General features: G+C 35.2%; 4 protein-coding genes, 1 long non-coding RNA gene and 1 other non-coding gene across 9 annotated transcripts in view; 4 read left to right on the top strand and 2 right to left on the bottom strand.

The window, feature by feature from the left end:
* Positions 1–6,795: 6,795 nt before the first annotated feature.
* On the bottom strand, positions 6,796–6,903 carry LOC148574972 (small nucleolar RNA R71). Its single transcript, XR_015905554.1, has one exon. It is a non-coding gene; the product is annotated as a small nucleolar RNA R71 (small nucleolar RNA).
* Positions 6,904–24,452: 17,549 nt separating this feature from the next.
* LOC107625547 (RAF-like serine/threonine-protein kinase 20) lies at positions 24,453–32,357 on the top strand. Of its 4 annotated transcripts, XM_088503592.1 has the most exons (11): positions 24,475–24,893; positions 25,052–25,188; positions 25,290–25,362; positions 25,456–28,213; positions 28,289–28,375; positions 29,338–29,490; positions 29,736–29,899; positions 29,980–30,127; positions 30,552–30,674; positions 31,331–31,418; positions 31,873–32,357. In XM_088503592.1, exons 4-11 carry the CDS (start codon positions 25,508–25,510, stop codon positions 32,058–32,060), a joined length of 3,657 nt encoding a protein of 1,218 aa, XP_088359718.1. In that variant the 5' UTR covers positions 24,475–24,893; positions 25,052–25,188; positions 25,290–25,362; positions 25,456–25,507; the 3' UTR covers positions 32,061–32,357. The 4 variants fall into 4 exon arrangements, 3 of the variants coding, with proteins under 3 accessions (XP_016183695.1, XP_088359718.1, XP_088359719.1); XM_016328209.3 differs by having other exon boundaries at positions 24,453–24,893; positions 25,290–28,213; XM_088503593.1 differs by lacking the exon at positions 24,475–24,893 and having other exon boundaries at positions 25,050–25,188; positions 25,290–25,309.
* Positions 32,358–37,503: 5,146 nt separating this feature from the next.
* On the bottom strand, positions 37,504–46,244 carry LOC148574971 (uncharacterized). Its single transcript, XR_015905304.1, has 7 exons — positions 45,594–46,244; positions 45,219–45,351; positions 41,149–41,753; positions 40,324–41,013; positions 38,436–38,646; positions 38,171–38,358; positions 37,504–38,059 (listed from the first exon to the last, which is right to left on the bottom strand). It is a non-coding gene; the product is annotated as an uncharacterized LOC148574971 (long non-coding RNA).
* A 3,533-nt stretch (positions 46,245–49,777) lies between these two features.
* Positions 49,778–53,022, top strand: SLD5 (DNA replication protein-like protein). The gene is made up of 6 exons (XM_088505303.1): positions 49,778–50,120; positions 50,473–50,595; positions 51,078–51,161; positions 51,249–51,357; positions 52,441–52,531; positions 52,621–53,022. Exons 1-6 carry the CDS (start codon positions 49,944–49,946, stop codon positions 52,715–52,717), a joined length of 681 nt encoding a protein of 226 aa, XP_088361429.1. The 5' UTR covers positions 49,778–49,943; the 3' UTR covers positions 52,718–53,022.
* Positions 53,023–56,666: 3,644 nt separating this feature from the next.
* Positions 56,667–59,612, top strand: LOC107616324 (uncharacterized). The gene has a single exon (XM_088506001.1). The coding sequence runs from the start codon at positions 56,667–56,669 to the stop codon at positions 59,610–59,612; it is 2,946 nt and encodes a 981-aa protein (XP_088362127.1).
* Positions 59,613–70,440: 10,828 nt separating this feature from the next.
* LOC107625546 (3-ketoacyl CoA thiolase 1, peroxisomal) overlaps positions 70,441–72,089 on the top strand; it is a 4,585-nt gene continuing 2,936 nt past the window's right edge. Inside the window, exons 1-5 of the mRNA XM_016328208.3 lie at positions 70,441–70,797; positions 71,045–71,121; positions 71,228–71,312; positions 71,660–71,786; positions 71,985–72,083. Coding sequence (XP_016183694.1) covers positions 70,693–70,797; positions 71,045–71,121; positions 71,228–71,312; positions 71,660–71,786; positions 71,985–72,083 — 493 coding nt within the window. The 5' untranslated portion in view covers positions 70,441–70,692. The remainder of the gene's footprint in view (positions 70,798–71,044; positions 71,122–71,227; positions 71,313–71,659; positions 71,787–71,984; positions 72,084–72,089) is intronic.

The following is a 72,089-nucleotide window of genomic DNA, read 5'->3' as shown; positions in this document are numbered from 1 at the left end:
TTTGGTGAAGCTTGATCTGTATTGCTAGCGCTAAATGCCAGATTTGGCATTCAGTGCCCTAGAGGGCAGAAAGTCTCCTTTCAATTCTGGCTTGCTGGTGCTAAACGCTAGACTTGGCGTTTAGCACCCTAGTGGGTAGAGAGCTTCTTTGCCATTCTGAGTTGCTGGCATTAAATGCCCAGGTCTGCGTTTAGCGCCACCTTGGCAGGTTCCAAAGTCTTCTCTTTTCTTGCACACGAACTCCACCAAAGCGATCCAAACTTTACCTGAAATAATTAAAACACTAAAGCAACTCAAAGTAGCATCCAAAGAGGCTTCAAACATTAAAATCTAATTAAAACTCAGTAAATTTGTATCTAAAATAAATAGAAAATAAAGAAGGATGCTCACACATCAGGCCGCACTAAATGGAAATCCTCAAGAATTGAATTCCACCAAATTAACACCCATGGCGCTAGATGCCCAGAGTTGGCGCTAGACGCTAGGGGTCCAGAGACAATTCCCTTTTCTTGCGTGCCCTCTAGTGCTAGACGCTAGGGTGGCAGTGGCTACTCCTCGTGTTGCGTGCTTCTCGGCGCCAAACGTCAGATCTTGGTGTTTAGCACCAAAGCACTAGAATCCAGTTCCTCCTTCACAGTACTTTCCAATCCATTCCAAGCACATCTGTCTCTGTTTCACTTAGAATGCATGATTCAAATATAATTAAAAACAAGGAAAACTATGAACTATGAAATTAAAACAAATAAAATGTAAAGATAAAATGTAATTAAAGGATACTAAAGGTGTTGGGTTACCTCCCAATAAGCGCTTCTTTAACGTCACTAGCTTAACAGTTCATCTCTGTTAGGTAAGCAGGTGAGTGGTCTTCTTGCGGTTAATGTCACCACCAAGATAGTGTTTCAACTTCTGGCCATTTACAGTGAACCTCTTATCAGACTTTTCGTCCATGATTTCAATATGACCATAAGGAGAAACCTTGGTGACTAGAAACGATCCTGATCACCGAAATTTCAGCTTTCTGAAAATATCTTAAGCATTGAATTGAATAGAAGGACTCGCTGACCCAGCTCAATCACTCTGGTGGCTATCTTTTTATCATGCCACGCCTTTTTCTTTTCCTTGTAGAGCTTGGCATTTACATAAGCTGTATTTCAAAACTTATCAAGCTCATTGAGTTGGAGGAGCCTCTTCTTTCTAATAGCATTGGCATCAAAGTTCAGGAACTTTGTAGCCCAGTAAGCTTTATGCTCCAACTCCACAAGCACTGACAGGTTTTGCCATAGACCAACTGGTACAGAGACATGCTTATAGGAGTCTTGAAAGCTGTCTGGTAAGCCCAGAGAGCATCATCAATCTTTCTAACCTAGTCCTTTCTTGAAGCACTGACAGTCTTCTCTAGAATTCGCTTGATCTCTCTGTTAAAGACCTCCACATGGCCACTTGTCTAAGGATGATAGGGGGTAGCCACTTTATGTTGGACTCCATACTCCTGAAGAAGAGAGTCCAACTATTTATTGCAGAAGTGACTTCTCCCATCACTGATCAAGGTCCTTGGGACACCAAACCGGTTAAAAATATACCTCTATAAGAAGCTCATCACAACTCTGGCGTCATTGGTGGGTAAAGCAATAGCCTCCACCTACTTGGACACATAATCTACAACCACTAGAATGTAGTTGTTTGAATATGAGGGGGAAAAAGGTCCCATGAAATCACTCCCCCACACGTTAAACAACTCAATCTCCAGGATAGCTTACTGTGGCATGTCATTATGCTTAGGCGAATTCCCAACTCTCTGACACTCGTCATAGTTCCTTACAAATTCTCTAGCATCACTGAAGAGAGTAGGCTAATAGAAATCACATTGGAGGACTTTTGCGGCAATCCTCTCTCCACCAAAATAGCCACCATACTCAGAACCATGACAGTGCCAAAGCACGACCTTTACTTGTTCATCCGAAATACATCAACGGATGGTACCATCGAAGCAAACAAATAAGACTACTCCCACAAAAAACTTTTGGCATCATGGAGTAACTTTTTAACTTGTTGCTTGGTGAAATCAGTGAGAATGATTTGACTGGCCTTATAGTTTGCAATGTCCGCAAGCCACGGGGCTCCAATATAGCAAAGAGCAGCTCATCAAGAAAGGCTTTATTCACTGGAGTGGGGTTAGCTGTGGCTTTCTCAAGCTCAATTCTAGAAAGGTGGTCGGCTACTTAATTCTCTGTATCTTTCCTGTCTCCAATCTCAACATTAAACTCCTGAAGAAAGAGTACCCACCTAATCAACCTAGGCTTAGCATCCTATTTGGTCAAAAGATACTTCAAAGCAGCATGATCAGTGTAAAAAATAACTTTTGAACCAATAAGATAGGACCTAAACTTGTCAAAAGTATATACCACAGCTAATAATTCTTTTTTTGTGGTTGTGTAATTATTTTGTGCGTCATTTAAGATGCGATTTGCATAATATATAACGTGAACAAGCTTGTCTTGCCTCTGTCCCAGAACAGCTCCAATGTCATAATCATTGGCATCACACATCAACTTAAATGGCAAATTTCAATTAGAAGGAGCTATGATGGGTACAGAGACAAGCTATGCTTTCAGAGTTTCAAAAGCATGCAAACAGTCATCATCAAAGCAAAAAGGTATATCTATAACTAAAAGGTCACTCAGAGGTCTAGCTATTTTAGAAAAATATTTTATGAACCTCCTATAAAAACCTGCATGGTCTAAGAAACTCTGTATTGCCTTCACATTAGCTGGTGGTGATAATTTCTCAATTACCTCTACCTTGGATCTATCTACCTCTATTCCTTTGCTTGAAATCTGGTCCCAAGAACAATACATTCAGTCACCATAAAATGGTATTTTTTCCAGTTTAAAACAAGGTTTATCTCTTGGTACCATTTCAAGACTAAGGATAGATGGTGTAAGCAAGAATAAAAAAAATTACCAAACACAGAAAATTCATCTATAAATATGATGAGCGGATAATTTATACGCTTTTTGGCATTATTTTTACATAGTTTTCAGTATGATTTAGTTAATTTTTAGTATATTTTTATCAGTTTTTAATTAAAAATCACATTTCTGGAATTTACTATGAGTTTGTATGTTTTTCTGTGATTTCAGGTATTTTCTGGCTGAAATTGAGGGACTTGAGCAAAAATCTGATTCAGAGGTTGAAGAAGGACTGCAGATGCTGTTGGATTCTGACCTCCCAGCACTCAAAGTGGATTTTCTGGAGCTACAGAACTCCAAATGGTGCGCTCTCAATTGCGTTATAAAGTAGACATCCAGGGCTTTCCAGCAATATATAATAGTTCATACTTTGATTAAGGATAGATGATGTAAAATGGCATTGAACGCCAGTCCCATGCTGCATTCTGGAGTCAAACGCCAAAAACAGGTTGCAAAGTGGAGTTAAACGCCAGAAATAGGTTACAAACTGGCGTTCAACTCCAAGAAAGACCTCTACACGTGTAAAGCTCAATGCTCAGCCCAAGCACACACCAAGTAGGCCCCGGAAGTGGATTTCTGCATCATTTACTCATTTCTGTAAACCCTAGTAACTAGTTTAGTATAAATAGGACTTTTTACTATCTTCGGATCAGATCTTTGATTAGTTTTATGCTATCTTAGACTTTTGTGAGGGCTGGCCATTCGGCCATGCCTGAACATTTATCACTTGTGTATTTTCAACGGTAGAGTTTCTACACACCATAGATTAAGGTGTGGAGCTCTGCTGTTCCTCAAAGATTAATGCAAAGTACTACTGTTTTTCTATTCAATTCAACTTATTCCGCTTCTAAGATATTCATTCGCACTTCAATATGATGGATGTGATGATCGTGACAGTCATCATCATTCTCAACTTATGAACGCGTGCCTGACAACCACTTCCGTTCTACCTTAGATTGAATGGATATCTCTTGGATATCTAATACAGGGGACCGAGTCCGAGTTATTAGTGTCTTCGTGGTATAAGTTAGAACCCATGGATGGCTATTCTTGAGAATCCGGAAAGTCTAAACCTTGTCTGTGGTATTCCGAGTAGGATTCAGGGATTGAATGACTATGACGAGCTTCAAACTCGCGAGTGCTGGGCGTAGTGACAGACGCAAAAGGATCAATGGATCCTATTCCAGTATGATCGAGAACCGACAGATGATTAGCCATGCAGTGACAGCGCATTGGACCATTTTCACTGAGAGGACAGGTGGCCATTGACAACGGTGATGCCTAACATACAGCTTGCCATGGAAAGGAGTAGGAAGGATTGGATGAAGACAGCAGGAAAGCAGAGGTTCAGAGGGATGAAAGCATCTCTATACGCTTATCTGAAATTCTCACCAATGAATTACATAAGTACCACTATCCTATTTTATATTTTATTTATCTTTTACTTATCAATTCATAAAATCAGTTGAATCCGCCAAACTGAGATTTACAAGGTGACCATAGCTTGCTTCAAGCCGACAATCTCCGTGGGATCGACCCTTACTCACGTAAGGTTTATTACTTGGACGACCTAGTGCACTTGCTGGTTAGTTGTACGAAGTTGTGAAACAGAATTAAGAACATGAATGTGCGTATTGAGTTTTTAGCGTCGTTACCAAGGAAGGAATGATCACGATTTCGCACACCAAGTTTTTGGCGCCATTGCCGGGGATTGTTCGAGTTTGGACAACTGACGGTTCATCTTGTTGCTCAGATTAGGTAATTTTATTTTAATTTTAAGCTTTTTATTTCTTATTTTCGAACAATAAAATAAAAAAAATATTTCTTCTTTGTCATTTTTCCCAATTAATTTTTGAAAAATACAAAAAAATTTTAAAAATCATAAAATCAAAAATATTTTTTTGTGTTTCTTGTTTGAGTCTAGAGTCAATTTTTTAAGTTTGGTGTCTTGCATGTGTTTGTTTTTCTCAAGAATTTTCGAAAATTCATCATATGTTCTTCATGATCTTCAAGTTGTTCCTGGACAGTCTTCTTGTTTGATTCTCTTATTTTCTTGTTTTGTGTCTTTACTTGTTTTTCATATGCATTTTCAATTTGTTAGTGTCTAAAGTTTGCAAATTTCTAAGTTTGGTGTCTTGCATGTTTTTCTTTTCTTGAAAATTTTCAAAAAAATAAGTCTTGATGTTCATCTTGATCTTCAAAGTGTTCTTGGTGTTCATCTTAACATTCATAGTGTTCTTGCATGCATTAGTTGTTTTGATTCATAATTTTTATGTTTTGTGTCAATTTTATGTTTTTCTCTCTCTCATCATTAAAAATTCAAAAATCAAAAATATCTTTCCCTTTTTCTCTCTAAAAATTTCGAAAATTTGGATTGACTCTTTCAAAAATTTTTAAAATTCAATTGTTTCTTATGAGTCAACTCAAATTTTCAATTTAAAAATTCTATCTTTTTCAAATCTTTTTCAAAAATCAAATCTTTTTCATTTTTCTTTCATATTTTTGAAAATTTCAAATTAATTTTCAAAATCTTTTTCTTATTTTTATTCCATATTTTCGAATTCAATGCTAACAATTAATGTGATTGATTCAAAAATATTAAGTTGTTACTTGCCTATTAAGAAAGGTTCAATCTTTAAATTTTAAAATCATATCTTTTTATTTCTTGTTAGTCAAGTAATCAACTTTAGTTTTCAAAATTAAATCTTTTCAATTCCTTATCATATCTTTTTCAATTTCAATCATATCTTTTTCAAAATCAATTTCAAAATTCTTTCTAACTTCTCCCCTAACCTCTTATCTTTTTCAATCAATCTTATCTTTTTGTTTCAATCATATCTTTTTCAATTTCAATCATATCTTTTTCAAAAACAAATTTCAAATCTCTTTTAATCAATCATATCTTTTTCAATTTCAATCATATCTTTTTCAAAACTGCCCAACTAACTTTCTACCTTTAATTTTCGAAAATCTCTTCCCTCTTTTTCAAAATTTCATTTTAATTAACTAATTATTTTAATTTTAATTTAATTTAATTTCAATTTTAATTTTCGAATTTTAAATTTAAATTTAAAATATTTTTATTTTATTTTGTTAAATTTTCGAATTCTTCTCTCATCTCTAATCTCCTTCTATTTATTTATTCATCCATTAACACTTCTATCCTCACCCCTGTGTTTGGATTCTCATCTTTTCCCTCTTCTATTCTTACTTTCTTCTACTCACATAAAGGAATCTCTATACTGTGACATAGAGGATTCTATATTTTTTTTTCTGCTTTCTTCTTCTTTTTCATATGAGCAGGAACAAGGATAAGAACATTCTTGTTAAAGCTGATCCTGAACCTGAAAGGACTCTGAAGAGGAAGCTAAGGGAAGCTAAAGCACAACTCTCTGGAGAAAATCTGACAGAAATTTTTGAAAAAGAAGAAGAGATGGCCGAAAATAATAACAATGCAAGGAGGATGCTTGGTGACTTTACTGCACCTAATTCCAATTTACATGGAAGAAGCATCTCAATCCCTGCCATTGGAGCAAATAATTTTGAGCTTAAACCTCAATTAGTTTCTCTGATGCAACAGAACTGCAAGTTTCATGGACTTCCATCAGAAGATCCTTTTCAGTTCCTAACTGAATTCTTGCAGATCTGTGATACTGTTAAGACCAATGGGGTTGATCCCGAGGTCTACAAGCTTATGCTTTTCCCGTTTGCTGTAAGAGATAGAGCTAGAATATGGTTGGACTCTCAACCTAAGGATAGCCTGAACTCTTGGGATAAGCTAGTCACGGCTTTCTTAGCCAAGTTCTTTCCTCCTCAAAAGCTTAGTAAGCTTAGAGTGGATGTTCAAACCTTCAGACAGAAAGAAGGTGAATTCATCTATGAAGCTTGGGAGAGATATAAGCAACTGACCAAAAAGTGTCCTTCTAACATGCTTTCAGAATGGACCATTCTGGATATATTCTATAATGGTCTATCTGAACTATCAAAGATGTCATTGGACCATTCTGCAGGTGGATTCATTCACCTAAAGAAAATACCTGCAGAAGCTCAAGAACTCATTGACATGGTTGCTAATAACCAGTTCATGTACACTTCTGAAAGGAATCCTGTAAGTAATGAGACGCCTCAGAAGAAGGGAGTTCTTGAAATTGATACTCTGAATGCCATATTGGCTCAAAACAAAATATTGACTCAGCAAGTCAATATGATTTCTCAGAGTCTGAATGGAATGCAAGCTGCATCCAACAGTACTCAAGAGGCATCTTCTAAGGAAGAATCTTATGATCCTGAGAACCCTGCAATAGCAGAGGTAAATTACATGGGTGAACCCTATGGAAACACCTATAATCCCTCATGGAGAAATCACCCAAATCTCTCATGGAAGGATCAACAAAAGCCTCAACAAGGCTTTAATAATGGTGGAAGAAACAGGTTTAGCAATAGCAAGCCTTTTCCATCATCCACTCAGCAAAAGACAGAGAGTTCTGAGAAGATCCCATCTAGTTTGGCAAACATAGTCTCTGATCTATCTAAGGCCACTCTAAGTTTCATGAATAAAACAAGGTCCTCCATTAGAAATTTGGAAGCACAAGTGGGCCAGCTGAGTAAAAGGATCACTAAAACCCCTCCTAGTACTCTCCCAAGCAATACAAAAGAAAACCCAAAAGGAGAGTGCAAGGCCATTGAATTGACCATCATGGCCGAACCTACAAGGGAGGGAGAGGACGTGAACCCCAGTGAGGAAGACCTCATGGGACGTCCAGAGATCAATAAAGAGTTTCCTTCTGAGGAACCAAAGAACTCTGAGGCTCATCTAGAGACCATAGAGATTCCATTAAACCTCCTTATGCCATTCACGAGCTCTGATGAATATTCTTCTTCTAAAGAGAATGAAGATGTTACTGAAGAGCAAGTTGCCAAGTACCTTGGTGCAATCATGAAGCTGAATGCCAAATTATTTGGTAATGAGACTTGGAAAGATGAACCTCCCTTGCTCACCAATGAACTGAGTGATCTGGATCAACTGAGATTGCCTCAGAAGAAACAGGATCCTGGAAAGTTCTTAATACCTTGTACCATAGGCACCATGACCTTTGAAAAGGCTCTATGTGACCTTGGGTCAGGGATAAACCTCATGCCCCTCTCTGTAATGGAGAAACTGGGAATCTTTGAGGTGCAAGCTGCTAGAATCTCATTAGAGATGGCAGACAACTCAAGAAAACAGGCTTATGGACTAGTAGAGGACATGTTAGTAAAGGTTGAAGGCCTTTACATCCCTGCTGATTTCATAATCCTAGACACTGGGAAGGATGAGGATGAATCCATCATCATTGGAAGACCCTTCGTAGCCACAGCAAGAGCTGTGATTGATGTGGACATAGGAGAGTTGGTACTTCAACTGAATAAGGACTACCTTGTGTTTAAAACTCAAGGATCTCCTTCTGTAACCATGGAGAGGAAGCATGAAAAGCTTCTCTCACTGCAGAGTCAACCAAAGCCCCCACAGTCAAACTCTAAGTTTGGTGTTGGGAGGCCACAACCAAACTCTAAGTTTGGTGTTGAACCCCCACAACCAAACTCTAAGTTTGGTGTTGGGAGGTCCCAACCTTGCTCTGATTATCTGTGAGGCTCCATGAGAGCTCACTGTCAAGCTATTGACATTAAAGAAGCGCTTGTTGGGAGGCAACCCAATGTTATTTAATCATTTTTATTTTATTTTCTCTTTGTTATTTCATGTTTTATTAGGTTAATGATCATGTGGAGTCACAAAAACTACTGAAAAATCGAAAACAGAATGAAAAACAGCATTGAAAATAGCACACCCTGGAGGAAGGGCTTATTGGCGTTTAAACGCCAGTAAGGAGCATCTGGCTGGCGTTTAACGCCAGAACAGAGCATGAAACTGGCGTTAAACGCCAAAAATAAGCAGTAGTCTGGCGTTTAAATGCCAGGATTGCACCCAGAGGAAAGCTGGCGTTAAACGCCAGAAACAAGCATCAGACTGGCGTTTAACGCCAGAAACATGCACTATACTGGCGTTCAATGCCAGAAACATGCTATAGACTGGCGTTGAACGCCCAAAACAAGCAAGGAAGTGGTGTTTAACACCAGAAACATGCTGCAGTCTAGCGTTAAACACCAGGATTGCATATATAGGGCGTTTTACACGTCTAAAAGGTGCAGGGATAAGAAATCCTCAAACACCTCAGGATCTGTGGACCCCACAGGATTTTTTCAGGATCTGTGGACCCCACAGGATCCCCACCTACTTCTTCTCCCCTCTTCACACCTTTCCATAACTCTCTTCCCCAAATACCCCTCACCAATCAACTCAATCACTCTTCCCTATCACCTCTTCACCAATCACATCCATCCTCTCTTCCCCAAAAACCCTACCTACCTTTAAATTCAAATTAATTTCCCTCCCAAACCCAACCCTAAATGGCCGAACCCTAAACCCCTCCCCACTCCTATATAAACCCCTCATTCCCTCTTCATTTTTACACAACAAAACCCTCTCTTCTTCCCCTTGGCCGAAACCATCTCTCTCTCCCTCTCTCCATTTTTATTCTTCTTCTACTTCTTTCTTTCTTCTTTTGCTCGGGGACGAGCAACCATTTTAAGTTTGGTGTGGTAAAAGCATAGCTTTTTGTTTTTCCATAACCATTCATGGCACCTAAGGCCAGAGAAACCTCTGGAAAGAGGAAAGGGAAGGCAATTGCTTCCACCTCTGAGTCATGGAAGATGGAGAGATTCATCTCTAAGGTCCATCAAGACCACTTCTATGAATTTGTGGCCAAGAAAAAAGTGATCTCTGAGGTTCCTTTCAAGCTCAAAAGGAATGAGTATCTGGAGATCCGACTTGAGATTCAAAGAAGAGGTTGGGAAGTTCTCACCAACCCCATTCAACAAGTCGGGATCCTAATGGTTCAAGAGTTCTATGCAAACGCATGGATCACTAGGAACCATGATCAAAGTGTGAACCCGAATCCAAAGCATTGGCTTACTATGGTTCGGGAGGAAATACTTAGATTTCAGTCCAGAAAATGTAAGGCTGGCGTTCAACTTGCCAATGATGGAAGAGAACGCACGCCCCTACACAAGAAGGGTTAACTCTGATCAAAGGTTGGACCAAGTCCTCATGGACATATGTGTGGAAGGAGCTCAATGGAAAATTGACTCAAAGGGCAAGCCGATTCAACTAAGAAGGCTTGACCTCAAACCAGTAGCTAGAGGATGGTTGGAGTTCATTCAACGCTCAATCATTCCTACTAGCAACCGGTCTGAAGTTATTGTAGACCGGGCCATCATGATCCATAGCATCATGATTGGGGAGGAAGTGGAAGTTCATGAGATTATACCTCAAGAACTCTACAAAGTGGCTGACAAGTCCTCCACTTGGGCAAGGTTAGCCTTTCCTCACCTCATATGCCACATCTGCAATTCGGCTGGAATTGACATAGAGGGAGACATCCTCATTGAAGAGGATAAGCCCATCACTAAGAAAAGGATGGAGCAAATAAGAGATCATGGACTTCAACATGAGCATGAGGGGATTCCTCACCATGAAATCCCTGAGATGCCTCAAGGGATGCACTTTCCTCCATAGAATTATTGGGAACAAATCAACACTTCCCTAGGAGAATTAAGTTCCAACATGGGACAACTAAGGGTGGAGTAAGAAAGACAAGGAAGAGACATAGAGGAGCTCAAGAGCACCATTGGTTCTTCAAGAAGAGGAAGACGCCACCCTCACTAAGGTGGACTCATTCCTTAATCTCCTTGTTTATTTATTTTCCTGTTTTTCAATTTTTTGAGCTTTATGTTTATTTATATTTGTGTCTTATTACATGATCATTAGTGTCTAAGTGTCTATGCCTTAAAGTTATGAATATGAATCCATCACCTCTCTTAAATGAAAACTGTTTTAATTACAAAAGAACAAGAAGTACATGGTTTCGAATTCATCCTTGAAACTAGTTTAATTATTTTGATGTGGCGATAATACTTTTTGTTTTCTTAATGAATGCTTGAACAGTGCATATGTCTTTTGAAATTGTTGTTTATGAATGTTAAATATGTTGACTCTTGAAAGAATGATGAACAACAAAAATGTTATTAGATAATCTGAAAAATCATAAAAATGATTCTTGAAGCAAGAAAAAGCAGTGAATACAAAAGCTTGTAGAAAAAAAAGTGGCGAAAAAAATATAAAGAAAAAAAAAGAAAAAGCAAGCAGAAAAAGCCAAAAGCTCTTTAAACCAAAAGGTAAGAGCAAAAAGCCAATAGCCCTTAAAACCAAAAGGCAAGGGTAATAAAAAGGATCCAAGGCTTTGATCATCAATGGATAGAAGGGCCTAAAGGAATAAAATCCTGGCCTAAGCGGCTAAACCAAGCTGTCCCTAACCATGTGCTTGTGGCGTGAAGGTGTCAAGTGAAAACTTGAGACTGAGCGGTTAAAGTCAAGGTCCAAAGCAAAAAGAAGAGTGTGCTTAAGAACCCTGGACACCTCTAATTGGGGACTTTAGCAAAGTTGAGTCACAATCTGAAAAGGTTCACCCAGTTATGTGTCTGTGGCATTTATGTATCCGGTGGTAATACTGGAAAACAAAGTGCTTAGGGCCACGGCCAAGACTCATAAAGTAGCTGTGTTCAAGAATCAACATACTAAACTAGGAGAATCAATAACACTATCTGAACTCTGAGTTCCTATAGATGCCAATCATTCTGAACCTCAATGAATAAAGTGAGATGCCAAAACTATTCAAGAGGCAAAAAGCTACAAGTCCTGCTCATCTGATTGGAGCTAAGTTTCATTGATATTTTGGAATTTATAGTATATTCTCTTCTTTTTATCCTATTTGATTTTCAGTTGCTTGGGGACAAGCAACAATTTAAGTTTGGTGTTGTGATGAGCGGATAATTTATACGCTTTTTGGCATTATTTTTACATAGTTTTCAGTATGATTTAGTTAGTTTTTAGTATATTTTTATTAGTTTTTAATTAAAAATCACATTTCTAGACTTTACTATGAGTTTGTGTGTTTTTCTATAATTTCAGGTATTTTCTGGCTAAAATTGAGGGACTTGAGCAAAAATCAGATTGAGAGTTTGAAGAAGGACTGCAGATGCTGTTGGATTCTGACCTCCTTGCACTCAAAGTGGATTTATGGAGCTACAGAACTCCAAATGACGCGTTCTCAATTGCGTTGGAAAGTAGACATCCAGGGCTTTCCAGTAATATATAATAGTCCATACTTTGATTAAGGATAGATGACGTAAACTGGCGTTGATCGCCAGTCCCATGCTGCATTCTGGAGTCAAACGCCAGAAACAGGTTGCAAAGTGGAGTTAAATGCCAGAAACAGGTTACAAACTGGCGTTCAACTCTAAGAAAGACCTCTACATGTGTAAAGCTCAATGCTCAGCCCAATCACACACCAAGTGGGCCCCGGAAGTGGATTTCTGCATCATTTACTCATTTCTGTAAACCTTAGTAACTAGTTTAGTATAAATAGGACTTTTTACTATCTTCGGATCAGATCTTTGATTAGTTTTATGCTATCTTAGACTTTTGTGAGGGCTGGCCATTCGGCCATGCCTGAACATTTATCACTTGTGTATTTTCAACGGTAGAGTTTCTACACACCATAGATTAAGGTGTGGAGCTCTGCTGTTCCTCAAAGATTAATGCAAAGTACTACTGTTTTTCTATTCAATTCAACTTATTCTGCTTCTAAGATATTCATTCGCACTTCAATATGATGGATGTGATGATCGTGACAGTCATCATCATTCTCAACTTATGAACGCGTGCCTGACAACCACTTCCGTTCTACCTTAGATTGAATGAATATCTCTTGGATATCTAATACAGGGGATCGAGTCCGAGTTATTAGTGTCTTCGTGGTATAAGTTAGAACCCATGGACGGCCATTCTTGAGAATCCGGAAAGTCTAAACCTTGTCTATGGTATTCTGAGTCGGATTCAGGGATTGAATGACTGTGACGAGCTTCAAACTCGCGAGTGCTGGGCGTAGTGACAGACGCAAAAGGATCAATGGATCCTATTCCAGTATGATCGAGAACCGACAGATGATTAGCCATGCAGTGACAGCGCATTGGACCATTTTCACTGAGAGGACAGGTGGCCATTGACAACGGTGATGCCTAACATACAGCTTGTCATGGAAAGAAGTAGGAAGGATTGGATGAAGACAGCAGGAAAGTAGAGGTTCAGAGGGACGAAAGCATCTCTATACGCTTATCTGAAATTCTCACCAATGAATTACATAAGTACCACTATCCTATTTTATATTTTATTTATCTTTTACTTATCAATTCATAAAATCAGTTGAATCCGCCAAACTGAGATTTACAAGGTGACCATAGCTTGCTTCAAGCCGACAATCTCCGTGGGATCGACCCTTACTCACGTAAGGTTTATTACTTGGACGACCCAGTGCACTTGCTGGTTAGTTGTACGAAGTTGTGAAACAGAATTAAGAACATGAACGTGCGTATTGAGTTTTTAGCGCCGTTACCAAGGAAGGAATGATCACGATTTCGCACACCAAAATACCTCAATAAACTTTTCAACCATGTTAGAGAATATGAAAATCATGCACCTTTGAAAAGTTTTTAGGGCATTGCATAAACCAAACGGCATCCTCCGATAAGCAAATACACCAAAAGGACAAGTGAATGTCGTCTTCTCCTGGTCTTGAAGGTCCACTGCAATCTGATTGTATCCGGAATAGCCATCTAGAAAATAGTAAAACGCATGTCCAGCTAACCTCTCAAGCATCTGATCAATAAAGGGCATGGGGAAGTGGTTCTTCCTAGTAGCAGTGTTGAGCCTCCCATAATCAATGCACATACACCAACCGGTAATGGTTTTTGTAGGAATTAGCTCATTCTTTTCATTTGTAACCACTGTTATAAGGTCCCACATCGGTTGGGGAGGGGAACGAAGCATGCCTTATAAGGGTGTGGATACCTCTCCCTAGCATGATGCGTTTTGACGAGTGAGTGTGGAGGGCTTCGGCTATCATCCCTATCGTCAAAGGCAAAACCGTAAGGCCTTGTGTGCCAAAGCGGACAATATCGTGCTAGCGGGTGGTCTGGGCTGTTATAGATTGTATCAGAGCCGGAGCCCGGATCGATGTGCCAGCGAGGGCGCTGGGCTCCCTTAGGGGGTGGATTGTAAGGTCCCACATCAGTTGGGGAGGGGAACAAAGCATGCCTTATAAGGTTGTGGATACCTCTCCCTAGCATGACGCGTTTTGACGAGTGAGTGTGGGGGGCTTTGGCTATCATCCCTATCGTCAAAGGCAAAACTGTGAGGCCTTGTGTGCCAAAGCAGACAATATCGTGCTAGCGGGTGGTCTGGGCTATTACAACTGTCACTCCTCCCTTCTTGGGAACTACTTGCACCGGACTTACCCAAGGAGTATCAGAAATAGGGTAAATAATTCCAGCTTCCCATAACTTCATAACCTCTTTTTGAACCACTTCCTTTATAGTTGGATTAAGCCGCCTCTGTGGTTGCACAATGCGTTTAGAATCTTTCTCAAGCAAAATCTTATGCATACATATGTTGGGTTTATCCCTTTTAAGTCACCAATGGTCCATCCTAGAGCTATTTTATGGTCTCTCAGCACATGTATTAATGCTTCTTCTTCACCATAGCTCAGAGAGGATCTTATGATCACTGGATATGAATTCTTTTCACCCAAAAAAGCATACTTGAGAGAAGGAGACAAGGGCTTCAACTCAAGTTTTGGTGGCCCAGTCTCCTCTTTAAGCACGGTTGGTGCCTCTTTAAAGGGTGAAAAATCATCAATCTCAACCAAGTCTCTCTCCAAAGGGGGCTCCAAAACACTCTCAAGTTCCTGTCCCTCCAAGACATCTTGAACCAATGGTTCAATTAAATCAATCTTCATACATCCTTCAGAATCACTGGGATGTTGTAAGGCCTCAAGCACATTGAGCACAATTTTCTTATCATTGACCCTCAATGTCAATTCACCTTTTTGAACATCAATCAAAGCCCTCCTGGTGGCAAGAAAAGGTCTCCCTAGGATGATAGATGCACTAACATCCTCTTCCATATCCAATATAACAAAATCCGTAAGAAAGAGAAACTCTAGTGGGTTTTACCTCATCAATGTGGAGCTTTCTCATCAAGGAAAGTGGCATAAGGTTGATGCTTGCTCCAAGATCACACAACGCCCTTTGAATAGTGACATCACCAATGGTACATGGAATCAAAAAGCTCCCCGGATATTTCATCTTTTTCGCAAGGTTCTTCTGGATAATTGCACTGTATTTTTAAGTAAGTACCACGGTCTCACTTTCCTTCCAATCTCTCTTCTTGGTCAGGAGCTCCTTCATAAATTTGGCATAGAGAGGCATTTGCTCCAGAGTCTTAGCAAAGGGGATATTGATCTGTAATTTCTTGAAAACCTCCAAGAACTTTAAAAACTGCATATCCTTTGTTGTCTTTTGGAGCCTATGAGGATATAGAATCTTGGGCATGTATTCGGGTACCGAAATCTTCTTTCTTGATGGTTCGGCCTCAACTTGAACTTGGGTGAAGGAGGCATGCTCAGGGGCGTGTTCATCAGAGCTCCTGGCTTCCTTCATAACCTCTTCAGTACCTCCTTCATTACCCTTAGCTTCTGTGCTTACCACTTTGCCACTCCTCAAAGTGATAGCCTTGCATTCCTCTTTTGGATTTGGAACTGTATCACTGGAAAAAGAATTAGGAGGCCTCTCAGCAACTTGCTTGCTCAACTGGCCCTATCGAACTTTCAAGTTTCTAATTGAAGCTCTAATTTTTTGTATAAAACTATTTATATTTTTGGAGATCTTCCAATTCTGAAGGTTTCTGAGGAACCGGATGTGGATTGTGTGATTGAGGAGGTTGGTATGGATGGTTGAAATTAGTTTGGTAGGAGTTGTTGTTGTTGTTGAAATTGGAATGCCTTTGATTCTGATTTTCAGCCAAAATTTGGGTGATTTCTCCATCCCGGATTGTAGGTATTGGAAAAGGGATCATTATTAATTGGTCTTGAAGAATTACCCATGTAATTAACCTGTTCAACTGGGGGTTGCTCATAGCCAAAGCTTCCAAATTGAGACACTCCACCACTCATGTCATAAGAAGGATCTTGGGTAGCAACAGAGGAAACTTGCATACCTCCCAAATGTTGAGTGATGGCATTAATCTGTTGAGATATAGCTTTGTTCTGAGCAAGAATAGCATATAAGGCATCCAACTCCATGACACCTTTTTTCATAGTTCTCTCTGAAGAATACAAGTACTAATTATTGGCTACCAGCTCTATCAAATCCAAGGCCTCATCAGTGGTCTTCATATGCAAAGAACCTCCTACAGAATTATCCAGAGAAAGTCTCAAAGCCGGAGTGATACCATTATAGAAAATCTGTAATTGTACCCAATCCGCAAACATGTCGGGAGGGCACTTTCTCACCATAGCCTTGTATCTCTCCCAAACTTCATAGAGAGACTCTCCTTCAATCTGTCTAAATGTATGATTGTCAGTCCTCATCTTAGTCAATCTCTGAGACAGAAAGAATTTGGTCAATAACTTACTAACCAAATTCGTCCAGGTTGCTATACTTTCCTTGGGTTGTATCTCAAGTCACTGACTAGCTCGGTTCCTCACAGCAAAAGGGAATAACAACTGGTGGCATGATGCTTCCTACACAATTCCCAGGATTGGAGTTAGTATATGACCCCAGAGTTCTTCTAACTGGTGGGACATTGTTGGGGTTATTGAGTACAAGATTTTTAGTATTATCAGCCATACTGAATTCAGCTTCCTCTTCAGACTCGTCCCCAAAGATTTCTTGAACTTCTTGACCTCTAGCTTATTTCCTTTGTCTCTGAAGAGTTCTTTCAATCTCAAGTTCGTACAGAAGAGGTTCTTTGTCCATGTTTCCCTGCATAAACAACTAAAAACAAGAAAAATTAGGATTTTTAATGTCACGGTGAGAAGAATCCCGGTGAAGCACACAAAAATAAAAGAGAAAGAACTAAAATAAGTAAAGACTAAAGGGGAAAAATTAAGGAAAAACAAAAACAAAAATAAAAGTAAAACAAATAGGAAGTCTAATATAAGCAACTAATCAATTGGTAATTGTTAGTCACAAAAATCTCTAACATTGACGCCAAAATTTTGGTGAGGATTTTCAAACCATAACTTACCGGCAAGTGCACCAGGTCGTACCAAGTAATAAACTCAGGTAAGTGAGTGTCGATCCCACGAGGATTAATGGACTAAGCAAGCAGTGGTTGATTAATTGTTCTAGTTAGACAAGTTGAAATGAGAGTTTTGAATGTCAAATAGCATAAAAGACAATGAAGTAAGAAAAGCAAATAGTGAATGGTTGAGAAAACGGTATGAGAATAGAGTTAAGGCTTTGGAGATGTTTAAATGTCCGGATTAATATTCAATGTTAACTACCTTAATCATGCAAAGATTTAGCTATGGCAAACTCTAAGTAATTGGATTCCTATCCCTAGGCAATTCAATCTCCTCTAATCCAACCAACCATCAATTCCTTGATCAATCAATTGTATTAAAGGGTTAAGTTCAAATTTCGATTTATAGGCCACACAAACCCTAAGAACCCAAAGATGATGCAGTTATATGTCATGTACCATATTAAGTCCAGATAATTCAGGAGTTGTGAGAAAGGGTTTCAAGATGTAATTCTAGTGATATAGCTTTTCCAAGATTTAGAAGAATTCAATTTGGATTAGAGTTATTTTTCAATACTCACTAATTCGTAGGATGAAGAACAAAACCAATTCTTAAACATAAATCAATGCATTAATCAAGAGTAGAAGAATAAATAATTATTAATCCATCAAAATAAACAGAGCTCCTAACCTTAACAATGGAGGTTTAGTGGCTCATGGTGTAGAGAAAATCCTAGGAGAGAAAAACTGTAAATTATGGAATGAAAATTAGGAGCCAAAAGAACCCCGCGAGGGCAGATTTATATTCTATTTATATTCCTAATTAATATTGATTTGAAACTTAAAATTAAAATCTAACAAATATTTTTAATTGTTAATTGATTTGAAATCAAATAAAAAAGTCTTCTGTTGATTCTTGCTTGCACGTGTGGTCCCCACTTTGATTCACGCTATCAGCGCTAAACGCCGGGGACTGGGCGTTTAGCACCACCCTTACAGAAACGTTACACGTGAATCCAAGGCCCCAGTGCTAAACGCCGGTGAGTGGGAGTTTAGCGCCCAACGTCCAGAAAGTATTTCATATTTTATGAGGCTATTGGCGCTAAATGCCGAGTCGTAGCATTTAACGCCACATGTCTAGAGAAGAAATTGGCTTTGTTGAGCTTGTTCAGTCATGCGTACGCACAACAGATGCGTACGCATCAATCCTTCTTTGCTCCTTCATGAATGTTTCACCAATTCTTCATTTGAATGTTACCTGTAATCAACAAACAGCCACAAAAACTCAAAGTAGCATTCAATGGGGTATAATCCACTAAAATCCTCTAATAAATCAACAGAATACCATATAAATCACATAGAAAAGATACTAATGATGTTCACACATCAATGAGGAAGTGAGTGTCAATTCGATCGCGCCCGTCGTCCCTCTTGGTGCTTTGTTGACGATCTTTCGATCTCCTTGACGGAGACCGGGTGCGTGAAAGGCTTGGACGGGCCTCTAAACATAGACGAGAGTCTCGGCTATGCTCGGGATGGTAGCGGTCTCTCGCCGCCAATTCTCTCTCCAAGTTCTGTACCCTGTGCCCGAGCTCCTGCATGATTCGAGAGCTGTCATTACCGGTACCGCCAAACGAGAGCTTTTCCGGAGATCGGGCATGGGGGTCGCCTTGGTGAGAGGAGGATCCTCGATGTTTCTGGGAGGTTTCCGAACTCACGCTGCTCCTTAGGCGGCCCCCTGGACGCCCGGTGGCTCTACCCTCCTCTCGTACTTCCTTCGTACAAGGAATAAGCTCCATGCTCACCTCAAGTGCCCTATAGACGGCGCCAATGTTCAGTTGCTCGTCGGGATTAGATGTCAGTCGAGCGTCTGGTTAAGAGCAACCAGAGGTGTGAGATATCTAGACTTGGGCGTGAGCTTTACGAGGAAGAGTGCGGCCACGATCGTCGATGAGTCGGCAGGTGAGGCCACCTACAAGGACACTCTGATGCCAAAGTAAGGGTCCGTACAATGAGGCGGCTAATTAGGGTAAAGATGACGTACCTCGGGAGAGGGGTAGATCCCTTTCCTTTTATACCTTGTATTCGAGTGGGCTCTCTTGGTTAGACTCGTCTACCTAGAAACTTCCGCCAGTTATCCAAGTCTTTTTCAAGAAGTAATGTGACACGCATACTATTTTTGACTCATATGGGTCAAGAGTCTGTCGGGTTGATAGTCTGTAAAATGGATCTCCGACCCTTATTGGACCAGGTCAATAAAGGTCGAAGATATATATATATATATAATAGAAAATACAATGTGTTTCTTGACATGCGTTTTACAATGTGTCTGATGTAATTTTTGTATGAGAAAGAAAGTACATTTGAGTATATAATTTATTCTGAAAATAAATTAAGACATTTCAAGAATTTATCACAAAAATTATTGTACCAACTACTAAGACTAAGTACCCGCTTTTGACAACAATAAACAAAACATCTAATTACAGACTCTCTTTTGGATTATACTTCAGAATCATAATTATAGATCTTTTAAAACCAACGTTTAAAATTATGTTCATACAACTTTTTAAAGTACGATTTTTAGATGTAACAATAAAAAAATATGATCTAAAATCTAAAATAATTTTATTAAAGAAGTCATTCTTTAAAATAAAATGTGACAAAAAATTTTTATTTATTTTAAATTATAATTAAAAATCGTGACTATAAACCTAAAACCTAATTAAATATTATTGTGGTTTGAGACTTGGTCAGAATTTTTAAATTTTACGTGCAAATTAGTGAAATAATATTGGTACACATCGCATAGAGTTTCGATTAATGAAAATTTTATTGCATGTCACGATAGTAGGATTTTTTATTTATTTAAATTATTTAAAAATTTTATTTATTAAAATGTGTAATGTATAAAAAATATACGGTTTTATATTTATATTACACATCTTGAGTACCAAAAAAAAAAAAAAAAGTAAAGTATCGTTTTTGTCCCCAACGTTTGGGGTAAATCCTATTTATGTTCCTAACGTTTAAATCGTCCTATTTATATCCCTAACGTTTGTAAAAGTGATTCAATGTTATCCTACCGTCAATTCACATCATGAGCGCTTTAGTTTGAGTTTTAAAAATCTCTTCTTGAAGTTAGAATACAAATGTCTGTGATATAATTGATGATCTACTCCGAAAAATTAAATAGCTCATCAAATGTTGAAACTAATTCCTACAACATTTACATAATTTACTTTTCTAGAGACATAATTGAATCTAAACACAAATAGTGGGTATAATATTAAAATCGAACACATCCAAGTGAGACCTAATTGAGAATTAATACATACAAGTGAGAATAATTGAAAAATATAATCTGATTTGTTAGTATAATTGATAGTAAGATAACATTGAATCACTTTTATAAACGTTAAAGATACAAATAAGACGATTTAAACGTTAGGGACACAAATAAGACTTATCCAAACATTGTGGACAAAAACGATACTTTACTCTAAAAAAAATAAACATAGAGTTTGGGTATTGGAAATAAAAAAAATTAAACATAGAGTTTAGGTAATGTGTATTCGAAATGTGTTACAAGTTAAAAAAATATTTTAGTGCATTTGGAATATATTAGATCTGCGTAAATATATTATTGTTAATTTAAATTTTATTCATCTAAATTTTAAATTAAAAATTTGTAATTTTAATTTTTTAAATAAAATTAGATTAAATAAAAAAATTAATCAACGCAATACTATCAAGAATATTATATTGACATAGTAACAAATCCTAAGTTTGGTTTTTCACATATTTTAGATGTATTTAAAATTTTAAATTGTTAATTTTTTAATTTAAAATATTTAAATTTTTTATAATTTTTTAAAATCAAATATATAAATACTATGATGCACGGACACTGACACCGACACGGGACACGACACGACACGGGATATGTTGACACGCGAATTTTAAAATCTTACATGACACGGGGACACGCATATATATAAAATATAAAGTATTTTTTAGATAAATTGTAATGATATTTTGATATTTTATTGATATTAAAATATAAATTAAAATTTTTAATTATTTTTAATGTCTTATTTTAATTATATTAAGTATTTAAAATATTTTTTATTTTAATAAATAATAATATATACTATATCTAAATTTATTTTAAGAATATATGTTAAGAATAAGATTGGACACGCGGACACGTGATGGTATTTAGGTGTGTCCAGGCGTGTACGGAGAAGAATTTTTTATTTTTTATTAAGACACAGTTGGATACAGCAGACACGCGTATCGGTGAGTGTCGTGTCTGAAATGTGTCCGACACGCGAACATGATAACTCAATGAAGTGTCCGTGCTTCATAGTATAAATATAAATAACTATACGAGTATGTTTGTTTGTATTGTATTAGATTAAATTAAATTATTAATTTAAATTATATTCATTTAAATTTTAAATAAAAATTTTGTAATTTTAAAAAATTTTAAATGATTTGAATAAAATTGGATAAAATAAAAAAATAAAAAAAAAACCAACATAGCATTATGTATAGGGCTAGGAATGGGTAGGTAGGGTAGGGTTTAGACTCTACCCTAACCCTACTCGCGGGTTGAAAACTTTCTTAAAACTCTATCATATCCTACTCACGGGTTGAGAATCTCTCAATTCTAACTCTAAGCACACCCTAAAATTCTAAACCCTACCCTACCCGCAGAAAAATAAAAAATTTTCAAGCAAATATAAAATTCAACCATTTTAAAATTTTATATATATTAATAAAATAGAAAATAAAAAACTAAGTTCAAATTAAAATTAAAATTAAAAACAATAAAATCTTAAAGAAATCTAATATAAAATTATAAAAATATGATCATCAATTAACTTAGTGGTTATTTCAAGTTTTTATAAAAAGGAAGATTGTGAGTTTAACATTCACTTTCTTCACTACATACATAACTTTTATATAAATATTATATAATATATTAGGAGTGCGGGTAGGGTAGAGTAACCCACAGACAAATTCGTATCATATCCTATCCTACCCGCAGCGGGTAGGGTAGACAACTCTACCTGAACGAGTTGGTTCGGGTTAGGTACCTGCGAGTAGAGTATATATTATCGGCCCTAATTATGTAGAATATTTTATCAATATATCAAGTTTTGAGTTGGTTTTGTACATATTTTGTATGTATTTAAAATTTTAAATTATTAACTTTTTTAATTTAAAAACTTTAAATAGTTAAATTTTTTTCAAAATCAAATTTATAAATATAATTAATCATATGAGTATAATAATACTATCAAGTACGTTTATTTGTATTGAATTAAACTAAATTGTTAATTTAAATTATATTTATTAAAATTTTAAATTAAAATGTTTATAATTTTAAAATTTTAAATTATTTTAAAAAAATTGAATAAAATAAAAAAATCAAAATATAGCATATCTTAAATATATTAGACTGAATTTCTTATTTACTTTATCCCTCACATCCTAAATATGTACGAGAGGAGTAACCGAACAAGAAAATAATCCAAAATAATATTGGTAGAGTCAAGAGGAGACACATTTAGTGAACAACAACAAGAAGATTTGGGTTAAATATTTGGCTAATTTTTTTAGATATAAAAAAGATTGTATGTAATTCTTGGTAATGATTAATTGATGTGTTTTTTTATATGAATTTTAATTTTTTTTTAATTTTAAATAACAAATTGGACTTCCAAATTTAAAAAATATCAGGGTTAAATTTTTTAAATTTATAAATCAGATATTCTGTTTGTGTTAAAATAAATTTTTTCTATTATAAAATAAATCGAAGCATCCGATTTTGCATATTTAAAAAATTTTTAATACTAAAATATAATTCTGAAAGTTAAATTTATATGTTTAACAAAATCTAAAAAAAAAAAAAAGAATCCCACTCTCAAAGTTGTATGTTATATATAAAAAGAAAATTAAATGTTACAGTCTCATCCTCAGATTCGTCTATTGAAAAGTCTAATTGTACACACACATTTATATCATCTCTTTTTTTCTTTGGCCTTTTATTTTATTTTTTTCTTCTCGTCATTTATTTCACAATATATTTTTTATTTTTTCTATTATTATACTTCTTTATCTTTCTTTAAATAATTATTATTTTGTTGATAAGTTTTCACATTTTTTTAGGTTATTATACTTTCTAAAAATATAATTCTTTATTTTATTCTAAAATTAAGAGTAAGACTCGAATCTACAATTCTTAAGTGAGTATAAAAAAATTATATTATTTGAGATATAACTCATTGAGTTTTAAAATAAAATTCTTTAGAGTATGAAAAACAAAGTTTGTTATCTCTAGCGTGATATCATGTTTTTCTAAAATTGAAAAAATTTATTTAAAAAAAAAGTATATCTATAACTTTATCTAACAAACTAAAATACCGGAATTAGTTATGCTGTCTCCTTCTCCTCACACGCACCAAACTAAAACTAAAATCACCTTCTAAATTCTAATACAATCTTGGGAGTGTCACAACATGAAAGTATCCTATGCAATTTTTCCAATCATTCCTTTTTTTAGGCATATTATTATTATTATTATTATTATTATTATTATTATTATTATTATTATTACACATTTAATTCCGCTGCTACAAAATATATATTTTTTTATATTTTATACCAAACACATTGTTATCAGAATTTAACTCGTATTAATCAAACTATATTTTCATTGATTAATTTATAAAAAAATTTAAAAAATTAGTACTATCTAATTGGATTAAAATTTTTAAATATAATTGATGATAGATTTGTTTGGATGAGCTTTTAAAAAAAATTTGAGTTATCTTTCTTTAAAAAGATCTTTTAAAAAGATAAAATTAATTTTGTATTTAAATATCTTATGTTAATAGATTTTTTTTATTTATCAATTATATCTAAATACAATAATATCAAAATATTTTTTATTTATTTATTATGTAAAAAATATCTTTTTAAAAAAAATATAAATTATAATTTCTCAAAAAAATATTTTTTAATTTTTTAATATTTTTTATTTTACTATTAAAAATTTATCAAACACATTAAAAGATAAAAAAGATTTTTTTTAATGACACCAAGCACAATATAATTGATGCCAGTAAGACAAAGATAGGATAAAAAATCGAACAAAAAATCTTTGTTTAAAAAGGCAATAAATAAATAATAAAAAAAACAATATTTTAAAAACTGTGTTCAAACTTCAAATAAAGAATGAGAGTTCACCACGTAAAAAAATAGAAGCAAGTGAGCTTGAATAAGATCCCAAAGCATTCGTAATTTTTCTTTTTCTCTCTTCAATTTTCTTCTTTCCCTTTTCTTCTTCATTTTTAATATTTTCCCGCACAATTCTCGGCAATGTCTCTCTCCGACGGCACAGATTGAACCCTGCATGCGCAAGCCACGTTACTCTCTTTTTGTGGTTTTAATTTTTTTTTTCAACAATTTCTCAAAAGGAAAACATATTCTGTCTCAATTTTCGATTCATCGATCCAACACCGTTTCCTTTTTTGTTTCTCTCTCAGAAGCCTCAATTCCACTCCCGATTCGATCACGGTTCGCTACAATTGCGAGCAATTTGAGAATTCGGTGGTGGAAAAACAGAGGTGGAAGAAGAACAGAGGAAAAAAAAATACAGAGGCTAATCAAAGTTTGTGGTAATTTTTTAAATCTGAAGGGAAAGTATTGAATTTTGAATGATATATATTTTGATTTCTTGCATGCACTGCTAGAAATTTTTATTTTGTTCTCATTTTTATTTATTTATTTATTTATTTATTGGGTTGATCATGTTGGATTTACAATGTTGATGAAGGTGTTAGAATTTGCTGATTCGGATTGTTGCTGCTGATCAAGGATTTGCTCAACAATTTTGCAGCAAATATTCTTTAGGTTATTGTAGTTGCTCTTCACCTCCTTAAGAGTTAGTTACACGTGTGCTTGTACAATAAGGTAAAGTTGGAGTTAGTTGGAATGTTTTTAACACTTTTTGTTGGTCTATCACTTCTTGGATTTTAAGTTTTCTACATGATCTCTTCATTCTCTTGATGCAGTTTTCAGCTTCTCCAAAAGTGTGAGTTAGCATTTGGAATTGAATTTGTGATTGGATGTTATTAAACTTGTTGAGTTGAGAACTCGGATCTTAATAGGGTGGAAATTGTGCTCAAATTTTTTGAGTTGTTAAGCAATTACTTAACTCCTTGGATTATTCTTATATAGCCATCATTCTGTGAGAAGAATTAGAAGCTTCACCGGTTGAGAAACTTTTATTATGATGATGCATAAGGCGGAGAACCTGTTAGTCAACAATCATGGGAGGGATCCTGGTTTCTCAAAGCAACACTTCCAGCCAGGATTTTCTAATAAATGTCAGGATCTACGTAGTAATATCAATACTAGGGCAGGGGAAGAATTTCCTGTGCAGTTTGTTAATGATGGAGTTGCTTCTAGAAGAATTCCTGTTCCTCGTGACATATCCCAAATGCGTGAAAATAGAGCGGCACAAAGTAGGGAAAATGGCGACGTCAAGTATGAATGTCTTACTAATATTTTGGGGCTGAAGAAATTGGAATCTCAAAGGTCAGATGTAAGTGACCTTATATCTCTGAAAGAGCCAACTCATGAGATGGAGAATGGGGCTTCTGTCACTGTTGGTGAATTAATTGATGAGTGGGGTGATCATGGGACACGTGTGTCATCTGTTGTGCAGAATGGATCCATGCATTTGAATGGTCATGTTGGTTCAATTTTAGATGACTCTCGGAATGGGAGAATGAAGTTTCTGTGCAGCTTTGATGGAAAAATATTACCGAGGCCTAGTGATGGAAAACTCAGATATGTAGGGGGACAGACCCGCATGATATCCATTAAGAAGGATGTTTCGTGGGAAGAGCTTATGAAGAAGACTTTGGGTATTTGCAGCCAACCTCATACAATCAGATATCAACTTCCTGGGGAGGATCTCGATTCTCTGATATCTGTTTCGTCTGATGAGGATCTTCAACATATGATTGAGGAATACCAAGGGCTTGAAAGAAATGAAGGTTCACAAAGACTCAGAATATTTTTAATTCCCTTGGGTGAATCTGATGAGGCATGTTCATTCGTGGCAAGCACAATTCCACAGAGTGATCCTGATTACCAATATGTTGTTGCTGTGAATGGCATGCCAGGGCCTACTCTTAGAAATAGTGCTGGGCAGTGTTTGGCAAATGAAGCAAGTCAATTGAATGCACCTGGTTTACAGAAAAATTCTCTCAATGCCTTTTATCCTGTGGAAGCCAGCAGTGGTATTCATGCTTTGAATGCAGATGGAAGTTTTAATGATTCTCTGACTATGCACAGATGCAACAATCAATCTCCACAAATTTCCTCTATTCGAATCAAGGGAGGAGGTTCAAGTATGGGTTATACACAGTTGCTTGGTAATAATTCATGCCAAGGTAGTATTGAGAGCAATGCATCGTTTATTACTGCTCAGCTGCAACCTGAGAACTCCCCCATAAGCCCTGCTGATCGCAGATACCCCCAACAAGTAACTTTGAATCTCTTAAATGAAAGTCTCCCCTGTCAACGTGATGATGTTTGTCCACCAAAGAAGCACATTGGAGGTCAATTTAGCAACTGCAGTCCTCACATGGAATCTGTGACCCCTTCATATCTGGAAAATTCAAACTTTCAACAGGCTGACTCTAGTGGTACTAACAATCCCCCTTTTGGGATGCTTCATTCATTTTCTGATTCACAGTTGCATGAGAGTTTAACAAGGTCTGGTTACTGCTCACAAGAAGGATCTGGCCTCTCTTTCTCCTTGAACCATGCAAAGGCTCAGCCATCTTCCATGTTACAGTCTAGTTTCTCACAAGGAAATCTTATTGAGCTCCAGCATGATTCCAGTCTCCTTTATCCTCAACTACAAAGTAAGCTACCAAATAATATTGAGTCTTCTGAGTTGTATGGAAGGCAGGATTTGACATCATCTTCTCCATATTCAGAATCATCAGGAATGAATGGAATTCATAAAGATAGCATTTTAATTGGAAAAAGTTACCCTGTGCCTCAATCTGATGTAAACGGATCTAGCTTTATGGCGAAGCATGCTGAGGACAATTCTCTAACTTCAGAAAAAATCAATGTAATTGAAGGAAAGAATCCTTTTGATGTAACAAATGGCAACTTTTATGAAGGGAAATCACTTGCTGCTCATATGGGACACGTGACTGAATTGAATCTTCTGGATTCCTTCCCTGCTAATAAATTGAATGCCAAGATTAATATGCAAAAGGATTGGGAGCTAAGTTCTGAGGACATGAACCAAAGTACTATAGATAGTAAGAAATATGCTGTTGCTGAAGGTATGAATGGTGGACAAGGATCTGATTTTGCATTGACAAGAAACATCAAGATAAATGGTTCAGTGCCAACCTGTAGAGAAACCTCTTGCCACAAAAATTCTCTTGGTGATCTTACGTGTGAGCTGTCAACCGAACCTACTTCTTGTAAAGCTTCGCAAGTTCAACCTTCCATGAGTTGCCATGATGCCTGTTTTAATGAAATTTCAACTTTAAGCACTGCTTCTTTGTATCATGTACATCATAATGATCCCGGTCCTTGTTCAAATTCACCTACAAATGATCAGCACATTCCAAACAACACTTCTTTCCACAAAGTTCCTTCTTTTATTGATGACGACTTGATAACCAGTACTGACCAGATCTTTCCAGTTATTGGTGGGCACTTTGCTGGAAAGTCAAAACCTGGAGATGTCATGCCAGGACTATCAAAAAATTTAGGAAACTGTGATGATGTTAATCAAACAAAACCATTTGGGCTTGTAGAAGATGTGACTGGTGTCGTTCCTCGAGTCATTCATTCTACATTTGCATCCATCCCCCCAATTGTGGATGTAAACGGATGTATGCCTGTATCCTTGTCTTGTACAGAGGCAGATAGCATCATCGCAGACTCTGAACCTGAGGTAGAAAAACTAAAATCAAATTGGATTCTTGGCTAGTCTCTTTCATATTTCTGAATATTTTTTCTTCATTTATAGGATTTTAAATACGATGAAGCTGACAAAAATGATTCCCTTTCTGACGCAATGATAGCTGAAATGGAAGCGAGCATCTATGGTCTGCAGGTATTCCATCTCTGAAATGTTCCTTTTTTGGTTTTCATTTTTCACAAGTTTCAAGATCAGAATCTTTGATTTATTAACATGCTACTTAAACCTTGCTACCTTCAAATACACTTTCACATCCATCTATGTATATAAAATATTTGTTTCTGATTCTTTTCTAGAGGATTTGTTTTTAGTTGAGCAACTTGAGAAATAATTGCTGTTATTGTTTTTCTTTAAAGTCAGAGTTAAATGGTCTATGGAGGGAAAAGAAAAGTGGAATGGGCCGACGGCAGGAAAATTGTATCAAGAGCTGATTAATTGATAAAGTTTTAGGATTGTTGAGACTTGAGAGGAAGTTAAGGAGGAAGGAGAAAAGGAAGTCAGCTAAAACCTAACATTTTGAGAGTTCGTGGGGTGCATAAGAGGGTCACTGGAACTATCTTTTCACAATTTTACTGTTCTTTATTTTGCATGGTTGCTTTAGCCAGGAAACTCCAACAAATACATACTTTTCTTAAACTAGCATTCATTTTTTTCATTTCTGAACCAATTTTATGCCTTTCATGATTAGAGTTTTATTAACACTTCCATGTTGGAACACTATTTTTTGTTTTGTCAATAGAAGAATAAATTTGTTATTGAGAGACAAAAGATACAATGTTGTGAATCATCTTTCAAAAGCTTAAACTATTGTGTAGAGGCACGTGAATGACTTCATATCTGACAGACCTCCCCAATACTCAATAGCATTTTTTGGGGTTGATACGTAGACAATATATAGGCCCATCTTATTGTGTGTTGAAATTTAACATTTCATATTGAAGAAGTGCTAATACCTTGCTGTGAGCTATCTCTCCTAAAAGCATGAGTTATTCGTGTGCTTATCACTGTTGCTAAGTAGTTTACATCTTCCTAATGCTTTTCTGCTTTACATAATATGGTTTTCCTATTGGCTATAACTAACTTGTATTATTATTCAGATAATAAAGAATGCTGATCTTGAAGAACTTAAGGAGTTAGGATCTGGTACTTATGGAACTGTTTATCATGGAAAATGGCGGGGAAGTGATGTTGCTATAAAGAGGATTAAGAAGAGCTGTTTTGGAGGGAAACCTTCTGAACGAGAACGATTGGTGAGTCTATGATGGAAATTATTCTTAAATACCTGTTATGTATATGTATCATTGTATCATATGTTTTATCTCTGTTTTACTGTTGGCAACAGTCTTCATAGACTTTACAAACAAACCCCTTAAGTTGCCAAAATCTCCAAGTTGCCTGTTGATTTTCCAAAATTTTTAAATTAGTTATAAGTAGAAATTGTAAAATCTTCAAAGCAAATCACTCTTTACATTGATATGTTTCTTGGCTTGATTAGACTAAAGATTTTTGGAGAGAGGCACAAATCCTTTCAAATCTTCACCATCCCAATGTTGTTGCATTTTATGGAATAGTACCAGATGCAGCTGGGGGAACATTGGCAACTGTAACCGAATATATGGTTAATGGTTCCCTACGGCATGTCCTCATCAGGAAAGATAGGTAGTTTATTTCTTACTTGTTCCTCTCAACGCCATTTTGTTTTTATAGTTGTTTATGCATATAGGGTCTTATTTCTGCAGATTACTAGATAACCGTAAAAGGCTAATAATTGCCATGGATGCGGCTTTTGGTATGGAATATTTGCACTCCAAAAACATTGTTCACTTTGATTTGAAGTGTGACAATTTGCTTGTCAATCTAAGGGATCCAGAACGACCCATATGCAAGGTAAGAATTCTCTGAGCAAAATCTCATTCATTTCAAATAAAGTTAAGAGATAAAATGATAAAGATTGTTCGACATGTAAAATGCTATGCTTCCTTTTTATGATTCAAATGAGCTTATAAGGGCTGCGAAAGTTAAAAGCAGATATTGGAACCCAAAAGTAGAATTGGAACTTTGAATTCAAGCATACGATCTGGTTAATAATGATTAATGCAGGACAATGAGGATGCTTATAGTGATGACAAACTTTCCATAAAAACAGTTTAAATGCCAATATATAGTGATGAATCCATTTCTGTTGATGAATTCAATATCTGACAACTTTCTAAAGCTATAAAACCTTTCTCTGTTGTGTTTTATGAATTGGTGTGCCTAAGTTGACTATGTGTTTCCTTCAGCAACCTTTGTTGATCGGTTGATTTCCCAGGTTGGAGATTTTGGATTATCAAGAATTAAGCGGAACACCCTGATATCTGGTGGTGTGCGAGGAACCCTTCCTTGGATGGCACCAGAGCTGTTGAATGGCAGCAGCAACAGGGTTTCTGAAAAGGTCAGTTGTATCATCCGTTGTTATATTGCATCTCACCAAAGCAACAATTAAGTCATTTGTCACTTTTTAAGATCAACTACAAAGATCAAATGATGCTGTTGTAGTTATAATACTAGCAACTTTAAACTGAATCTTTATTATTGCCTTCTATAACATCTGTTGTTTTCAGAGACTAGAACTGAGACTCGGTATTGTGTTTAATGGTCAGAGACTGAAACTAAAATTTCAGTCTCAAAACACAATTTCAGTCCCTTTTAATATCTCCAGAAAGTAGAGACAGAGGGGACTGAAATTTTGGGGACTAAAGACTGAAATTTTAATAATATTTCTTTTCAAAAACACTTTCGTTTAACTTTTCAAACTCCAAATCTACCACTCAATCTTCATATTTATTTTAAACCAAACATGATACTTAGACATAACTCAGTCTAGTACATTTTACACCAAACACAATATACAGACTTAATTTAGCCTCAGTCTCTTAGTCTCTGTCTCTCAATCTCCCTTCCAAATGCAGCCTTAAGTCTTCAATGACTAAATCAAATTAAAAAAAAAGAAGCAGCAGAAATCCACTACTTTTTATGAATTTGATTATTTGAGCAACATTGAGTCAATGAATCTTTTGATGGCATTTAGATAGTGGATGAAATTTTCAGGTTGATGTCTTCTCATTCGGCATTTCAATGTGGGAGCTCTTGACTGGTGAGGAACCTTATGCAGATATGCATTATGGTGCCATTATTGGTAAGATTCATGCCCCTACAGTTTTTTCTTTGCCAGAGTAGTTAATGATGATCATTTTATGCAGTTTTGGAAGTTTATTTTCTTGATTCCTATGGTATGTCTTTCATACCATTGCTTTCTTGATATAGTTCTTTTGTAGAATTTCAAAGTTGAAAGGGTTGGACAAATTTATAGTATAGTAAACTTAACTTGCCAAACGTTGTGTGTGACATTCACGCCTAGGCTTATCCAGAACCAAACTTCGAATTAATTATTTTTCTCTTAAGAGAATATAACAATCATTTTTTTTAGCTGTTCTTTGAGTCTAAAATGATTGTTTCCATTCTTCCTAGATATGATTATGATGGATTTGAAAGGAATGATATTACATATTTGCCACTGGAAAAAATTGCTTTGTGAAATTGAGTCGTGACTAACTTCTTGGTCTGCTTGCATTTTGATGACATGCTTATAGGGGGGATTGTAAAGAACACTCTTAGACCGCCTATTCCAGAACATTGTGATCCTGAATGGAAGAAACTCATGGAAGATTGTTGGTCGCGTGATCCTGAAAGTCGCCCATCGTTCACCGAGATAACTAACCGGTTACGATCTATGTATAAGGCGCTTCAAGCAAAAGGGGTTGTCAGGCACGACAGATAAGGCAGGCCTATTTTCTGCACTACCAAGAGCTTCATTGGTTATTAGAAATAGGTGGCAAGTGCTTCTTGTCTTTCAGCTAGCTGTGAAATCTTAAACTAGCTTGTTCTTCTTGTAAAGTGTGAGGTTGAGATCATGGTATAGTAGATTGTATCTGTCAATTTTCTGCTTGGTTCAGGATCTAAAACTCTACCAGCAGCATAGAGTAAAGACTAGAGAAGAGTAAGGTTGCTATAGTGTAAATACAGAGGCATGTGTCTTGTAAGATATGTTTTGTTAATGTGAGCTTCCTTTCTCTCCTGCCTTTTGGTCTTTCTCCCTTTTTTTTTTTTTTTTTGGGGTGAGGATGCATATCAACTTTTAGGCTAATTTATTTTAGATATCAAAGAAGATTGTGTGTAATTCACACTAATGGATCATTAGTGTATTTTTTTATATGGATTTAATTTTTTTTTAATTTTAAGTAACAAATCGGATTCTCAGAAGAGAAATATGAAGGTTAGATTTTATATTGAGCAAATCAGAGAGTTTGATTTGTCCTTCAATTTGTGTTGAAATAATTTTTTTCTCTTATTGTAAAGCAAATCGGAGGATTTGATTTGTACATTTAATTTTTTTTTAATACTAAAATATAAATATGAAGATTTAGAGTTTAGGGTTTGATTTATATGTTTAAAAAAATTTAAGATAAAAAATTTAAATCTGATCTTTAGATTTGCATATTTAAAAAAAAATTAAAAGTCACAATTCTAAGAGTCAGATTTGTGCTCTTCACATGAGAAAAAAATATATATAAATTCTCTACGTTGTTTTTTTTTTTGGTGACTAATTCTCTACGTTGTTTGAAAATACTATTGGAAGCCCAATAACAAAAATAAAAAACGCAACTTTTATACTATTTCTTGAGAAATGTTTCTACTCTTATTTTATGAAAAATCAATTAGTTTAGCTGGATTTTCTGTTTTAATTTTTAAAGATTAAAACTATATCAATAATGTATTTAGAATTTAGTAATTATTTATATTAATGAGATTTATATAAACGTAAAAGAGAAATGCTAGGTGAATTACGGAACATAATATATATCCTTTGGTTTCATTTGATTTTAGGTTTTAAAAATTATTACAATCGACTATAAGATGTTATACATTAATTTAGTAATGATTAGGAGATTTAATTAATGGTAAATTTTTGTGTCTATGAATTCGACGTCGAATTTGTCAAACTTACCGGTAAATTTTAAATATTTAAAATTTATTTATTTTTATATTTTTAAATTAAATATAAACACCATAACATATACCTTAATTAATTCTCTTATGAAATGATGAAAAATTTTAAAATATATTTTACCTTTCAAAAACATCAAATAATAAAAATTCAATTTTTTATTTAAAAATTATAAAAAAAATTAAAAATATAATTTAAGACTTCTAATAATTTTTTAATTTAGTCATTATACAAATAATTTTAATCAACCTTACATCTTGTTAAGTTATAATTTTTGAATAAGCGTTTAAAAGTTATAATTTTTTAAAAAATAAACTACCATTTCTACCCAAAAATGATGAAGACGTTGACATTTCTACTCATAAATGAAGAAAATTGAAGTAATACCCATCAATGATGGGCTCCGTATATCAAAAATGTCCAAGTGTTAGTCTGCCGTTGACTCCGTTAGTAATCTTTTTTATGTGGCATTACATGATTTTGTGGCAAACAAAGTCATCATGCGTGGCATGCTGAGCAATGTGACCATTATAAGCAACCCTAGACACAAAAATTTCTCAAAATTTTAAATGTTGTCTAAAAAATTATTCGACCCAAAAATCCTAGCTTGAAAAATTGGAGGCACACATCTAAATGTCAAGACGAAGATTGTTTACCCCAGTTTTGAATGAGAGTTGCAGTGAATCTAGGAGCTCAATTTCGAAGAGGAAGCAAGATAAGATATTTGATGGGAGATGCTTTTGTGGGTTGGATGCGACGCTGTTGCAATCTGGAACTTCAATAAATCCTGGGAGGTGGTTCATCCGTTGTCTCCAATGGAAGGTAAATTCTTGTACATTTTATTCTATTCCCAGTGAATTGGTATCTAAGCCGTTCTTAATTTTCCTTCCACATACGTTAGACTGAAGCTACTTTGTGTGGGTAGACAAAATTGAAGGACAATGAGAGAATTTTAGGAGATGTTTGTACGAAAGAAAGAAACATGAAGATGGTAACAAAATTAATGCTGGGTTTCAGATGCTCATCAAGATAGCAAAGATTGAAACTGAAGTTGTGAGATTTAGGGTGTGGTTTATCATCGTTTCTTTGCTTGTGGTGCTTAGTTTCATTTGTAATGTTTATCTCTTAATGAGGATATGAGTTGCATATTGTTCTATGTGTGAGATGGTAATGCAATGCAATGCATAATTCGATGACCTTTGTTTGTTTGATCTGTGGTTGTTGTTGTATGTGATGGTTGATTTTTTTTTGACAAAAGTACCCATACTCAGATGTAATAATTGACAAATTGACACCTATTATATATGGTAATTGTCACGTATAGTCATAACATATATAGAGTTGGGCAATATTATCCTGAATTTATAGAATAATGTGAACCAATTTCAAGTCCAACACAATAACTCTAATGTAACATAATTGAGCATTCATTCATGCACTGAAATTAACGCATTATCAACCCAAAAGAGGAAAGCATAACATATCTCTTTCAATGTGATAAGCCAAAGCAAGAGTACCAAAAGAAATGATATGATGTCTGATTCGGGTGAGTTTTGTGGAAAATAGATTAAATGTAAAAAAATGGTTAAGATGAGAGATTCAGGGTAAGTATACTTGTGAGGAAAACACTTCTATTAATGACTGATGAGTTTGAAAAACTCTATTTCTAAATTAGTGATGATCAAACATTATTAATGTGATTAATTTTAATTTTCATATGTTGATTTAAATATTTTTGCAATGCAGATTTTAGTGTTGGGCCGAAAAACATTAGTTAGCCCAATTCATATACTCAGCCTTGGAATTGAATTTATGTGGCTAAAATAATGGTTGTGTTAGTTGGGTCAGAATTGATGAATCAAGCCCAATTGATCTTATCATTAGCTTTGATATAAATAATCAAAGAAGTGGGGCTGAAATATTTTGAATGGGCCAGATTCAATTCACACTATCATTAGCCCAACTCAAAATCTTGGTTGGATACTCCAATGCTTGATCCGAAAATATTTCATCAGGAAAGCAAATGTTACTATTTGCCTTATGCCTTCTAACGGATCTAAGCTTATTACCATGTGATGGATCCCAAATTCATTCAATTATCATTTATTGCATGGGAACAATGAGAGAGAAAAAGGGACATCTGATTTGATTGCAACATCTAATGCTACACGCTACTCAAAGGGAAGAATCATTTCAATTAATTTCATTCTCTTTCCTAATTCAATGATGTTCAAATTTCTTTCTTCTCTCTCATCACTTTCCTTCTCTTCTTCGGTTCTTACACAGCAAACCATGGAGACTTTGAGCTATCAAAAAGAAGGGAAGGTAAGCTACAAGACCATCTCAATGATGGCAAGAAAACATAAAAAATATAGTGGCTGAGATTCTTATCACTTGTAGTAAGATTTAGTGATGAGATCTTAGCTCCTCCATACCAAAAATGGAGAAGGAGATTCGGCCAGTAAGAAGAAGATCTTGGAGGAGATGACTTGTCACTACTTTTGAGTTCACTTATCACTGAAGGTAGCTAGGGTGGCTACGTGAGGAAGGAAGCAAAAGTGGAGCAGAAGAAGTCATCATCATCATGAAGCACCAAGGGCCAGAAATCCATCTTGGAGAGCAAGCCAAGGATGGAGAGCTCGGATTGATGAAGAGTGATGACCAAGGAAGGACTAGAGGTAATTGCATGTTGGTTATTGCATGGATTATCTCTTCTCTCTCTCTGGCCGAACCGGTTTGTGTTACTTGGAGAAGAAGAAGTTGGCTAGGTTTTTTGGTTTAAACCTTGGAGGCTTCTCCCTATAAGTAAGGGTGAACAGTCAGGGTTTGATTCAAGGAGAAAGTGTGAGAGTGCAAGGCATAGAGTTCTCAGAGCTACCTGAGCTAACAAATTTCTCTTCTCATTCAATGTATTCTGTTTTGTATTTTCTGTTTAATTTTGTCATGTCTTGAGTCTCATGGAAAAAGGCAAACAGTGAGGTTTGTATGAAAAAGCCATAGAGCGGAAAAAGACAGAGAGAGCAAAATTAAAAGAAAAAGCCATAGATGTCCTTAGAGTTCCTTTGTTCATCTATGTTGTGTTTCATGATTCTGTGGGAATCCCCTTGTAAGTTGGGTTAGCACTTTACAGTCTATAATCAGGAAGATTATAGTGAAATTCCATCATGTTTGTGATGGAGACTGGATGTAGGCTGCATTGCACTTAGCAGTTGAACTAGGATATATCTGAGTGTAATTTTCTCTCTTCTCTACTCCATTTCTATTTCTACTACACAGGAGCAAAAACCAAAAATATCTCGTGTCAAGTGACGAGACAAAAAGAAAAGTCTCGTGGCTGGGGACGAGACAAAAGAAAAAGTCTCGTGGCTAGTCACGAGATAAAAAGACAAGAAGTTTCCAAAATTGGTTTCAAAGGTCAGCAAATATTATCAAGCAAAAAGGGGGCTAAGATTCAACCCCCCTTCTCTTAGCCACTGATAACCATCAATGACAAATAAGCAATACAAGAACTAATGATGAGAAATAGAGGTGGAGAACAAGTGTTGAGACCTCCACTAATGTCACAAAAGGATGAATGAGCATTGTTTAAAGTGGACAGGGGTTGGTTAATGGTTGTCGATTGTTCTGGTGGAACACCTGAATGCCAGTTTTTACTCGTGAAGGTGATGAATGAAATGAAGAACAATGACAGGAATTTTGGGGAGAGAAAAAAGATTGGTGTTTTAGCTTCTCAGTTTTCAGAAAAAGAAAAGGTCTAAGGTCCTTTAAAGAGGTGGCTTGAGGTCATTTTATAGTGTAAAACCACCAAGAAGAAGAAATCTATTGTCCAATGGTTGTAGTCTGATATTTGGTTTACTCCTTTTACTCCAAATATTTTTAGGTATTCCTGTCACTTCAAGTCTTTTCAACTGTTCAATGGAAGAAGTTGATTTCCACAAGTTAAACTAAAGCTCATGACATGTGACATTAGTGAAGGGACATCTAGTTTGGTTTTCTTTCAACTAGATGACACTCTTTACACTCCAAATCTAACCAATCTACTTCCACCAGTTTAGTTCCCACCAAAGAGAAATTCAACTCCTCAAGGTGTTCTTTTGGGTTCCATCCTTTTACCCAATACCTTTAAGAGAAACTTGACTCTTGTTTGACTATATTTGTAGGTCATTCTTAAAATTATTTATGTACAAAAAAGGTTTATATTTTTAGTACATAATCAATGTCTAAAGTTGAATCACACATAAATAGCAAGAAGTCTAGTCATGAAACAAATTCTTCAACAAAAAATGAACCACATAAATAACAAGAAGTCTATTGTCAATATCATAAACAACCTAAAGCTACTGCAGGTGCTTTAGGGGTTAGGTGTGGAGTTGTTACTTTCACTTGATCCTCCATTAATAATTGCACTGGTTGACCCATGTCTTGTTGGTGCTCTAAATCTTGGTTGGGGCCATTTGATTGCATTTGAACTTCTAATAGTAGGAGTTGGCATGAAAGTCATGAACCTGCTGGTAATTCCTTGAGATGCTCCTTGCATTATTTGAGGTGTGACAGTAGATTGTGGTTGAGCATTTGGTGTTGGTGGCCTCATGGGTGGTTGAGAAATTGGTTGTGCTTGGTTGACATATTGGGTGCTTGAAAGTGGTCTTTTTAGATTTCTCTTTTTTGGGATTTTTAGCAGCTGGTGGCTTAAATGACTGGTTCATCCTTGGAGGCCTGATTGGATCAGGCCTAATTAGAGCAGTAGTAGGTTGTGACATTGGAAGAGGTACCTATACAAAATGTACCAAGCATCAATTAAAGTACACAATTAAATAACAGAAATAATACACAAAAAAAGGGTATAATATTACTGGTTGAGGTGGTACTTGAGTTGCTGTTACCTCAGCCACTTCAATAGCCTCTGAAATTTCCTCTCAAAACATCTCTTGGATCCTATCTGCCTCATCATCATCTACAAAATCAGCTTCATGTTGGTCTCTGGACCTAGTTGTTGAGTTAGAGGTTGCCCTCCTTCAATAGTAGCCATGGCTTCCTTTTTCTTAGTGCAACTACTACTGTTGTGGCCACTCTGCAATAGACAATTGGATGTGAGCAGGTATGAATACAAATAATCAGTACCTTAACCAAAAGAAGCATGTTGTATACTTGTAAGCAGTACTTGCAGGTGATAGCACCGTATCTTTGTTTTGCTCTGTGAGGATCTAGTTCCAGGTCTTTGGAAGCATCATTCCTTTTGTCTCTGGTCAACTTAGGTCTCCCTGCTGGCTTTTTATACACTAGAAGTAGCACTGGAGGCAGATTCACATGCTCCCTATACTCCTGACTAGGTACAGGCTGGATCACAAATTTGTATGTGCTATGTGATGAGCGGATAATTTATACGCTTTTTGGCATTATTTTTACATAGTTTTTAGTATGATTTAGTTAGTTTTTAGTATAATTTTATTAGTTTTTAAATAAAAATCACAATTCTGGACTTTACTATGAGTTAGTGTGTTTTTCTGTGATTTCAGGTAATTTTTGGCTGAAATTGAGGGACTTGAGCAAAAATCTGATTCAGAGGTTGAAGAATGACTACAGATGCTGTTGGATTCTGACCCCCTGCACTCAAAGTGGATTTTATGGAGCTACAGAAGTCCAAATGGTGCACTCTTAATTGAGTTGGAAAGTAGACATCCAGGGCTTTCCAGCAATATATAATAGTCCATACTTTGCCCGAGTTTAGACGATGCAAACTGGCATTCAACGCCAGCTCTCTGCCCTATTCTGGAGTTAAACACCAGAAACAGGTTGCAAAGTAGAGTTAAACGCCAGAAACAGGTTACAAACTGGCGTTTAACTCCAAGGAAGACCTCTACACGTGAAAACTTCAATGCTCAGCCCAAGCACACACCAAGTGGGCCCGGAAGTGGATTTCTGCATCATTTACTTATTTCTGTAACCCTAGTAACTAGTTTAGTATAAATAGAACTTTTTACTATTGTATTTACATCTTTACTTTTATCTTTGGATCATTTTAGATCTTTAGACCTCCATGGGAGGCTGGCCACTCGGCCATGTCTACCCTATTTTCACTTATGTATTTTCAACGGTAGAGTTTCTACACACCATAGATTAAGGTGTGGAGCTCTGCTGTTCCTCATGAATTAATGCAAAGTACTATTGTTTTTCTATTCAACTCAGCCTATTTCTTCTCTAAGATATTCATTCGTACACAAGAACATGATGAATGTGATGATTATGTGACGCTCATTATCATTCTCACTTATGAACGCGTGCTTGACAAATACTTCCGTTCTACATGCAAACAAGCTTGAATGCATATCTCTTAGCCTCCTGATTCACGATCAGAGTCTTCGTGGTATAGGCTAGCATTATTGGCGGCCATTCTTGAGATTCGAAAAGTCTAAACCTTGTCTGTGGTATTCCGAGTAGGATCTGGGAAGGGATGGTTGTGACGAGCTTCAAACTCGCGAGTGCTGGGCGTAGTAACAGACGCAAAAGGATTACTGAATCCTATTCTAGTATGATCGAGAACCGACAGATGATTAGCCGTGCGGTGACAGCGCATTTTGGACCATTTTCACTGAGAGTAAGGGATGTAACCATTGACAATGGTGATGCCCAACATACAGCTTGCCATAGAAAGGAGTATGAAGAATTGGATGAAGGCAGTAGGAAAGTAAGGATTCAGAAGGAACAAAGCATCTCCATACGCTTATCTGAAATTCTCACCAATGAATTACATAAGTATCTCTATCTTTATTTTACGTTTTATTTATCTTTTAATTATTAAAACTCTATAACCATTTGAATCCGCCTGACTGATATTTACAAGGTGACCATAGCTTGCTTCAAGCCGACAATCTCCGTGGGATCGACCCTTACTCACGTAAGGTTTATTACTTGGACGACCCAGTGCACTTGCTGGTTAGTTGTGCGACGTTGTGACAAAGAACTAAGAGTATGAATGTGTGTATTAAGTTTTGAGCGCCGTTACTAAGGAATGAACGATCACGATTTTCCACACCACTATGGTATGCACCTGTACTGAGCTAATTGTGAGCATATTCTTTGGGCCTCCTATTTTGATATGCAAGGGCAGTGCATGCATGCCTGTATCGGCAATCCAGTTAGTTGCTAAAATCTACAACTGTAAGTCTTTTTACCTAAGTCCACTATAACCTTGTGTGGCAAGCATTGAACTTCATATATGTTTCCAAGATCATCTCCTAGTGGTAGTGGTCTCTATTTCTTGCTTTCTCTTTTTTTTTCTTTTCCAACCTACTCTGCTGTACAAGAATGATCAACCCACAATAATTGACTAAAACCTTCTTATTTTTGGCAATAATACTCATCAAATAACATCTAATTTCCTCCAACATGGTTATTATAGGCTTTTCCCTCATCTTCTTGATTCTAGAGTTGAATGACTCGCAGATATTGTTAGTGTAGTTATCAGATTTTGGATACTCACTAAACCTTTGATCTACTCCATTGGTGTGAGGGTATCCTATTCAAATAATCCCATGCATGGGGATTAACCCTTCCCAATCTATCCATTACGAAGTTGAAGTCTTGTGGTATTAAGGCCTTGCACATCTCCACATAGTCATCTTCATCTCCATATCCTTCCATCATTTTCTGAAGTTTTGCCAAATGTGCAAAGCACAAAACCTATGGTGTGCTCTAGATTCACTTCTAACATAGTAGATATAAGACCCTACATAATTGCATAGAAACAATTACGAAGTAAGTAATAAACAAGTATCTAATATGAAAAACATATTTGTTAACTAAATAATAAACAACTAACTCGTTAATTAGCTAATTTATAAAAGACATCACCAATGCTCACCTTCTTCATGTTCGACATGAAATTGAACCCATTTATATCGTGGTTAACTACATCTTCTCGAAGGAGTTCCAAAAATCATTTCTGGCTATCCTTGCACTCAAACTCCACAATGGCATAAGCTATTGGATATAGCTGGTTATTGGCATCATGACCAATAGCCGTCAACAATTGTCCTCCATATAACCTTTAAAAAAGGTTCCATCTAATCCTATGAATGGTTGAAAATCAGCTAAGAAACCCTTTTTACAAGCATCCAAACAAATGTAGATCCTCTTGAACAAAAACCATGTACCTTCCACATAATTATTGCTAATAGCGACAGTAGAACCAGGATTGGTCCTTAACAACTCCTTCGCATAGTCCCTCAGAATGGCATACTGTGCTATCTCAGACCCTTCAATCTTCTCTTTTTCCTTACCCATAGCTCAATAAACCTTTCGCTCATTCCTAATTACATCATATTCTTTTTTGAAGAAATCCTCAGCTTGCGTTACTGTCATATTTTTTTGATCTCGAATCTTATTCTCAAGCTCATCTACAACCCATTTCTCTTCTACCAATTTATTATTGTTCACTTTGCTATAGATATGTTCGTTCACAAACGTCTTTTGTAAATCCCGTTAAATTAGTAAATAATTAGTCAATAAATTAGTTTTTAATAAAAAAATTAGAAATGTGAATATTATATTAAATTAGGATAGAGCTCATCGAAAAGAGATTTTTGATACTAATTTCAAAGAATTCGGCCCAAGATTAAACCGAACGGACCGAACCGGTTGAACCGGGTCCGTGGGCCCAAACCAGCCCAAAACAAAATTAAATGAACCCAAACTCTTCCCCCTTCCTTCCATTTTCACGTTACAGCAAGCATGGGAAGGGGAAGAACGGAAACATTTCCAAACCCTCACGTTGATTTCAAATCCCCGTATCTCCTCTGTCCGAGCTCCGATCGCTGCACCGTTTGCGGCCACGCGACCACCGCGTCGAGCTCTACATTTCTACCAGAACAATTTCATAAGTAACTCACTTTATTGTTCTCAACCACTCCTTCCCCCAATTTTCGAAAAATTATGTTGAGGTATTGAATTTCTTTGCCCTTTGATATTTTAAGATCCAATTAGTTTGAGGAAAACGTTCACTCTTGCTTATACGAAGCTTGGGTAAGGTTGTGAATAAATAATTAGAGTTTGAAATTGTGGATATTAGAACTTGAAAAAAGCTATTTTATTAAATCTTTGGGGGGGAGTGTTTATTTTGGTGAGTTGCCTTGGACAATACATGGAAATCGACCAAGGTATGGTTTAGGTTTCTTGCATTTAATATATAATGTTCTGTGAAAATTCAAGCTAGATGACCGTAGGATAAGTTGGAATGCATGCGTATATTTATTGTTTAGTATTCTTGTTAAGAAATATGTTTGGTTTGGAGCTTGTTGATTTAATTGATGATTTAGTGAATTGTTGATTTGAGGTATGATAATTGCGGTGGTTGTTGTGATGAGTAGGAAGGGCATATTGTGTTATAAGGCTAGGATTTGTAAACTATAATTTTTGGTTAGTTTTGGTTGATGGATTTGAATAATATATGTGTATTAATGTTGATTTGAAGTAGGTTTATTGTGGTGATGGTTGTGATGATGAGGAAGGATAAATTGTAGTGAAAAAATGCAGGTTTGGTGATGAAAAGAATGGAGTTTTTGAATGAAAATGAGGTTTGGAAATTTTGCAAAATTTGGTTTTGGGCCAAACTTTGGTGAGCTATAACTTGGCTTCCGGACCCTCAATTTGTTTCCAACTTATTTTAAATAAAAATTGGGTTCGTGAAGTTTATGCCGTTCAAAGAACGGATGAAAAATGATTTAAAATGATTAAGTTATGTGCGTTGGAAGTTTGGTTAAAAATTATGTAAATCTGCAGCATTCTGCCTAATCAGGTTTTTGGAAAAATGTACGTCCACGCATACGCGTAGCCCACGCGTACGCGCGGCATGGAATTTTTAACAGTGCGTACACGAGTAGCCCTATGCATACGCATAATGGACCAGCATGCATGTCCACGCATACGCGTGGCCCACGCATACACGTGATATGAAGTATTCATCTACGCGTACGTGTGACAAGGGGATGCACGCGCGAGCTGCCTTTTTACACTTCCACGTGTACACGTGAGCCACGCGTACGCGTGACCCCTATTTCAGCAAACATAATTTTCTGAGTTTTATACCCTATTTCAAACTTCTAAACCTCTATTTTCATTCCTTTAGTCATAAATAATAGCATTAAACCTAATAATCAGATGAAGTTAGAAAGTGGGGATAACTTGGAGGTGAAGTAAAGCTGAGAAAGTGATGAATTAAATTATGAAATGTTATGAATGATTATGTATGATATTTGTCTTGAATAATCAAATGATCTGAGATACGAGATTCCCTGGGTAAAGTACCGTGGCTTGCCACCATGTGTACCAGGTCGAAAACTCGATACTCTGTTGACCCTACGACGTAAAAGGTGACCGGGCGCTTATAAATTCCCGGGAATGTTACCCCCATTGAGCAATATTAATTATTTGAGAAAAAGCTATACATAGACTCTTGGGGATGCACGTCGAGGGACAGTCCAAAGGTTTAGCAAACCGGACTTTTCGGGTTGGCTTGATAACCAACAGATGAGATTCATCAGCCGTAAGACAGGCATGCATCATGTGCATATTACTTGAATTACTTGTTTGTGCATTAACTAGGTGTGCCTAATTGCATTTGCTATGTTAAATGTATATTTGCTACCTGCAGTACTTGTAACCTTCTTGTGTTTGCCTTTATCTGTTTATTTGTCTGTGATATGTTGTCGGAGATGGAGGTACGAAGGAAAGGCGGTAAGATTATATTCAAGATTTAGTTAAGTTAGGCTTAGATACTCTTAGAAAACCACCTTTTATGGTTTCCGTTTAATACTTTAAGCTTTATAATTTGAGTGTCGGCGTTCTAAGATTGCCTCTGGCATTCCCAGGACCTTATATCTTATATGTGTCGCACCTTTACCATGCTGAAAAACTTTGGTTCTCACCCCATACTATGTAGGGGCGGCAACGGGGCAGGTAAGGGCGGATTTTTGCTCTACCCGACCCCGCCCCGCCTTACAATAGTCCGCATAAAACCCACCCTGATCCTACCCGCGGTTAGTAAATGGTTGAACCCTAACCCGCCCCCGCGGGCCCCTACCCGTCCCTATAATTATTAAAATCTAATAAATAAAATTAAATTTCAAAATTTATATAACCATCATCACATACATAACATAAATTAAAGTAAAATTTTAAATATGATACAATATTATCAATTATTTTACTAATTATTTTATATATATTACACATATTATATATTAAAATTATATATTATATATATACTGGGGTGGGTAGTACCTAAACCTGACCCCACCCTGCCCCATCCAAGAACACGCCCCGATGCGGGCGGGTAATTACCCGCTCGTGCGGTAGGGGCGGGGTGGGTACCCGCGGGTTCGGGTGGTGTTGCCATCCTTAATACTATGTTGTTATTTTTCAGATGCAGGTCGAGAGCACCTCGTTAGGCGTTTGGATTTCTAAAGCGAAGTGATTGTTGGGTTACCTTTTGATTGTACAGTCTTGTATATATATGTACTTAGTTTTTCTCTCTGCATAACTTGTTCCTTTTGATCCCCTTAGAGGCTTATAGAGAGGCAGAATTTTGTTTATGTAAATTTGGGTTTTGGATATGTATATATATGTGTGTAAATATTCTCCAGCCAGCCTAGACTTCGCCAGCTGAGTTAGGAGCTTGTTATTTTGTATCTTTGGCCCTCTATTCTTACTTTGTTATCCTATAACTGATAGCTATAGTTTTTTAGTATGCAAGTTAACTCATTTTTATGAGCGTTGCGCTTTTATTTCGCGACTTTTATTTCTTCTGTTCTTCAAGGCTCCTAGTTTATTACATTCTTTCTGCTATTATATGTACACTTTTATTTTAGAGGCCGTAATACCACATTACCTTTGTTTTACGGCTCAAGCGTAAAGCTCTGTGTGGTAGGGTGTTACATCTTTATCTGAAAACTAAGCAGAAAAGGCCTCTTAGCACAGTAATCTACGATGGACAGTTCTCATCATAGCAGATTGTCTTACACATTGTTGAATTAATCCTTGGAAAAAAGATACTTCGGCCAAAGAGAATCTTTATAGAGGATTTCGAATAGATTCAAAATTTAATAGATTAATAAAATCTATAAATCTGAATATATTACTCCTATTGAATATTCAAATTGATTTTTCCAACATTCCCCACTTGTCCGACTGTTGCTGAGCAGTTTTTGGACATCAAACGGACCTCCCCAGAAGGTAATTTTAATGTGGCCGATTTTTCCTCTTTTGCAATCAGTTTCGCTACAGCGCCTACTGCTCTAGCTAATTGTCCACCCTTTTTTGATATTGAACTTTCTCACTGCTTTCTTGAACTGATCTAGATTTTCAAACTTCATAGCTAACTCTAACCTGACCTCTTTAACTGGTGCATTTGCATTGCCATATGGGAAAGCTACAGACTGACTATCTTCATCATCACTTGGGAGGGAATTAAGCTCCTCTGACTCATAGCAGTGGTACCCTACATCTAGATCTGAAAATTCTTCACCTTCAATAGGGATGAAAATTGATGGAGGATTCTTTGTGTTAGGGTTGGGTATGAAGGTTTGGACATCAGGTAGAGGTCAAGTCTTGCAATTGACCTTCTTTTTCTCTTTTTGTGACTCCCTTCACCAATTTCTAAGTTGATATTTGGTGCTGCCTCTACAGTCTGACTGCAGTATCTTGTGATGCTTGTTCACAGCAAGGTGTGGGAATATACTGTGTGAACACTTCAGTGTTTGGGATAGATGTGGACAAACTTGGGGCTCAACATTTACATATGTCACTACCCATGGGTAGGAACAACTGACTCTACAGAAATTGGTTGCTAATTTGGGACTTGGTCAGCGGAGTTTGATATTTGTGTTGGATGACTATTTAAAATAAGTTTCTCCAATGGTTGGGAGGGGGTTGAGGGTATTTGTGGTTGCTGGATGGTCACTTCTGGAGCATGGAAGATTAACTTTGGGATTATAGGGGTCACATTTGGCATTTGGGTGGTCAATTTTAGTTGTTGTGTTCATGTGGTGTTAGGATGAACTTTTTCATTTTGGGCTCCTACTGTTGGCTAGGCCTTTATCCCAGGCCCAACTTCAACCTCAAGTACCAGATTTAACTTCATTGGAACATTCCTCTTCACAACTCTATTTATTCCTTTCTTCCTTTTTTTAGTGTTGGGGTCCTCCTACCATATGTCTTGAATCTACGCTTAACTGGACTCCTAATGACATTCACAATTTTAACTTTTGATTTAGGAGCTGTGTTTTCTTCAGCCAACTCCGGACTGTTTATAGGGTGCTTTATATACACTTCAACTCTGTGTCCATTAGCAATGACAGCTTCATACATTTTTACAACATCCATGTCAATTCTCACTAAAGTTCACCATCTAACTCCTTTTCAGGTTCAAGCCAGTGAAAAGCACTAACATCATTGTACCCTATATTCTTTAAAATATTAGTTATGAAGAACTTGTTCAAAGTATCCACGTTCATTCTCTCTATCTCTGCTTTCTCACCACTGACATGCTAACTTCCTATCGGAACCCTTTTCAAACCTTCCTCTATGGCTTATCAGTTATCACCAAGGTTATGAGGACGGTAGTTATCTGTACTACGATATACACACAATCAGCAAATCACTAATGCAACAACCTTAAACCTAGTTAAATACAACAATAGAAACTCAGAACTAATCAAACAAAAAGTCTGAAGCCCTAATCAAATCACCGAGATAAAACAAACCTTAGATGCTCTCTCACTTATGAACAATGAAAGTAGTTTACCTAAAAAAAATTACATACATGCAAATGGATCCATGAACCACGAACAGCTTCAGATGTATCTACAATAGCTGTTCCCTCTGCAGCGGAGAGACTCACTCAAGATCGTGGGCTCGGGGTCGTTTAAAGCCAACCTTCTTTACGGCGTACGAAAATGAGGAATGAAAATTGACAGAGATCAATAGAAAAGATGAATAGCTTAGCTCTGCTAGGGCTTTAAGCTCTACTCTATGAAACATGCGAATCTAAATTGCCTTTCTAATTCCTAGAGCTAAGTTGTCTAGGTAGATAACGTTTAGTTATGATATTTTTAATATAAATTAAAAAATTGCCACATATATAATCACGTAATGTGCCACATAGGAAGGATTACTAACAGAGTCAATGACAGACCAACACTTGGGCAGTTTCGACACATGGAGCCCATCATTGATGGGTATTACTTCAATTTCATTCATCTATGGGTAGAAATGTCGGCGTTTTCATCTTTCATGGGTATAAATGGTAGTTTACTCTTTTTTTAATAGAGTGGTGCTATATATCCAAGCCTTTTTGACAACCAAGTCCAACCAAATTGGTTCAAACCCAACAAAAACCAGCTTCATTATTAGCGCGTGTGAACACACTACCTTTTCATATTCTGCGCATCTTCTTTGCATTCTTCTTCTTCTTTGTGTTCTTCTTCTTCTTCTCCGTCGTGTTTCTTTTTCTTCTTTACATATTTTCTTATCATTGTCGTTTTTTTATTGATTTGCTATTACTGTATTTTTTTTCTTTTTCTCCACATCTTTTTGGTATTTTTTCAGCATTATGTATGTCTTCTTCTTTATTTTGATTTTTTTTTATTTTTATTCTTATTACGAGGATAAAACAAAAGAATTATGAGAATCTAAAACAAGATGATGATGATAACCAAGAAGGGGAGAAAAAGTTTTGAGTTATGCAGAATTTATCAGAAAATAACACCGAAATTTTTTGACCGTGACACAGAAGTTTCTTAATTTTAAACAAAAATTTCTTAACCGTAACACTGAGAGTATGAAATAAAAATTATAAGAATGTGAAAGAAAAAGGAGGAGGAAGAAGAGGAGGAGGAGTTTTGAAATATTATTTAGTAGAATGAATGTATGTTAACACTTATTGGATTGAATTACTGTCATAAACAAAAATAGCACCGAAATTTCATAATTTTAACATCAAAATTTTGTTACAAAAACTTAGAAATTTCTTCTTTAATGTTGTATTTTTTTGCTTTTTATTATTCTTTCTTTATTTTCTTTCTTTTCTTTTGCTCTTATATCTTCTTTTAGGAGTATTGCTTCTCATATTAGACTTGAATGAACATATATATTATAATCTTATTTAGTTGAATGAATATAAATTCACACTTATTGGACGAAATTCTTGCTAGAAATAAAAATAACACCAAAATATCTTCCTTAATACTATATGTTTTTAGTTTTTTTTTGTCTTTCTTTATATTTTTCTTTCTTTCTTTTATGTTGTTCTTACTTCTTCTTTTAGGAGCATTAATTTTCATTTTTTTTTACCGAAGATATGGAAACTCAAACCCGCAACCTCTTAATTGAGTATGGGGAGACTAGGCCATTTGAGCTATTGCTTCTTAGCTTAGTTTTCATATTAAACTTAAATAAACATGTTTGTATTATATTACAATCTTATTTAGTTGAATGAATATAGGTTTACACTTATTGGATTAAATTCTTGCTATAAACAAAAATAACACCAAAATTTTTTAATTTTAATTTCAAAATTTTGCTACAAAAATATAAATTAATCTTGTCTTTAATGCTAAATTTTTTTTCAAATTCTTCTTTCTATTTTTTTTTTGTTGCATTGAAATCTCACATGTGCAACGAAAAAATGAAGGAGAGAAAAGAGCACCGATGACGATGATGATGATGATGATGGAGGAAAAAAAAAGAGAAGAAATTCAAATGAAAAGGAAGAAAGAGGAAGAGGAGGTGACAACGATGGCAATGGTGGTGATGGCAATGGTGGTGATGGTAGTAACGATAACAAGGATAACGAAAAAGAAAGCTAAAAAAAAAGAGAAGAAAAAGAAGAAGCAACAACAGTATAGTAAAGAGGAAGAAAAAGAAGTGAGCGTGAATATAACAGGATAAATTACTTAGTTATAGAGTATTTTTGTAAAAAATAATTGATAAAATAAAAATAAAATCTATTCAAATAAAAATAACAACACTCACGCATAATATAATTATTTTATGTCTATGCATAGAAAAAAATCTTTTAAAATGACAATATTAGTAAAGTAATAAAATAATACTTTAATTATTTTTAAATTTGTAATATTTATTATTTATGAGTCTATTATCTTAATCTAAGGATGATTAATGATGTAAATTAACTTATTTTTTCTTTTAAAGTGACTAAATAATTTTAGAGGAATTGGATCTTTGTGCATAATATAATTTATTTACCCAAATATTAAATATTTGAATAATATTATACATCTAAATCTTTTTATTTATCAAGTCTAACTAAATTAATCTAACATAATAAAAATAGTTATAATTAATATTATTTTAAATTTTATTATTTAACTTTATTAAACTTAATTTATAAAAAACACCTAGAGGTGTAGCAAGTAGCATTCCTCTAAACATTTACTCTCTTATTTATCCAATTTTCCTATTTTATTTTAGCGGCAACCGTTCCCTACCCGTGGCTGATGGTGACACTTTATTTTTGGCGGCAACGCAATGGAGTGGTAGCGCCAACAAAAGTTTCAATTTTCAAACTCATCACTCAACAACATACCCAAAAATCACTACTTCATTGCTCTTGCCGGTGCCGTGAGAGTGCTATTTGATGAAATGGCTTCTTCAAGCATGGAAGGATCAATGCCCACCATGGACGAATATGAGGCTCTCTTGTCAACCACCGACGTCGAACTTCTCAAGAGAGCATGGCGTAGCGAGAAGGCTGCTCCCGAGATTCTCCGCTACGATTTCGATCTCGTTGGCCGCGTCACCGAACAGCTTCAATTGATGGTAAACCTTTTTCCTTTTCTTGATTCTAACACCGGTGAACCCTAATTTCATCCCCCTTTGTTTTCTTATGCTTATGCCTGTTTCAATTTGAATGAAATTTGAACCTTTATTAAGTGTGTTGTTATTAGGGATTCTATTATTTGAAACCTTTTTTGTTTTGTTTGATTTCTCCTGAGACGTTGCTGACTGAAGTAAATTTCAATTTTGGGTTTCAAAACATGTGAATAAAGTTTTGATATTCACTAGATTGAATTCTGCTAGTTAATTGCAACAGGAAAAAAATATTTTTTTTTCTTTGTGAACAATTTTTTGGTTTCTGTTCTTTAAAAAATTTAGTGCTACATTTTTGCAGGAGGAAACTGTGGAGGAGAAATCTACCAGTGGTGCTGACCCGCTTTCGTTGTCTTTATATCAGATGGACTTGGATAGGACCCTCTTTCTCTTGAGATCATATCTTCGGATCCGCATACAGAAGGTAACCATGTGCTATTATCATGGTTGTTATGTCAAAATTAGTTTCTTAGGTAGCATATGAAGTGTGTGTGAACCAGTAAAATTTATATCGGAATCAAGCTCGAGTATATGCAGTAGCTGTTAGTCTACAACTTGATTTCTGTCAATTTTTTTGCGTCGACTCTCTTTTACCATATATTTATCCCTTAATAGTAAATATTATATTCCCCATCATTAGACTTTAATTGCCTTGATGGTATAAAGAATTTTACATTGGCATCAAGTTAGATACTTGTTGATATGGCAATGTTTAATTAGATGTCTATGTAAATTATAACCTTCACTTGTACTTATAATAGGTGTTGAGAATAATCAGTTGTAGAACTAAAGATTGATTGTTAAAATATTTGAACACTCATTGAGCAGTGAATATAGACTTGACTTGCTCCTGTGCTCATTAGAAATGCATTTTGTTTAATTTTTGTAATCATGTTTTTGTTTCAGATTGAAAAATACATGTTCCACATTCGAAAAAGTGACGAGCTATGGAATAGGTTATCTAAAGGGGAGAAAGATTTCGCTTCAAGGAAAGGCTCTCTTTTAATCTACATACATATGCTTACTGATACCATGCTTGTTTTGGTTTTTGAATCTAACAAATCTTCGTGTTGCAGGTGCATAGATGACCTAAAACAACATCTCGAGGAGAGTGTTCTTTCGAAATTGCCTGAAAATTATCAATCCGTTGAGAAGCAATCTGTAATAAGTGAAGAGGATGACATGGGTAATTTACCATCCTAGAAGTTATTTATTATGTTATTTCATCATTTTTTGGACCATTTTGTGGCTGTTAAGCACTCCAATTTGCTTTGCCTGAAAAGTTTGAGTCTGTAATGAGATAAGTTTCTACCTTGTTAGTGTTTTGGTTGATAATACGAAAGAATTGTCATTTATTGTAGTGAAGACATGAAACTCAAAGTATGAGGATGATAGGATGCCACGGATTTTAACCAGAAAAATAGGAGAAATGTTGTGATACTAATCCCTGGACTAATTCAGAAATAGAAAATAATAGAAAGAGAAAACCTGAATTAGAGCACTATGGACAACTCAGCAATTAGTTACAGTTATTAATTGGCCAAATTCCCATTAGGTACCTATCATTATTCTCTCCCTAAAGAATCACCTTATCATCAAGGTGATGTTGTCATGTAACTAGGAAAAAACGATTAATGCTGAAAAGATGGAGAGTAACAAGCCTGCAATTTAGTGGTATCCACCCAGGTCCCATTGTTTGAAACATGATGGCTTAGGATTCTCAGCACCGACTGAGGTGCAGTGAACCTGCAGAGCATCTCCTCTGGATCTTTGACCAATGCCACAAATCAGATACTGATAAGGGAACAAGTGCTTGCACCAAGAAGAACTTCTCCTATGGTTCCAAACTGTTGGCTTTGTGTAATGGTTACCTTCGATGTTTCCAGCTATATGGCCCTTTAGAACAGTCCTTGAAAGCATTGATGGTTGAAGTGGAACAAATTTTCTTAGCCCACAGTTCTTGCTCAAAAGGAAGATATTGTTTAGATTGGCTTTTTTGAAGAGGGGAAAAAAAACTTTTCATAGAAAAAAGTATTTTTGTATAATTGTAAAGGTGCTTGGATACAATTTTTTAGAAAAATAATTTTATTTTAAGCAAGCAATATGTTGCTTTTTTTAAAAAAGCAATTTATCCCTTTTGAATTTCTCTTTTGTCTCTCTTTCTGACTGAAGTCTTAGACTGGAAATCTTGCTTTGGTTCTTACCATCCATGCATTATTGCCATGATAACTGGTTAGTAGTTTTCAGTTGTTTCGTTTCTATCTTTCAGTCCCAGAACCACGCCTAGACACATTCGTCTTATGTAGAAGCAAAGAGTATCTCTCTGGCATTCAACTTGAAGATGGACCTGTTGATGACAGGCAATTCTCTTACCCTTTCATGACTTTTTATTTCTCCCTGCTTAGGAAAAGGTTAACCAAATTGTTCTAATTGTCTGATTCGGTGGCAGGTCGAAGCTCTTTGAGATGGAGCCGGGTGTCCTTTACTTCATATGTTACAAATCAATAAAGCCACTTGTGGAGAGTGGGAAAATTGATCTTCTCTGAATGAAAACTTTGGATATTGATGTTCATGAAATTCCCCGTTGTTGATCAATTGTCTCCTACCAAGACTTGACTTTATGGAGCTGATTCTATGACACCTTGAGGAAGAGAAGAAAATCCGGACTTTAATTGTACATTGTACCTGGTTGAATTCAACAAGGCTCCTGAAGGAAGCTTGAAGTTTGACTGTGTGCTCCATGAACATTTATAGCAACTTATTTTCATTTATAATATTTGAAAGTTATATTTAAAAAAAAAATTAAGAATGAGTATCTGTAAATGTTCTTGAAGTTCGTATTAAATGTACTTCAAATCATGCAAGTATTTCTTATATAACATACTCATTCTTTGAGTTTTAAATAACTTTTTAGGAGAAATAGATCTTTTCAAATTTTTTTCTCAATTGATATATGCTAAAGTGTGGTATCTCACCATATACTCTTTAAGTAAAACTAAGAAAAAATATGTAAAAATAGATGTTAGATGATAAAAATCACACTTGACGACATTAATTGAAAGAAAAAAATTAAGAGGATTTATTTTTTTTTTTTGTAGGCTTTTATTTTTCGAAGTTTCAATTTGGTGTCGATTAACCTTGAAATAACTGAATCTATGTAGTTTTGGAGATAGATAGTGCATATTTAATTTTATAGATTGTGAACATTTTTGTAATTAGGATATTTGCCTGAAATTGTCAGGGCAATCGAATGATATAAAATGGTGGAATTTATTTAAATTCTCTAAAGATTATCTTGTCATATAATTCAGGCTTCAGGCAATAAAATTCTAGTAAAAACTTTGGTTGCATATTGTTTTGCTTAAAATATGATACATTTATATTTACGGCAAATTTCTTAGTTGTCTTTATCCTGCTCATTACTACATATTGTTTTAGGTGATTGCTAGTGTTTGGCAAGTGTTAACAACTTAACATTGAGGACTGTTGAGTTGGGTTTAGAAAAAAGATTAAAACTGAGAGATAAAGATTAAGAAATAGAAACTAAAGAGACAAACATTAAATTTGTGAGGTTCTTATGGTTTGTTAGCTGTGTTGATGGTGTTCTTTTTTAAAATATTCTCTCCGATAGAAGAATTTAGAGTTGCATTTAGTTTTGAAAATATAATAAGATACAAAAATTAATATTTTTATATTTTATTTGATAATAAATTAAATATAAGATAGAATAAATAATAATAAAATTTAATTTACCTTCATTTTTTTCTTCACTTAAAATTTAGAATGAAAAGTAAAATGATAAAAGATATAATTATAAACATTTGATAATAATAATAATAAAAAAATAAAAAAAAATTATATCTCTGTTTAGTGTTGCTGTGTCTTTTTTATTAGAAAGAACACAAAATATATTAATTCAATATCCTAAGACACAATATTTTTGTCCATATCTTATTTATTAAATACAATTTTTTGTCTTTAAAATTATATCTCAGTGTCTTACCTTTATAAACCATGACGGCCTAAAATCTTATTCAATATCTGTTGTTAATAAATGAATAAATAGATGGTAGTGTAGTGCAAGGTAAGCTCTTATGTGCTTCTTCACCTTCTTGCTTGCCTTGTATTAGAAATCATATAATTTTCATCATATAATTTTCATGATATAAAATCCTTACCCAGCAGCCATGTGAACTAGTCAAGCCTAAATAGAATTTCGATTTCCTTATTTGATTCATGGATCATATTGATATTTATGCAAGTACATCATTCACCACAATTTTTTTTTTAAAATCAAAATTTATGTGTCCTCTAGTCCAATCTAGTCCATACATTTCTTCGGCACCTTCTTAAAAATTATCATGTGGAAAGTGCAATTATTAAGTGGAAAGTGCTTGAGGGCACATATGTCAATTTGATATCTGTATATAATTCTACTAAGAAGAAATTTGTGTGTGGAAAAAATAAAAAAATAAATTATTTTAAAAAATTAATAAAAATAAACTAATATATATATATATATATATATATATATATATTTTTTTTTTCTTCACCATAATATGTACCGATATCTATCTCTTTTCTTGAGTCATCGTTAGGGTCAACTGGTCAAGAAAGAGACATAAGAGGATGGCCCACGTTTAACAGTCCACTTCACTCAGTTATTGACTTATTGTTATACCGGCCACTTCTCTCTCTCTCTCTCTCTCTCTCTCTCTCTCTCTCTCTCTCTCTCTCTCTCTCTCTCTCTCAGTGGCAAACGTTGGGTCCAATCAATTTATGCTAATTAAGGCTCAGAACTAATTTATACGATGCGTCAATGCAAGAATACATCTTTTTAATGGTTAAAAAAATTGAAAAAACAAAATATAATTTTTAATTTTTTAATATTTTTAATTTTATTTATAAAATTAATAATAAAAAATCACATTTTATTATTTTAATTATTAAAAAAATTGAAAAAATTTATTTCTGCGTCAATACATAATGAAATGGCCAAATTTACGAAAATGTTATTAAGATATTGATATTTTAATATTTTTAATTATTAATTTTAATTATAAAAATATAATATATTAATTAAAATTAACTGTTAAAATGATTAGATTATAAGTATTTTCATAATATTTGCAAATTTTTTCAAATTTTATAGCGAATAAATTTGATAATATAAACGGTCAAGTACCAACTCATTTTTTGTCTACAAAGTACAAACTCTTTCATATTACCATACTATAATCAATTCGCAATATATCGTGGGGGTATAGCGAATAAATTTCTTAACAGACTTGATAGAGTAGACTTTTAACATATGGGTTTTAATTAGGAGTTTTCATGGGACAGAGATTTTTGTTGTCTTTCGTTTTCGTTTACTAAAATATGTTTTTTTTTTCCGTTTTACTTTTATATGAATCTCCGTTTATTTTTTTTGCACAGAAAGTAAATACCTACGAGTATTTATAATATTATGTTTTAATTTTTTTAAAAAATTTAACATAATTATAATAAATTTTATACCAGTTATTTAAATATATCAAATCAAACAAACTTCAAACAAAATAATATACACATAAAATTTTAATATATAAATTAAAATAAAATAAATTAGAATAACTTACAAAACTTGTATATATAAAGATATTTAAGTAAAAGTTTTTTTTACGAGAATTTTTTAGGTTCTTGTAGAACAGTAGTACCTCAATCCTTACCCCAGTTTTATTTATTTGTGGGACAAATTCTTGGACTCGTAGAAATTTTGTAAGTTTCCGTTATTCTCTCTGTCGAAAATAATTTCTGCGAGTGTATGTGTTTCTGTCATTCCTAATTTTAATATAAAATGTTTGTATTAAAAAATTCAGTAATACTATAAAAACAAAAAAAAAAAAATTCAAATAGTTTAATTTTTTTATTTAATATTTATTAATTACAGAATACACTAAATAAAGTCAAAATAACAAATTTTAACTGTTTTTGGCTAAAAAATTTTATTTTCCAAAACTTTTCCTAAAAACTTAAATATTTAACTTTGAATGTATTTATTATGTGATATGACCAGTAAGATCGGTTACGAATTATAGCTCGGTAACGTACCCACAATAATAGCCGAGCATTCGAAATGATCGGCATTTATTTACATAACGTCGGACATATGATTAATGTTCTCCCAGACGTTATGATCTAGATAAAACAGTCATCCCTATCCGAACAAATATAAAAAGCAAGAGACAGGAACAAAAGAGGTATGCAATCTCTCTAAGAAAAAGTCTTCATACATATTCTCTTATTGACTTGAGCGTCGGAGTGCCTTTGCAGGTACCCACCTCTCCCACTCTTCTTCGGCCGACGAAGTTTGGATCGCGCCTTAGGAGTTTGCCGACCTTACCAGAAGGACGACTTATACCTCGGCTCAAGCTGGTAAGAACATTGGCGCCCACCGTGGGGCCGAAAAATTTGAAACATCATTTGTGGTAAGCCCCAAAACCTCCACGCATTCTCATGGCCGATGTTCCCCCGCCCACTCCATCCGAACTTTTGAGGATGGTGACCGAGCTTCAACAAGCAAACCAGCGAATGGCGGAGGACAACCAGAGAATGCAAAACCAAATTGCACAGTTAGTGCAAGCTCGCTTAGAGCACCATAACCATGATCACGAGAACAACGAACGAACTCATGTTTCTGAGACGCCACAAAGCGACAACGAAGGAAATCAACAGAATGACGAAGCTCAGCCTGATAATGAAGAAGAACAACTTGACAACTCGGCGGGACCATTCACAGCAGACATAATGAACTTCCAACTTCCCAGACAATTCACTCTTCCGACAACTTTAACACCATATGACGGATTGGGCGACCCAAAGCAGCATATCAAAAAGTTCCGATCTATTATGATTGTTAACGGTGCATCCGATCCAATTCTTTGTCGATGTTTTCCATCTTTTTTAGACGGTCCTGCACTTGACTGGTTTTGCTCTTTGCCTGCAGATTCGATATCCCGTTTTCAGGAGTTGGCTGCCCAATTTGAAGACCATTTTGCAGCGTCCGCAATATATCTCCACGATTCTGACTATTTGACGACCATAAGGCAGGGAACACAAGAAAGCTTGAAGGATTATATCACTCGCTTTACAAAGGTCGCCATGAGGATCCCCGACCTTCACCCAGAAGTTCATCTCCACGCCATAAAAAGCGGCCTCCGCCCTGGCAAATTTCAGGAAACTATCGCTGTGACAAAGCCCAAAACTTTAGCCGAGTTTCGTGAAAAGGCCAAAGGTCAGATTGATGTCGAAGAACTCAGGCAAGCAAGGAGGACAGAAAGATCAACCACAAACAAAGACGACGATAAACCCCGAGATAGCAAAAAAGCATTTAAGCCGGTCCCTCGTTATGACTCATACACTCAATTCAACACAAAAAGGGACGATATTATCAAGGAGATATTGAACTCTAAACTAATTAAGCCTCCTCGCAAAGCCGGCAATTATCCAAAATCAAAGAGCATCGACAGATCGAAGTATTGTACTTTTCACCAGAAGCACGGACACACCACCGACGAATGTGTCATTGCTAAAGATCTCCTTGAACGACTAGCAAGACAGGGGCATCTCGACAAATTTATTGCAGGGCATATCCAGAAGAACACTAGCCCCGTCCCAGATACATCAACAGCTGGCGCATCCTCAAAAGGAAAGGAAAAGGCACCGGCCCAACCTAGAGGAGTAATAAACTGCATTTCAGGGGGCTACGCTGGAGGAGGACACACAAGCTCAGCCCAAAAACGTACTTACAGAACCATGCTGGCAGTAACGGATTCCCCAAGCAATCCTCAGCCACTGACGAATGTCCCAGAAGTGACTTTCAGGTCAACCGACTTTAACGGTGTTGATACCAACCTAGATGACCCTGTTGTCATCTCCATTCAGTTAGGAGACCTGATAGTAAGAAAGGTTTTACTCGACCCAGGAAGCAGTGCAGATGTATTATTTTTCACCACCTTCGAAAAGATGAAGCTGAGCAACAATATTATGCAGCCATACATGGGAGACCTAGTCGGATTTTCAGGAGAACGAGTTCCTGTACTGGGATCAGTGTGGTTACAAACCACACTCGGTGAGCAACCACTATATAAGACACAAGATATTCAATATCTTGTAGTCGACTGTTTTAGCCCTTATAATGTCATTTTAGGCAGACCCTTTTTAAATAAATTTGCTGCAATCGTATCTACTATTCACCTTTGTGTCAAGTTTCCTGTGCAGGACAATGTTATAGCTACAATTCACGGAGATCTCCAGGAAGCTCGGCAATGCTACAACACGAGCTTAAAGCCATTCAAAAAAGTCGGACAATCACACATCAACTCCATAAAGTCAGAACAGATAACACCGGCCGAACTTGACCCCCGCGCCGACTTCGAAGATCGGCCTATGCCAAATGAGGAGTTAACAAAGATCATTCTAAATGATGATCCAATGAAATTTACTTTTGTAGGCACTTCCATGAGTACAGAGGACAGGAAAAGCCTTGCAAGTTTCCTACAGGAAAATGCCGACCTATTCGCATGGACCTCTGCTGATATGCCAGGAATAGATCCGTCTGTTATAACACATAAATTGGCATTAAATCCGACAGCTCGGCCGATCTCCCAGAAAAAAAGAAACCTCGGCACTGAAAAGCGACAAGCATCAATCGCCGAGGTGAAAAAGCTCATCGACGCTAACTTCATCAGAGAAATCAGATTCACAACATGGCTGGCTAATGTGGTTATGGTAAGGAAAAATAATGGTAAGTGGCGCATGTGCGTCGATTTTACTGATTTAAATAAAGCATGTCCTAAGGATGCTTACCCCCTACCCTGTATTGATACCTTAGTTGATAACTCTTGTGGCTACGGTATTTTAAGCTTTATGGACGCATATTCTGGTTATAACCAGATCCTTATGCACCCAACAGACCAGGAAAAAATGGCTTTCATAACTGAGAATGGTAATTATTGCTATAATGTTATGCCTTTTGGTCTAAAGAATGCAGGAGCCACTTATCAACGGTTGATGAATAAGATCTTCCAGCAGCAAATAGGCCGGAATATAGAGGTTTACGTTGATGACATGGTCGCCAAAACAAAGCTCGGCGACTCTCATATCCAGGACCTAGCCGAAATCTTCGGACAAATCCGACGATACAATATGAGGTTAAATCCAGAAAAGTGCGCCTTCGGAGTTCAGGGAGGAAAGTTCCTCGGATTCATCCTTACTAGCCGAGGAATTGAAGCAAATCCAGAGAAATGTCAAGCAATACTCGACATGCAAAGTCCATCCACAGTAAATGAGGTTCAAAGGCTAACAGGACGATTAGCCGCTCTATCTAGATTTTTACCATGTTTAGCACCTAAATCCTCAAATTTTTTTCCAATGTTTAAAAAAGAAAGCAAAACACTTTGAATGGAACCAAGATTGTGAAATGGCCTTCAAAAGCTTAAAAGAATTTCTTTCAAAACCCCCTGTTTTACAAAAACCAAAGTCTGGCGAGCCATTATACATATATTTGTCTATTACTGATGTTGCCATTAGTTCTGCTCTTGTAACAGAAACAGATAAGAACCAACAGCCAGTCTATTTTGTAAGCAAGTCCCTACAGAACGCTGAGCTTCGCTACCCAAGGTTGGAAAAGCTCGCCTTAGCCTTAGTATTCTCATCAAGACGCCTCCGACCATATTTCCAGAGCCACACGATCATCGTCAGAACGGGACAACCTTTACGGCAGGTTCTTTCGAAACCCGAGCTGGCAGGAAGACTAATTAAATGGGCCATTGAATTGTCAGAATTTGACATTCAATATCAACCAAGAGGGTCGATCAAGTCCCAATACCTAGTTGACTTTGTTGCTGAACTCACGGAACCATGGTCAAACGCATCAAGTCCACAGTGGACCTTGTTCGTAGACGGAGCTTCCAACCCTCAAGGGGCTGGCGCTGGAATACTACTCGAAAGGTCGGATGGCATAGTTCTCGAGCATTCCCTCAGATTCTCATTCAAGGCCAGCAATAACCAGTCTGAATACGAGGCCCTCGTAGCAGGGCTCAGGTTAGCCACCGATTTACATATCGATAATTTAACAGTTTACTGCGATTCATTATTAGTCGTTCAACAGGTGAACCGCAGTTTTCAGACAAAAGACCCGATCTTATTGAAATACTTGGATATTGTCCAACTACTACTAAAAATTTTTCAACAATCCACATTATTCACATACCTAGGGAGCAAAACCATAGGGCGGATATTTTGTCAAAGTTAGCAACCACACAAGCCCACACCACTACTCTTTTACAGTCAACTCTAGACAAGCCGAGCATTGATGAACTTAATGTTCTAAACATAGTTAATAAAGATAATTGGCAACACCCTTACATTCAGTACCTCCGTTCTGGATCCATTCCGAAAGATATTGAAAATAAAGGCAAATTCAGAAGACAGGCCTCCTATTATACATTGTTAAATGATAATATGTATAGGCGAGGATACTCTCGACCTTTGTTAAAATGTTTGAACAGGGCAGAGGCCGACCTTGTCTTATCCGAGGCTCACGAAGGCATTTATGGAATACACTCTGGAGCTCGAAGCCTGTCACAGAAAATTCTTCGAGCCGGCTTTTATTGGCCAACGATATGGGAAGATAGCAAACACAAGGTCAGAACATGCAATAATTATCAGAAGCATTCGCCGACCATTCATCTACCAGCAGAGCATCTTCATCAGTCAACGGTAAGCTGGCCATTTGACAAATGGGGAATCGATATTCTAGGCCCATTCCCTACTGCTCCAAGACAGGTAAAATATTTAGTAGTTGCAATTGATTATTTTTCCAAATGGATCGAGGCACAACCTTTGGCAAAAATCACATCAGCACACATGATAAGCTTCGTTTGGAAAAGAATAATATGCAGATTTGGTATACCAAGTCACATTACAACTGACAATGGTCGTCAGTTTATCGACCAAAGTTTTAAAGCTTTTTTGCAGAATCTAAAAATAAAACAACATTTCTCTTCTGTCGAACATCCACAGTCCAATGGGTTAGCAGAAGCCGCTAATAAGGTCATTCTCCAGGCTTTGCGAAAAAAGCTCGACAATGCAAAAGGGTTATGGGCCGAGCTTGTCCCAGAAGTATTATGGGCATATAACACTACCGTTCATTCAACAACAAAGGAAACCCCATTTCGTTTGGTCTATGGATCTGAAGCTATAATCCCTATAGAAGTGTCACAGGGCTCAATGCGGACGTTAGCTAAAGAACATGATCAAGCTCGGCAAACAGAGCTCGACCTAATCGAAGAAATACGAGAAACAGCAGCCATTCGGCACCGAGCATTACAGCAGCAACTTAGCCGACGATATGGGCAGAAGGTAATTCCAAGATCCTTTAGCACTGGTGATTTAGTACTCAGAAAAACAGAGCAAGCTCGCCGACCTCCCTCCCATGCGAAACTCGCCGCAACATGGGATGGTCCGTACAGAATATCTGAAGTCCTCGGCAGAGGAGCATACAAGTTAGAAGACATAAATGGCACTAAACTCCCTAGCACATGGAACGTCGGATCCCTGAAGCGATACTACAGTTAGTAAAGCAGCAGCCCAGTACTCTTTTTCCTACCATGAGAATTTTTCCCAAAGGGTTTTTGCTCGTGGAGGTTTTAATGAGGCTGGCTTACCTTGAACAATTAAGATATTTTACAGGTACTGCTGTTTATAACATGTAATTTTTACTTTATTTCATACAGACTCATTAAGCAGATCAATTATTCCCCGAAAGGGACTTATTCCACGCAACAATACACTCCTTTAAAGGAGAAACCGATGATATCTAAAGTCGCATTACTACAATAACGAATGCGCAAATAACATAAATATCACTGTCATTCAAGCCACCTAAGGGCAACGAAATACATGATTGGAAAACAGACAACCCCAATCAAAACAGTTTTTCACAAATAAGTACTTAAGTACAAAATACTAATGTTCAGCAAAATAAACCAAATTCCCGCTTTGAACAGTTAAACCCTTCAGATATGCAACAAAAAGCAAGCTACTAAAGCTACACAAAGAAAATATCACTCAACCAAATTATCATCTCCCTCCTCACCAGTCTCCTCGTCATCGATGAGTTTACCATCCCGAATTATCTTGCCAGGATCCATAGCTGAAAAATCTTCATCCGGAAATAGAAACCTTTCTTGATTAACAGCTCGCTGAAACCCCTCAGCAAAAGCATCCAAAATATCCCCTTCCTTACGACTCTCAAGCTCTTTCATCTTCGCCGACACCTCGATAACTTGATCACTCAAACTCGTCAAGTCATTTTCTTTTTTCTTCAGCAAACCAGAAATCTCTTCATGGCATTCTTTTTCCGCTTTCAACTCAGTCTCAACCTCAGATAACCTTTTCTTCAAATCACTTACATTCGTTTCCTTCAGTAAAAGTTGCTCCTTTAACTTAGCAACTAGGGAAGCCTCACCAATCGACTTCCTATGTTTTTTCTCCTGACTCTGCCCAATGCTAGCTAGCCGAAAACCCAGTACCTAATATTCACAGTTCAGTGTTCAGCCCTCAAACATATTTTTTAAATAAAAAAAAAGAGAAGAAAGGAGAAACAGAAAAAGAAACCTGTAGAAACTGATCAACCCCTATATCCCCAGCCTCCTCCACTCGCCTAATATCTGTCACAGTCTGAACGACTTCATCGGCCACAATGTTGAAGGGAAACTTCTTGTTCCAAACTGACGAACTCTCCCCTTCCTCTTCAAATAGGTGTAACCTCTCCTGCTTTATCAAAAAGTTTGATAAGTCTTCCAGCTGAACGCTTTCGTCCTTACCTTGTACATCATCTGGCAAAGCTAACTCTGACTTCCTCTTTTTAAAAACAATCGCCTTCTTCCTCGGCGGGGGCTGATTAACTTCGGCACCTCCATCAGCCTTGTCTTGATTAGACGATGATCCCTCAAAGTTTTTGGTCTTAAATCGGGACCTCAGACTAGATGCAGTTACCCCGGGAAAATTGACAGCTGCAACATTAAAGCATTACTTGGTCAGTTCATCAAAAAATGTTAAAACCAACAAACAGTCTTTTCAACGTCTTACCGAAATATTTTATAACAGAGCTTTTATCTTCTTCCCAAGGAAGCAGATCAGAAACCGAAATTAAACCACCCTTATCAACCATCTCTATCAGAAACGAAATTATACATTCATTTCGACTGTTTATGAACTCGGGACCCAGTATGTGTTGCGGGTGACAACACCAGTACATGGGAAATTTTTCCCCCAGATGCTCGTCAATGTAAAATGGGAATTCCTCATCAGCCGATTTTACTTTCAAAAACATTTCTTTGAAATCTTTAAAAGACGATTTATAAAGCTTGAAAACAGAAAAGCCCGGTGTACTATTCAGACCTTTCCATACCCCTTTAGCTTGAAATAAGCTGAAAAACAGTTCTAAATCCGCTTCAATTTCAAGAAAATCCATCAAAGCTTGAAAACACCTAATAAAAGCCCAGCCATTTGGGTGTATTTGAGAGGGAGCGCAATTCATTTGTTTCAACACATTACATTCAAAACCAGTAAAAAGAAGCTTCACTCGCAACTCCTCCATGACACAACTATACATATAAAAACTTTGAAAATCATTTTTTCTATGAAAAACACGATCAGAACGACTGCATGGCAGCAGTTCCACCCGAAACCCAGCCCTAACTATCCTACCCAGATTCACCCTATTGACACTCTCAATATCAGAAAACAATGAACCCCGTATGTGAACGTCTCTCTCAACCCAGCTATAATCCTCATTGTTTTCAACTTGAGGTAACAATTTTTTCTTTTTATCACCCATTCTCAGTGAAAGATTAGAAGCATTAGAGGAAAAGAAGGTTAACTAACCTTTGGTACTCATGCTTCTATGAAAACCTGATGCTCCCCACTTAAACAGAATAGCAAAGGAACCAACCTTCATCCTAAGCCACTAATTAAATAAACTTTTCAGTTCCATGAATTAATCTACACCGTTGACCTAAACCCACTTAGAACGGTTATGGAACAACTTGAGAAGTTGAACCCAGTCATAATAATGACTACGCGCAAGAACCAATGAAACAAACCGTTTCATATTAACTTCACACTTCTCTATTTATAAAAAGTATTACTGAGCGAGCCACGTTGACCTGGGGGCTCCATACACCGAGCTATAACTCGTCAAAAAGCTCAACCCGTCTCCTCAAGGCCAGGCTAAGCTTGGGGGCTGTGATATGACCAGTAAGATCGGTTACGAATTATAGCTCGGTAACGCACCCACAATAATAGCCGAGCATTCGAAATGATCGGCATTTATTTACATAACGTCGGACATATGATTAATGTTCTCCCAGACGTTATGATCTAGATAAAACAGTCATCCCTATCCGAACAAATATAAAAAGCAAGAGACAGGAACAAAAGAGGTATGCAATCTCTCTAAGAAAAAGTCTTCATACATATTCTCTTATTGACTTGAGCATCGGAGTGCCTTTGCAGGTACCCACCTTTCCCACTCTTCTTCGGCCGACGAAGTTTGGATCGCGCCTTAGGAGTTTGCCGACCTTACCAGAAGGACGACTTATACCTCGGCTCAAGCTGGTAAGAACATTATGTATTTAACTAAAAAAGATAAAAATTGATGTAACATTTATAATTATTGTATGTTAATTAAAACATTTTGTTTTATAAATCATAAATAAATTGAAATCTCTTCATTTTTAATCAACTGACCACTTCTCTTTACTTGGATTAAAAAAATGATTGAAATATATTGAAGTTACAAAAATTATAAAATTATCCTTGAATTAATTGATTAATTCCTCGGTGTAAATATTGATCTACTTATTCTCTTTTAGTAGCTTGGCATTATTATAGAAGGTCATTGGATTATATTCTAATAAGGGGTGACTAAAAAATTTGTTACATTAATTTACTAAAATAGATAGTATTTATATATGCAATTTCGCTAGAGAATCAACAATAGCATAGTCAATAATAAGTCAACAAAAATTTTTGAATTGTATTTCATACTAATTAATTATTATTAATTAATAATTATTTAAATTTTAATTTTTAAAAGATATAAAATTAATGATTATTAATTATCTCTTCTTACTCTAATTTATCTTTTACCATTTATTACGTAAATTTTAATTTTTTTTTCTAAAAAAATGTCCAAATTCTAGAAAAAATTCCAAAATATAAGATAAAGAATCATTCAAATAAATCCTAAGAAAAAAACAAACAAAACATAAGAAAAAGAATCATCCAAATCCTAAAGAAAAAAACATACAAAACATAAAAAAAAATCATCCAAAACTAATAAAAAAAATCTTCCAAATCCTAAATAAAAAATAAAAAAACGCATTAACTAAAATAAAACAAAAAAAAAAGCATTCATTAGTAAGAGTTACAGAAAAACCTCCTCATTAGACACTCAAATAACAACATACCATTACAGAAACATCTAATTAAATGGAGAAAAAACATCCACTTAGTATCCAAAAAAAAAAAAAAAAACATTCACACCAGATTAACCAAATACAATCCACTTGTATTGAAAAAAAAAAAAATTGAAACAGCATCTTCTTTCTCCCACATCATACCTTGAAAACAAATTGAATTGCAACTTCACACTCAAATGTTCATTACCTTCCATTGAATTATTATCACTCGCATCAACCAACGGGCTATTCAATCCACATCCCAAAATTGATTGCTCCATGGACGAATGCTTTCTATCGGAAGTCGTACACTGCAACATCGACTTCTTTGTGTACAACAGCTCGGCGGGAAGAACTCTCTAACCACCACGAACAACTTCGGTCAAAGATGCAGCTGCGTGGTGGTCCTTGCAGCAGAAGGTGATTAAGCAATGAACAACAATGGCATCCCGATGACAAACGATAACGCTAATGGCGGCAAGAACGGCGGAGCACGGCGGAGGTGGACATTCGGTGGTCACGCGGCATGCTGATTTTTGCAGCGGAACATAATCAAGTAATGAACAACAATAGAACCCCGATCATTAACAGTAACGCAAAAGGTGGCAGGAACAACGTAACACAGGGGAGGTGGGATTTGGTATTCACGTTGTTGAGAACGTCGGCAGAATGAATCAAGCACAATAACATACTTAATATGTGAAAAGAAGAGTCCTAATAGGTCCGTGAATCATGTTTCAATTAGACCGTTAATTATAAATCTAATTTTTTTTAAAATAATCATTAATGAGAATGGTTTAAATTAATAAATTAAAATTATTATAATTAATTGAATTATTCAAATTGGCTGATTAGAGAATTGATTTCTTATACTTTTTCTTATACCTGGGGTATTAATATGAGTCTAACCTACAATTTCATTAAGGAACGAGTCTTACATGAGATTGGGTTAGGAAAAGTTGCTCCAATAGTAGCAAAACTAATACGTATGGCTGGTCTTATTCACATATGTTAGACTTACTTGTATATGGGTATTTATAGTTTATATTCAACCTGGAGAGCAAGTTGAATGTTTTTTTGCTATTTCGATTATCACCTTAGTGGATAACTAATTCTAATATGGGGTAATTTTTACTCTTTTAAGATTATATATGGAAGAGAGATTGAGATGAAAAGACAGAAATTAAATTAAGTCTTTGTATTATATTTAATATAAAATATACTAAATTGAGTTATGTCTTAGTATTATATTTAATTTAATATAAATATGGAGATTAAGGGATAGATTTGGAATTTGAAAATTTAAATAAGAATATTTTTGAAAAAAAAATATTATTAAAATTTTAGTCTCTTATATCTCCACTTTTTAAAAATATTAAAGAGATTGAAATTTTATGTCTTGAGACTGATATTTTAATTCTAATATTTAACCACCAAATATAGTAATGAATCCCAGTCTTTTAGTCTCAATTCCAATTTTTAAAAACAAATGCTACCTAAAGGAATAACCAAGTCATCTTTAAGAAATAACTAAGTCTATTCTATGGTAAATATTTCAATACTAGAATATTTTTTTAAAATCTAATCTCATATAAAATCTGCTTAAAACCTTTGCTGATTCAGATATTAGAGTCCCTTGTAGATATCTCACTGCAGTCTATATGAGTACATCGGATAAACAATCGTTTCGACAAATAAATCAGAACTCTCACCTAAAGATATTTAAATTTCACGTCAAACCCAAATTCACTTTATTTTCAAACTAGGCAATTAATTAAAACAAAAGAAATAATACAAATGTTTTATTATTAATTATATTTAACCTAGTATGGAAAATAAAACAAAAAATTTTCACATATGCTGAAATGCGTGTATATATATATATATATATATATATATATATATATATATATAAAACTGACAGATATGTTGGGAGATTTTTTCTTTTATTAATATTGGATCGAAATTAGTGTAATCTATTAAAATAGCCAAAAAATTGTGTTTAATGCCGTTGTGAAAATTTTTGATAACTACAGAAAAACGTCATTGCTGTTTTTTCATCCACGTCATTATCGTCTTCGACAAAACGTCGGCGACATTTTGCATAAAACGTCAATTTGCACAAAACGTCAATGATATTTTCTGTGCATGGCTAACACGTGATTGACGGATTCTCTCTTTTTAGTGTGAAATTTTTTCACCCTAACAACTATATTCTCTTTTTCATTTCTTCTTCTTCTCTTTTTAACTCTACAAAACGACTCTCTTCTATTATTGTTATTTTTATCCCACCAAAACAAATAAATTTGCCAAAAATAAATAAAATGGCAGCACCATACTCATCAGTCACTACAACTAACCAAAGCCATTCAGATAAATACTTGTATGCGTTAGTTATTGTTTTTATTTTTATTTTTTTTACTGAAAGTGTGAAAACATTTTTTAAAAAATAGTGTAAGGTTTTGTTGTTAATTTTGTTGTTAATAGTAAGTTAATTAATTGTTAGGGCATTAGTATAGGTGTGTGTTAGTGTTAGGGTTAGTTCTAGTAAATTAATTATTGTTAGTGACTTAGTATTAGTGTTATTTAAAATAATTCTTTTCAAAAATAAGATTATTTATGTATTAAATAGTTGATTATTATTAATGTTTGATCTTTATTATTGGTGATAGATAAAAAATATTCTTTGTACACTAGTTTATTCAGTCACATGCATTATTTGAAATTGACCGAAACTATTAAATACTAGTACATACTATCTGTACAAAATATTTATGATTTTCTTTTGCCTTTGATGATCTACACTTTAAAAAAATATACTTTTAAATTTTTTATATGTTATTAAAAGAGGAACAATAAATCAACAATAATACATGGATTTTTACATAAAAAGCTTATGCCTTTATATGTAGGAGGTAAAATCTAATCATTGTAGTATATTTTTAAACGAATATAACCCTCCATTTTATACACTTATCACACTCACTCACAAACTTTTTTCATTCTCTAAATTGAGAATATTTTGTAGAACAAAACTCTCATTACTCTATTTCTATGTAGCACAAAATTCTCATACTCTATTTTTACGTTTTAGCACAATCTAACATTTTTTTTATAATTAATTTTATATTTTTTTATTTCTTTTAGCACAAAATATCGCTGCCATTTTTACAAAACGTCATTTATGTTTTTACTTTTTTTTGCAGTACGTTAACAACGTTTTTACTGAAAAATATTTTAAAACTATGCCTTCAAACAAAATATCACTGAGATTCTTTTTTGCGTCAATTAAAAAAATAATTAACATACAATACATTGTTGACGTTTTGTACATAGTAAAATTAAAAAAACGCAATATCACTGACAGAAGGACTAATTTGACTTACATTTTATCTTTAAGGGAATAATTTGATTAAAAAAATCATTCGAGGATGAAAATGAAGATCGCGTGATCTTTTAGGGACGAATTTGAGTATTAACCCTAAAATCATTCAGGTAAAATACTTGTATGCGTTGGTTATTGCTTTTATTTTTTTATTTTCACTGAAAGTGTGAAAACATTTTTTAAAAAATAGTGTAAGGTTTTGTTGTTAATTTTGTTGTTAATAGTAAGTTAATTAATTGTTAGTAGTAGTACGGGCATTAGTATAGGTGTGTGTTACTCTTAAGGTTAGTTCTAGTAAATTAATTATTGTTAGTGACTTAGTGTTAGTATTATTTAAAATAATTATTTTCAAAAATAAGATTATTTATGTATTAAATAGTTGATTATTATTAATGTTTGATCTTTGTTATTGATGATAGATAAAAAATATCTTTTGTACATTAGTTTTATCAGTCACATGCATTATTTGAAATTGGTCGAAACTATCAAATACTAGTACATGTTCTTTGTACAAAATATTTATAACTTTCTTTTGTCTTTGATGATCTACACTTTGAAAAAATATACTCTTAAATCTTTTATATGTTATTAAAAGAGAAATAACAAATCAACAATAATACATAAATTTTTACATAAAAAGCTTATGTCTTCATATGTAGGAGGTAAATCTAATTATTGTAGTATATTTTTAAACTAATATAACCCTCTATTTTATACACTCATCACACTCATTCACAAACGTTTTTGACTCTCTAAATTGAGAATATTCTCTAAAACAAAACTCTTACTCTATTTTTATGTAGAACAAAACTCTTATACTCTATTTTTACGTTTTAGCACAATCTAACACTTTTTTTATAGTTAATTTTATATTTTTTTATTCCTCTTAGCACAAAATATCGCAGCCATTTTTACAAAATATCATTCACGTTTTTACTTTTTTTTGCAGTACATCAACGACGTTTTTACCGAAAAATATTTTAAAAATATGCTTTTAATTTTTAAACAAAACATTACTGACATTTTTTTTTGCGTCAATTAAAAAAATAATTAACATACAATACATTGTTGACGTTTTGTACATAGTAAAATTAAAAAAACGCAATATCACTGAATATCACACAAAGATTTATAATATAGAAAAAAATGAACCATATGTTGAAAAAACCTATTTTATTTAATAAACTTAAAAAAAAAATTAATGATCAGTTAGACATAAATTAGACGGAGTATTTGGTAGGAAAGAGATCCTATAAGAAGGGACAATCCTTTTCGTGCAAAACGTGTGATTTTTTATTTTATTTATTATTCTTTATTTACCCCAAAGAAGTGTGAACAGAACTTATAGTGCCAAGTTGGGGAGGTGGACGACCTCAAGCGAGTCAATGTTCTTTCTGCATGTTTCTTTTATTTTATTTTATTGTTCGGAAATTGGATACGTTTGTTGAGAGAAATTGATTAGTCACTTTCCTTGCTTTTTCTCCCTTTTTTGTAATTTCTTACTAATATAAATTGTTTCCTTTTCCTAACTTCTCTTTGTTCAACCTCATTATTCATTATTCATTAACACAGAACAGAGGCCAAAAAAAAAGGAAGAAAAAGCAAAAAAAAAAAAAAATAGTGAAGAATGGAGAAAGCTATTCAAAGGCAGAAGGTGCTGCTTGAACATCTTCAACCCAGTTCCACGAACTCATCGTTTTCAATTCAACACAATCAATCAACTGATCTCACTGTAAGCTTATGTCTAAATGAATATATAATTCTTTCACTTCAATATTTTATTTTGTTTAGCGTTGTGTCTTTTGCATGTAATGAATGATTTTTGAATTTTTGGTTATTTGTTTCTGTCTGAGAAAGCATATTTGATCTTAAAATTTTAAAAATGTAATTTGAATTAAACTATATGTGTATATTGTTCATATTTTCATAGTAATATATAGTTAACTAACATAACTCCCATACCCATTTTTTCATGTTAGGCTTCAATATGTGCTGCTGGGAATTATGCTTTTGGGCAACCAGGTGTACCTAGAGATGATGATGTGGTGATTGTAGCGTAAGAATTATGAATCCCAATCTTTTTTGTATTTTTCACTCCTGATATAATAATTTTATTGATGGGATTGTTAAACTTTTTGACTTGAGTTTCACTTGAATGCCAGTGCATACCGAACTGCCATTTGCAAAGCAAAGCGTGGCGGCTTCAAGGATACCCTTCCGGATGATCTACTTGCCTCAGTTTTGAAGGTGAAACCTAGAATCTTTTCAAATAAGGAAAATAATGAAACAAACATTTTCGAGTAGGAAAATGAAAACAATTTAGGGGTATGTTTGGTTGTTGCCTGGATGTAAAAATTGGGTGTACATTTTCATGGATGAATTTTGTGTGTAAAACTATACATGGAACTTATCCATGAAAAATTCCATCATTTTTTTGTCCCCAACCAAACGTACCCTTAGTGAACATTTATAATGGTTAATGAATTGAAATTATCTATCTCGAAATGGTTTGGTTCAAAATGATCTCGAGATTCATTTCTTGTTTGGTAGTACTTTTGGTTTGATATAAGTTCTTATTTGTGGTTTCCATGTAGGCTGTAATAGAGAAAACAAATGTTGACCCAATTGAAGTAGGAGATATAGTAGTTGGTACAGTACTCGGACCCGGATCAGAGAGAGCAATTGAGTGCAGAATGGCAGCCTTTTATGCAGGTTTCCCCGGTATGTTTCTGAGAACTGATTGTGTTAGTTTTAGCTTAGCCATAAGAACTGATGGAAAAGGATGATGATTCATATGAAGTTTCTTACTGACTTCACTGAATGTAGTTGACTTCTATGTGATTTAACTAATGCTTGAATTTAGTAAGTATTTTAGTTTAATTTCCGATATATGACTCATTCCGTTCGATTTTCAATCAGAGGTGGTACCTCTTCGAACAGTGAATAGACAATGTTCATCAGGACTTCAAGCTGTTGCTGATGTTGCCACTTATATAAGAGCCGGGGTTTATGATATTGGTAAGA

The sequence above is a fragment of the Arachis ipaensis genome, chromosome B2, assembly GCF_059453495.1.
Source record: "Arachis ipaensis isolate K30076 ecotype BB chromosome B2, ASM5945349v1, whole genome shotgun sequence".
NCBI classification, from domain to species: domain Eukaryota; kingdom Viridiplantae; phylum Streptophyta; class Magnoliopsida; order Fabales; family Fabaceae; genus Arachis; species Arachis ipaensis.
Note: the sequence above shows the minus strand (reverse complement) of the source record. Positions and strands in the feature narration are given on the sequence as shown.

Coding starts and splice junctions, on each gene's coding strand:
- LOC107625547 (XM_016328209.3), top strand. CDS start 25,508: ATGATGATGCATAAGGCGGAGAACCTGTTAGTCAACAATCATGGGAGG. Junction 30,128..30,551: donor CAGAACGACCCATATGCAAG/GTAAGAATTCTC, acceptor TTGATTTCCCAG/GTTGGAGATTTTGGATTATC. Junction 31,419..31,872: donor GCATTATGGTGCCATTATTG/GTAAGATTCATG, acceptor ACATGCTTATAG/GGGGGATTGTAAAGAACACT.
- LOC107616324 (XM_088506001.1), top strand. CDS start 56,667: ATGGCCGATGTTCCCCCGCCCACTCCATCCGAACTTTTGAGGATGGTG.
- SLD5 (XM_088505303.1), top strand. CDS start 49,944: ATGGCTTCTTCAAGCATGGAAGGATCAATGCCCACCATGGACGAATAT. Junction 50,121..50,472: donor CCGAACAGCTTCAATTGATG/GTAAACCTTTTT, acceptor ACATTTTTGCAG/GAGGAAACTGTGGAGGAGAA. Junction 52,532..52,620: donor GATGGACCTGTTGATGACAG/GCAATTCTCTTA, acceptor ATTCGGTGGCAG/GTCGAAGCTCTTTGAGATGG.